Genomic DNA, 72,089 nt, shown 5'->3' with positions numbered 1-72,089 from the left:
TCCCAGGGCATGCTAGCCTGGGCAACTCTGTCTCAAAAAAAAAAAAGTGTAGGCAGCAGGCTTTAGCCCAGGAAGACCCGGGATTCCAAGTAGGTGCAAGTCCTCCTGGTGGTGCTGTGGGAAAGGAAGGCAGGTGCAAACGTGAAAGGGTTGAAGAACTACAGTCCCTGGCTCCTTTGGGTGCCAGAGCTTCCAAGCCACATGGATATGAATGAGAGAATGCCACTTCTAACATACTTATTTATTTATTTTTCTCTAACATTACCTTTATTCGGTTGACACCTCTAATTTTTTTAATACTTTTTTTTGGTAGGGGGGATTATCCGAGATGTGATGATATTTTTCATCTTGTCCAATAAAGCTGAGAAACAGAAAAACACACAAATCCAGCTTAGTGAATTATTGTGAAGCACAAGTCCTTTTAATCACTATCCTTATCAAGAAATCAAATCCCCCCCCCAATAAAAGGAAGAGAAAGAAATTCAATCAGTGGTGCGCACGCACGTGTGTGGTAAGAGCACTGAATATTCACTCTCTTATCAAATTTCCCGTATACAACACAATATTATTAACTACAGTCCTGACGCTGTACATGAGATGGCTAGACTTACTCATCCTATGTAACTGCAAGTTTGTACCTGTTGACCCACTTCCTCCTTTTCCCTCCCTCCCCCATTCCTGGTAACCACTGCATTCTACTGTTTCTAGGTATTTGACTTTTTCCCTCTTAAATTCGACATATAAATGAGATCATGCAGCATTTTTCCATCTGTGCCTGGCTTGCTTGACTTAGCTTAATGTCCCCCAGATTCACCTAGGCAGCAATCCTTCTGTTGGGTATATATCCAAAGGAAATAAAATCAGCACCTCATGGAGACAGCCACACTTTCATGTTCATCACAGTGCCATTCACAATAGTCAAGGTATGAAAACAACTTAAGTGTCCAGTCATGAATGAATGAATGAAGAAATTGTGGTATACACACACACACAATGGAATATTATTCAGCCTTTAAAAAGGAAATCCTGTCATTTGCAACAATGAACATTGTTGCAAGATGAACACAGAGGACACAATCTATACAATTTATATCTTTCTTAAAGACTTCCAAGGTTGAAGCCAGATGCGTGGCTCATGCCTTTAATCCCAATACTCTGGAGGGCTGAGGCAGATGGATTGCCTGAGCTCAGAAATTCAAGATCAGCCTGAGCAAGAGGGAGACCCTATCTCTAAAAATAGGCAGGCACTGTGGTTGGTGCTTGTAGTCCCTGTTACTTGGGAGGCTGAGACAAGGGGATCACTTGAGCCCAAGAGTTTGAGGTTGTTGTGAGCTGTGATGCCATGGCACTTTATTGAGGGTGACCAAGTGAGATTCTGTCTCAAAAAAAAAAAAAAAAAAAAGACTTCTACAGGCTGACCATATGAAAACTTGTAAGGAGGCACTTTTCCTCATATACATAGTACTATTTGGTTCAGTGGTGCTGTTCACCTATCTCATCTAATACTGGAGAAGAAGGTGCCTTTTTATACAAGAAACTGATTTCTCTTAATCTGTAATTTCCTATTTCTCATCTTCCCCCTCTTTAATTTCTTGTGTATTTAAATTTAGCTTTATCTATCAGATAGGTCCTCTCATCATTTTCCATGTGCCCAATCTCCCTCGCCTTACATCAGTAGTCCTTTAGCACACCGGTTCTCTCCTGCCTTCCAGATGTATGCTTCAGAAAAACATGTTTATACCCACCCATTCCCTTCTTTATCTCCCCTCTTAACCACTCTTCAGAGAATCCTCTCCAGCACATTCACCTACACCCTCCATCCAGCTCATGGAAATGAGTTTGGTCCAGAAGACCCCTCACCAAGCCAGGGGTAGGGGCTCAGGAGGGCTATTGAGCCAGGATCCCACATAGTAAATGATCTCAAACTCAAACTTTTGACGTCATCTCCAAGTGAGTGTATATGTGACATTGCGGTTGATGTGCTTCTGTGTTCAGGACATTGATTTGTTAGATATAGCAGTTCTCCCCGTCTTTGACATTTCTTCCATAAAAAAATAAACTAGAACTTTCAAAAATGAAAGTGGCTCTGGTCTTACTGAGTCTCTAAGAACCCTGGTAGGGACCATCTGAGAGGCTTGGCTGGGGAACCCTGGGAGACAGTGTAGAGCAATATGGCCAGGGTTAAGACCCCTGTCCTAGATCTACAGGTCCCTCCTTCCTCTGTGCACCTGTACTTCCTTGGCTGCCCAACCTACCTCCCATCTCACAGGTTATGGTGAAGACCCAAACCACAGTACATGACAATACATGCATAAGGACTTTATCAAGACCGCTGATCCCTACCAGCATCTATTCCTTAAATGAAATCAGAATGGAATCACTCAGAAACTCTTGAAGGGTATTGCCTATAGTAAGGGTGAGAATATTGTTTTGCAGGATTTATTATAATTATATATACATATACACAGTTAATATAATATGTCTATACTTGTGATATGAAATGCATTTCTTTTCTTTTCTTTTTTTTTTTTGACAGAGTCTCAAGCTGTTGCCCTGGGTAGAGAGTGCCGTGGCATCACAGCTCACAGCAACCTCCAACTCTTGGGCTTAAGTGATCTTCTTGCCTCAGCCTCCCACGTAGCTGGGACTTTAGGCACCCACCTACCACCCAGCTATTATTTGGTTATAGTTGTCATTGTTGTTTGGCGGGCCTGGGCGGATTTGAACCACCAGCCTCAGTGTATGTGGCTGGTGCCTTAGCTGCTTGAGTTACAGGCGCCGAGCCATGAAATGCATTTCTTACAATACATTGTATTTTTAAAGGTTTAAAAAACACTGCATGGCTGGGTGTGGTGGCTCAAGCCGGTAATCCTAGAATTCTGGGAGGCTGAGGCAAGTGGATTGCTTAAGCTCAGGAGTTCAAGACCAGCCTGAGCCAAGACCCCATCTCTAAAAATAACTGGACATTGTGGTAGGTGCCTATAGTCCCAGCTACTCAGGAGGCTGAGGCAAGAATTTGAGGTGCAAAGGCACCAAGAATTTGAGGTTGCTATGAGCTATGATGGCACAGCACTCTACAGAGGGTGACAAAGTGAGATGTCTCAAAAAAACCCCAAACAAACAAACACTGCATGATATCACCTTTACATATATCTCCCTTGAGAAGAAGGATCAATATCTTCATTTACAGGCGGTGCCTGTGGCTCAAGGAGTAGGGCGCCGGTCCCATATGCCAGAGGTGGTGGATTCAAACCCAGCCCCGGCCAAAAACCAAAAAAAAAAAAAAAAAAAAAAAATCTTCATTTACAGATGGACAAAGAAGGCTGGCTTGGCACCTGTGGCTCAAGTGGCTAAGGTGCCAGCCACATACACCTGAGCCCGTGGGTTCAAATCTAGCCCTGGCCCGCCAAACAACAATGACGGCTACAACCAAAAAATAGCTGGGTCTTGTGGCAGGCGCCTGTCGTCCCAGTTATTGGGAGGCTGAGGCAGGAGAATTACTTGAGCCCAGGAGTTGGAGGTTGCTGTGAGCTGTGAAGCCACGGAACTCTGCCCAGGGTGACAGCTTGAGGCTCTGTCTCAAAAAAAAAAAAAAAATTATTAAAAAAATTATTCACCGGGCTGCGCCTGTGGCTCAGTTGGTAGGGCGCCGGCCCCATATACCGAGGGTGGCGGGTTCAAACCCAGCCCCGGCTGAACTGCAACCAAAAAATAGCTGGGTGTTGTGGCGGGCGCCTGTAGTCCCAGCTACTTGGGAGGCTGAGGCAAGAGAATCGCTTAAGCCCAGGAGTTGGAGGTTGCTGTGAGCTGTGTGATGCCATGGCACTCTACCGAGGGCCATAAAGTGAGACTCTGTCTCTACAGAAAAAAAAAATTATTCACCATCCTATTTAATTCTTATTGATCTAATTTTTTTTTTTTTTTTTTTTGTAGAGACAGAGTCTCACTTTACTGTTCTCGGTAGAGTGCCATGACGTCACAGGACTCACAGCAACCTCTAGCTCTTGGGCTTACGCGATTCTCTTGCCTCAGCTTCCGGAGCAGCTGGGACTACAGGTGCCCGCCGCAACGCCCAGCTATTTTTTGGTTGCAGTTTGGCTGGGGCTGGGTTTGAACCCGCCACCCTCAGTATATGGGGCCGGCGCCCTACTCTAATAAGCCCTATTGTTTTTCTCATTTTCCAGATGATAAAACTGAGGCTTAGCTAGATTAAATAACTTAACTAATCTCTCCTGCTGAGAAAGTGAACCTATCAACACTGGAGTCTAGGCTTCCAGTGTCAAGTTTCTTTAACTTCAGAGTATGAAGGAGGAAGTGAGCACCACAGGTCTTTGGTAGCCAAAGGTTGGGAGAAGCTAGAGAGGGTCAAGAAACTTTGCAAACATGTTCAGAATGTATACTTCCTGTAGTCCCAGCTACTCAATCAACAAAAGTGATTTGCAATCACCTGAGTCCAGGAGTTTCAGGTTGTTGCAAGCTATGATGATGCCACTACACTCTAGCCAGGACAACAGAGCAAGACCTTGACTCAAAAATAAAAAAACAAAAACTCACATTCATAACAGCCAGTCTTGTAGAGACACTTGCCATTGGTTGTTTCCTTTTTTTCTTTTCCTTTCTTTTTTTTTGAGACAGACTCTCACTATGTCACCCTCAGTAGAGTGCTATGGTGTTACAGCTCACAGCAACCTCAAACTCTTGGGCTTAAGTGATTCTCTTGCCTCAGCCTCCCAAGTAGCTGGGACTACAGGAATCTGCCACAATGCCTGGCTATTTTTTGTTGCAGTTGTCATTGTTGTTTAGCTGGCCCGGGCTGGGTTTGAACCTGCCAGCCTCGGTGTATATGGCTGGTGCCACACCATTGTGCTATGGGTGCCAGCCTGGTTGTTTCCTTTTGTTCTTCAAATGCTCATTTAAAAATGGATAAACATGGGCTATTTCACTAAAGCGTTTTTGGGAAATAAAAAGTAAAAGATTTAAAAAAAAATGGATAAACCTAAGATTCAAAGTGATTCAGTGAATTCCACAAGGTCCCATGACTAATCTGTGACTGAACAGAGATTTGACCAGGTCTGCCATTTTCTTATTCTACCACCCAAAGAAGTAGATGCCATGTGATCAGTTGTTAAATAATATATTTAGAGATTTTAGGATAAATAGTGTTTTGAAAAGCAATAACAGGCTCAGTGCCTGTGGCTCAAGCAGCTAAGCGCCAGCCACATACACCTGAGCCAGTGGATTCAAATTCAGCCCAGGCCCACCAACAACAATGACGGCTGCAACCAAAAAATAGCCAGGCTTTGTGGCAGGCGCCTGTAGTCCCAGCTATTCAGGAGGCTGAGGCAAGAAAATCACTTGCGCCCAGGAGCTGGAGGTTGCTGTGAGCTGAGATGCCACAGCACTCTACCCAGGGCGACAGCTTGAGGCTCTGTCTCCAAAAAAAAAAAAAAAGCAATAACAATGATATTACCTGGAAAAATTAGAAAGCCAACTGCTGGTTTAAGCTCTACTTCCTAAATGATAGGAAAGGTCTCTGGGCCAATGCCCCAAAAGGCTGATGACCCCTTTGTATCTCATCCATAGTATAAAGGGGCCAGCACAGTTAGAATGCCTGGGGCACTTAAAAACAAAGAAGAGGAGAGGCCAAGCTGTGCGGATTGTTTTAGGTCAGGAGTTTGAGACCAGCCCGAGCAAGAAGGAGACCCCCATCTCTAAAAAATAGCTGGGTGCTGTGGTAGGAACCTGTAATCCCAGCTTCTTGGGAGGCTGAGGCAAGAGAACTGTTGGAGTCCAAGAGTTAGAGGTTGCTATGAGCTATGATGCCACAGTATTCTACCAAGGGTGACAAAGTGAGACTCTGTCTCAAAAAAATAAATAAATAAAAATAAATAATATAAAATAAAATAAAAACAAAGAGGAGGAGCAGAACTCTTAGCAGACTGCTGGTGGATTTCAGCAACCAGCATGGATCTGAACAACTGGTTTGTCCTCTCAGCCAGTGAGAATCTCAGCAGCCAGCTCAGCTCTTTTGGACTGGGAGAAACCACACAGTCCTGAGACTTCTCCTTTAGGAAGGAAGGAGACAAGTAGAGCTTTCACCCAGCATCTCTGTGCATGGCCCTAGGGAAAAGGGATGGGCAGTTCTCAGCACTTGGCACTGCACTTCAGGATAAGGAGAAGGCATGCAATCCTGACACTTCTGCCTTAGGGAGAGAGAAGAATAAAGCAGGCCTATCCATAGAAAAGATTTGAGAAATTCCCCAAATCTCTAGCTGACTTGACTGGTGAAGGTCTTTCCCTACCCAATCCATAAAGACTTGAAGAAGTGACTGCTTCAGGGAGGCGCCTGTGGCTCAGTGAGTGTGCCCCATATGCCGAGGGTGGCGGGTTTGGACCCAGCCCCTGCCAAACTGCAACAGAAAAATAGCCGGGTGTTGTGGCGGGCGCCTGTAGTCCCAGCTGCTCGGGAGGCTGAGGCAAGAGAATCGCGTAAGCCCAAGAGTTAGAGGTTGCTGTGAGCTGTGTGACGCCACGGCACTCTACCAAGGGTGGTACAGTGAGACTCTGTCTCTACAAAAAAAAAAAAAAGTGACTGCTTCAAAACCACAAGGAATAAAAATAATCAGAGAAATATGACATCACCAAAGGAGAAAAATAAATCTCTAGTGACAACCCTGAAGAAATAGAGATCTATGAATTGTGTGACAAAGAATTAAAAATAATCACCTTGGGCGGCACCATGGCTCAGTGAGTAGGGCACCGGCCCCATATACCAAGGGTGGTGGGTTCAAACCCAGTCCCAGCCAAACTGCAACAACAAGAACAAAAAAATAAAAATAAAAATAAAATAAATAAATAATTAAAAATAATCACCTTAAAGCAGCTTGGTTAGCTGTAAGAGAACACTAGGCGGTGCCTGTGGCTCAGTTGGTAAGGCGCCGGCCCCATATACCGAGGGTGGCGGGTTCAAACCCGGCCCGGGCCGAACTGCAACCAAAAAATAGCCGGACGTTGTGGCGGGCGCCTGTACTCCCAGCTACTTGGGAGGCTGAGGCAAGAGAATCGCTTAAGCCCAGGAGTTGGAGGTTGTTGTGAGCTGTGTGAGGCCACGGCACTCTACCAAGGGCGATAAAGTGAGACTCTGTCTCTACAAAAAAAAAAAAGAAATATGGATGAAACCAGGAAAATAATAACATAAAACAAAAATGTCAACAAACAGGTGAAAACCAAGTTTTTTAGAGACAAAGTCTCACTCTATTGCCCAGACTAGAGTGCTATGGCATCAGCCTAGCTCCCTGTAAGCTCATACTCCTGGGTTCAATCAATCCTCCTGCCTCAGCCTCCCAAGTAGCTGGGACTACAGGCACTCACAACACCTAGCTAATTTTTCTATTTTTAGTAGAGATAGAGTATTGCTCTTGCTCAACAATAGGCATATACCACCATGTCTGGCTCATTTTTGTATTTTTTTGTAGAGACAGTCTCATTATGTATCTATGGCCACTGCGCTCCAGCCTAGACAACAGAGTGAGACCCTGTCTCTGGGGAAAAAGAGAGAGAGATGGAGAGAGAGAGAATGTGGAGTTATTATACTTATAATAAACAAAATAGACTTTAAGTCAAAAACTACCATAAGAAACAAAAAGAACATTATGTGATGATAAAAGATTGTGACAGGGGAAATGAACTGAAAAAGGGTTAAAATGTTTTCTGTCTCTCTAAAACCTCTCCCACTCTTTCTAGGAATTAAAACCTACATCTCTGCCACAGGCCAGTGGTCTGGAGGGGCAGGGTAGTGCCCTTTGTTCTTTGTATTACAGAAGATGTCTCAAGAGAACTGTCCTAGGGAGGTCATAAGATTCACTTAGCCAAAGGTGGAATTAATCAGAACCAGCCCCTTTAAAAGCTCTGTATTTATTCTGAGAGCTTTAAGATGGGAGTTTTCTAACCTCCTCATTTGCTGGAAAATTAATAAACTTCTCTTTCTTTCTCCTCAAACCACTTATCCTTGTTCTTCTGTTGTGGCCTCAGGGACAAGTGCCAAACTTTCAGTAATAAGATACACCAATTATATCGATTCATTAGGAAGATATACTAATGATAAATATATATATATATATGAACTCAACTTTAATGCTCTTCAATATAGAAAGCAAATATTGATGGACCAAAGGAAGAAATAGACAGTAGTACAATAATAGTAGGAGACTTCAATACTCCACTTTGAACAATGAATACAACATCCAGACAAAAAAATCAACAAAGAAATGCCGGACTTGAATAACACTATAGACCAAATGGACCACAAAGACATATACAGAACATTCTACCCAACTGTAGCAGAATATACATTCTTCTTAAAGATACACAGAACATTTTCCAGAATATATTACGTTAGGCCACAAAACAAGTCTTAACAAATCTAACAATATTGAAATAATATCAAGTATCTTCTGACCACAATGTTATAAAACTGGATATCAATAACAGTGAGAAAAGTGAGAGATTCTTAAATATTTGGAATCAAACAACACATTCTAAATAATCAAAGGGTCAAAGAAAAAATCAAAAGGGAAATCAGGCCAGGCGCCATGACTCACACCTGTAATAGCTGGGCGTTGTGGTGGGTGCCTGTAGTCCCTGCTGCTTGGGAGGCTGAGGCAAGACAATCGCGTAAGCCCAAGAGTTAGAGGTTGCTGTGAGCCGTGTGATGCCACGGCACTCTACCGAGGGTGGTACAGTGAGACTCTGTCTCTACAAAAAAAAAAAAAAAAAAAAAAAAGACCAGCATAATCCTCCACCACAAAAGTAAACCCACCCAGAAAATTTTGATCAAATTCCAACTTCCACAGTTGCAAAAGGATTGAAAATGTCCACCGGACTCTCGAAAGGCTTATCAATATTCTCAATTAATGTAAATGGTTTAAATTGTCCTTTAAAGAGGCACAGGTTAGCTGACTGGATACAGAAACTCAAGCCAGATTTCTGCTGCATACGAGAATCTCACCTTACATTAAAAGACAAATATAGACTCAAGGTGAAGGGATGATCATCTATACTCCAGGCAAATGGAAAGCAGAAAAAAGCAGGCGTTGCAATCCTATTCACAGATGCAATAGGCTTTAAACCAAATGAAATAAGGAAGGATAAGGATGGACACTTCATATTTGTTAAAGGCAATACTAAATATGATGAGATTTCAATCATTAATATTTATGTACCCAACCAGAACGCACGTCAATTTGTAAGAGAAACTCTAACAGACATGAGCAACTTGATTTCCTTCAGTTCCATAGAAGTTGAAGATTTTAACACCCCTTTAGCAGTGCTAGATAGATCCTCCAAAAAGAAGCTAAGAAAGAAATTTTAGACTTAAACTTAACCATTCAACACCGGGACTTATCAGACATCTACAGAACATTTCATCCCAACAAAACTGAATACACATTCTTCTCATCAGCCCATGGAACATACTCCAAAATCAACCACATCCTAGGCCACAAATCTAACCTCAGCAAATTTAAAAAAAATAGAAATTATTCCTTGCATCTTCTCAGACTATCATGGCATAAAAGTTGAACTCAATAACAACAGGAACCTGCATACCCATACAAAAACATGGAAGCTAAACACATATGCTGAAGGATAGATGGGTTATAGAAAAGATTAAGAAGGAAATCACCATATTTTTGGAACAAAACAACAATCAAGACATGAATTACCAGAACCTCTGGGATACTGCAAAGGCAGTCCTAAGAGGGAAATTTATAGCACTGCAAGCCTTCCTCAAGAAAACAGAAAGAGAGGAAGTTAATAACTTAATGGGACATCTCAAGCAACTGGAGAAGAAAGAACACTCTAACCCCAAACCCAGCAGAAGAAAAGAAATAACCAAAATCAGAGCAGAATTAAATGAAATTGAAAACAAAAGAATTATACAACAGATCAATAAATCCAAAAGTTGGTTTTTTGAAAAATCAATAAAATAGATAAACCTTTGGCCAACCTAACCAGGAAAAAAAGAGTAAAATCTCTAATTTCATCAATCAGAAATGGTAACGATGAAATAACAACAGACCCTTCAGAAATTCAAAAAATCCTTAACGAATACTACAAGAAACTCTACTCTCAGAAATATGAAAATCTGAAAGAAATCGACCAATACCTGGAAGTACGCCACCTACCGAGACTTAGCCAGAATGAAGTGTAATGTTGAACAGGCCTATATCAAGTTCTGAAATAGTATCAACTATACAAAATCTCCCTAAAAAGAAAAGCCCAGGACCAGATGGCTTTACATCAGAATTCTACCAAACCTTTAAAGAAGAACTAGTACCTATACTACTAAACCTCTTCCAAAATATAGAAAAAAAAGGAATATTACCCAACACATTCTATAAAGCAAACATCACCTTGATCCCCAAACCAGGGAAAGACCCAACAAGAAAAGAAAATTATAGACCAATATCACTAATGAATATTGATGCTAAAATACTCAATAAGATCCTAACAAACAGAATCCAACAACACACCAAAAAAATTATACCACGACCAAGTGGGATTTATCCTAGGGTCTAAAGGCTGGTTCAATATACATAAATCTACAAATGTAATTCAGCACATAAACAAACTAAAAAATAAGGACCGTATGATTCTTTCAATTGATGCAGAAAAAGCTTTTGATAATATCCAGCATCTCTTCATGATCAGAACACTTAAGAAAATTGGTATAGAAGGGACATTTCTTAAACTAATAGAGGCCATCTACGGCAAACCCACAGCCCATATCATATTGAATGGAGTTAAATTGAAATCATTTTCACTTAGATCAGGAATCAGGCAAGGTTGCCCATTGTCTCCATTGCTGTTTAACATTGTATTGGAAGTTTTAGCCATTGCAATTAGGGAAGAAAAGGCGATCAAGGGTATCCACATAGGGTCAGAAGAGATCAAACTTTCACTCTTCACAGATGATATGATCGTATATCTGGAAAACAGTGGAGATTCTACTACAAAACTTTTATAAGTGATCAAGGAATACAGCAATGTCTCAGTCTACAAAATTAACACCCATAAATCTGTAGCCTTTATACATACCAACAATAAGCAAGCCGAAAAAACAGTTAAGGACTCTATTCCTTACACAGTAGTGCTAAAGAAGATGAAATATTTGGGAGTATACCTAACAAAGGATGTGAAAGATCTCTACAAAGAGAACTATGAAACTTTAAGAAAAGAAATAGCTGAAGATGTTAACAAATGGAAAAACATACCATGCTCATGGCTGGGAAGAATCAACATTGTGAAAATGTTTATACTACCCAAAGCAATATATAATTTTTATGCAATTCCTATTAAAGCTCCATTGTCATATTTTAAAGATCTTGAAAAAATAATACTTCGTTTTATATGGAATCAGAAAAAACCTCGAATAGCCAAAACATTACTCAGCAATAAAAACACAGCAGGAGGAATCACACTACCAGACCTGAGACTGTACTATAAATCGATAGTGATCAAAACAGCATTGGCACAAAAACAGAGAAGTAGATGTCTGGAACAGAATAGAGAACCAAGAGATGAATCCAGCTACTTACCGTTATTTGATCTTTGACAAGCCAATTAAAAACATTTAGTGGGGAAAAGATTCGTTATTTAACGAATGGTGCTGGGTGAACTGGCTGGCAACCTGCAGAAGATAGAAACTGGACCTACACCTTTCACCATTAACTAAGACTCTCACTGGATAAAAGATTTAAACTTAAGACATGAAACTATAAAAATACTTGAAGAAAGTGCAGGGAAAACTCTTGAAGGAATCGGCCTGGGTGAATAGTTTATGAGGAGGACTCCCCAGGCAATTGAAGCAGTATCAAAAATACACTACTGGGACCTGATCAAACTAAAAAGCTTCTGCACAGGCGGCACCTGTGGCTCAGTGGGTAGGGCGCCGGCCCCATATGCTGAGGGTGGCGGGTTCAAACCCAGCCCCGGCCAAACTGCAACAAAAAAATAGCCGGGCGTTGTGGCGGGCGCCTGTAGTCCCAGCTACTTGGGAGGCTGAGTCAAGAGAATCGCCTAAGCCCAAGGATTTGGAGGTTGCTGTGAGCTGTGTGACACCACGGCACTCTACCAAGGGCGATAAGGTGAGACTCTGTCTCAACAACAACAACAACAAAAAAAAAAGCTTCTGCACAGCCAAGAACATAGTAAGTAAAGCAAGCAGACAGCCCTCAGAATGGGAGAAAATATTTGCAGGTTATACCTCTGATAAAGGTCTAATAACCAGAATCCACAGAGAACTCAAACATATTAGCAAGAAAAGAACACGTGATCCCATCTCAGGGTGGGCAAGGGACTTGAAGAGAAACTTCTCTAAAGAAGACAGACGCACGATCTACAAACACATGAAAAAAAGCTCATCATTCTTAATCATCAGAGAAATGCAAATCAAAACTACTTTGAGATACCACCTAACCCCAGTAAGAATATTCCACATAACAAAATCCCAAAAACAGAGATATTGGCGTGGATATGGAGAAAGGGGCACACTTCTACACTGCTGGTGAGAATGCACACTAATAAGTTCCTTCTGGAAGGATGTTTGGAGAATACTTAAAGACCTAAAAATAGACCTGCCATTCGATCCTATAATTCCTTTACTAAGTTTATACCCAGAAGACCAAAAATCACAATATAACAAAGACATCTGTACCAGAATGTTTATTGCAGCCCAATTCATAACTGCTAAGTCATGGAAGAAGCCCACGTGCCCATCGACCCACGAATGGACTTGCAAATTGAGGTACATGTATACCATGGAATATTATGCAGCCTTAAAGAAAGATGGAGACTTTACCTCTTTCATGTTTACATGGATGGAGCTGGAACATATTCTTCTTAGCAAAGTATCTCAGGAATGGAAGAAAAAGTATCCAATGTACTCAGCCTTGCTATGAAGCTAAATTATAGCTTTCACATGAAGGCTATAACCCAACTATAGCACAAGACTATGAGGAAAGGGCCAAGGAAGGGGAAGGGAGGGGGGAGGTTAGGGTGGAGGGAGGGTAATGGGTGGGGCCACACCTACGGTGCATCTTAGAATGGGTACAGGTGAAACTTACTAAAGGCAGAATACAAATGTCTACATACAATAACTAAGAAAATGCCATGAAGGCTACGTTGAACAGTTTGATGAGAATATTTCAGATTGGATATGAAACCAGCACATTGTACCCCTTAATTGCACTAATGTACACAGCTATGATTTAACAATAATAAATAAATAAATTAAATAAATAAACAAAAAGCTTCTGCAGGCCAGGCTCACACCTGTAATCCTAGCAGTTGGGGAGGCCAAGGCGGGTGGACTGCCTGAGCTCACAGGTTCAAGACCAGTCTGAGCCAGAGTGAGATCTGGTCTCCAAAAATAGCTGGGCATTGTGGTGGGCTCCTGTAGTCCCAGCTACTCAGGAGGCTGAGGCAAGAGAATCACTTAAGCCGAAGAGTTTGGAGGTTGCTGTGAGCTATGACACCACAGCACTCTACCAAGGGCAAAAAAGTGAGACTCTGTCTCAAAAAAAAAGAAAGAAAGAAAAATAAAGAAAAAAAAGCTTCTGCATAGCTAAGGACACAATAATTAAAGCAAAAAGACAGCCTTCAGAATGAGAAAAGATATTTGTATGTCACAAATCTGACAAAGGGTTGATAACCAGAATCTATAGGGAACTCAAATTAACCAACAAAAAAAAGAGCAAACATGGCGGCTCCTGTGGCTCAGGGAGGAGGGCACCTGGCCCTGGCAAAACTGCAAAATAAATAAACAAAAACTAAATTAAATTAAAAAAATTAAAAGAAAAAAAAGAGCAAACAATCCCCTTTATCACTGGGCAAGAGATATGAACAGAATCTTTTCTGAAAAAGACAGATGGATGGCTACCAAACACATGAAAACATGCTCATCATCCCTAATCATCAGAGAAATGCAAATCAAAACCACCCTGAGATAGCACCTAACCTCAAAAAGAATGGCCCACATCACAAAGTCCCAAAGCTGAAGATGTTGGCGAGGGTGTGGAGAAAAGGGAACACTTTTACACTCTTAGTGGGATTGCAAACTAATACAGCCTCTTTGGAAAGAAGTATGGAGAATCCTTGAAGAACTAAAAGTAGACCTTCCATTTGATCCTGAAATCTCATTACTAAGTATCTACCCAGGAGAAAAAAAATAATAATTTTACCCTAAGGACAGTTGCACCAGAATGTTTATTGCAGCTCAATTCACAAGATGTGGAGCAACCCAGGTGCCTGTCTACATATGAATGGACTAATAAACTGTGGTATATGTGTGCCATGGAATACTATTCAGCCTTTAAAAAAGATGGAAACTTTACGTCTTTTGTATTAACCTGAATGGAGTTGGAGAACATCCCATTTAGTAAAGTATCACAAGAATGGAAAAGCAAGAATCCAATGTACTTCATATGAATATGAAACTAGTACACACCCACACAAAAGAAAAACACCATTAAAATCAAGTGGTGGTGGGGAGGGAGGAGAGGGTAGGACTGGTGTGCTCTCACCTAAAGGGCACAACAATAGTCTGCTTTCTCTTCATATCGTACAAATCTTTCGCCTTTTAAAGGACACAACATAAGGGTACATGGCACACCTCCTGGGTGAGGGCACATACAACTTGGGCTCTACCTAACAAATGCAAAACTGCAATCCAATCATCTGTACCCTCATATTAATCTGAAATTTTTTAAAAAAGAAAGATATTAAGTAAGTAACCTAACTTTATGCCTCAAGTAACCAGGGGGAAATAAGCAAAGTAAGCCCAAAGTCAGCAGAAGGAAAGAAATAATAAAGATTAGAGTAGAAATAAAAGAAATCTAGAAAAGCAAGAAAAGATCAAGGAGACTAAGAGTTGGATTTCTTTTTAAAGATAAACAAAACTGACACCCCTTAAGCTCTCAGCAAATGTTTGTTACCCATGCTGTCCCCGGCCTGTCCTCAGAAGCTCACCATGCAGTGGGTTTGCAGAGGAGGCCACCCCTGGACACATTTAAGTGGGTGCCTCTCCAACCAGACTTTGAAAGACTGGACATCAGAGAGCGTATCATATCCTCTTGTGCATTTCCAAGCACAGCAATTGGCCCACTGTAATTTTTTAGCAAATGATTGGTGAATAGACTTTTTAAAATAACATGTATGACACAGAAAATCTTAAATTTTCAACAGCCTGGTACTTACCAGTTTGAAAAGAGAAGCCAATTGCCATTCACCTGAGAATGACAAACCCCATTTTGAGTTTGGCCTCTAAGTATGGTCATCACTTGATAGTAACTTATTTTTGCTTTCTGTGAGTCAGAGAGCAAAAGGCACCATCACCAAGCCACCAGGGCAAACTTTAAACAAATGGCCCTATAATGAATAGTTTTGGTAAAGTGACAGCTGCTGCATGCCTTGTCATAATATGTGAAAGCTCTCTAATTTGTTCAATGCTCTGGTATTAGTCAAGTTCATGTCCTATCATTTCTAAAGAAGTCTCAAAGAACACTTGCTCAGATGGATGATGCCAAGTCCCATGTCATGGCCTGGGAGAGCAGAATCTTTGTCCAACAGCGTGGACAAGAGACAGAACTGAGAGAAAACTCTCTTTTGTGGAAATGAGTGCTATGTCCTAAATCGCTCTGCCTATCTGAGGCTCTAAGGTTCACCCGGAAAATGGGTGTGCTAACAATTAAATGAATATATTGCACACAGACATACACTGTTAAGTGATGAGGCCATATAAATATTGGGTACTGGTTTTTGGTATTGTTTTGCTTTTTATTTTCATCTGAGGTTTGTCATGTTCAAGAGCTAGAGAAGTCATAAATGGGACCTGGTGCTGGAACTTCATCACACAGCCCCAGAATGATCACATTTGGTTTGCTGGCAGAAAATACTGTCAGACAAGTACAAATATAATTCAGGATTACTTTTAAATAACAATGCACCACTGTCACCCACCTCCCCAAAGGCACAACAACTTCCAAAACCAAAACCAAAACAATAGGAAATTTCCACGTTGACTTTTATGCCAGTAAACTCTTGAGATTTGAAATAGGTAACACTAGGTCCTTCACTCAGGAAAGATCCATCACTCTTCCTATATGCAGAGTACCATCCTTCAGAAGATAGGCAGGAGTGGCAAGTCACAGGAGGTGACATTGAGAAGGCCAAGGACAGAGAAAATACCTGATGGTAGCTCTTCCAAGTGTAGAACTAGCCAATGAAGAAAGTCAATCCAATCTAACAAATATTCAATGGGCATTTGCTTTGTGCTTGAAATAAGTAATCATAAATTAGTATTCGCAAAATACCTACTATGTGCTTGCTGTTTTCATACACTACAGGAGTATCTATTTATTCTCACACTGATCCACTCCAGAAGGTGTTACTGCCTCATTTTTGAAAGACAGTTACGAGAGGTGGCAAGATAAAGAAAGCCAGGAACTAGCAGGGTCGCCCAGGGTCAGGACCTCTGACTATACATTCCATTCCACCACAGGTGAGGAGTGTGTGTTCTTACCTCCAAAGACTTCTGTGAAGGGAGTGTTAAGGGGAGAGGAGAAAGAGGGACCTCAGCAGTTAAACCTCCTGCAGCCTAAGCTGCCTGGTCACAGACAGGGCTGCAAGAGGCTCTAAGGATGACTGGCCTGCTGAGGATGGATGTGGCTTGCAAAGAGCACCTGTTACGTGTCGGAAGAAAAGAGCCCCTAAATCAGTGTGTAGGAACAGGGGTCTTGCCCTATACCTACTATGTGCTACAGGTGAATGTGATCTGGGACCTACCAGGAGCTCTGCATATCTTATATTGTAGCCATGCTGTGAATGGGGTGCGATTATTCCTGTTTCGAACCTATTTCTATCAGGTGAAAGAGGGGCCAGTTGAGTCCACAGTCCTAGGTGGAGTTATAGGGGCAGAACCAGGCTGGATTCCAGCTGGGTGCTTAGGTTCCTCCACCACCTGAAAGGAAAAGCAATAACCATCCCTCCCTATCTTCCTCTCCTAAAACCCACCACTACCCTGCCACACGGGGGCAGGGACTTAGGAGAAACCACCCCCGTCCCGTCCCAAGCCAGCTACTACTACTACTACTAATACTAATAATGCCTGTTAGTGAGCATTTATTATATAGCAGACACTTTACTGCACGTTCCCACGTCACTATTACATAACTTGCCTGGAGTGTTACCCACACAAGCTAGAGAAAGGCCTAGAAGACCAGAGTTCCCGGAGCCAGAAGCCAGTCAGTGACAGAGAGGAAGAGGAGGGGACCTGCGAGCTGCGCCGTCCTGCGCGCGGCCGTCCGGCGGGGGGCGCTGTAGACCGCGCGGGGCGCCGCTGGCCCAGCCGCGAGCGGACCGGCCTCTCGGGCACCAAGTCGACCGCGCAGGAGCCGGGCCCGCAGGGACACCCGCTGGGTTGCTGTGGGCCGGCAGAGGTCGGCCCCGAAGCGGGTGCCACCCGCCCGCCCTGCGCGTGCGCGCGCGCCCCCACTTACACCTCCGCTTGAACACAGACAGGGCTTCAGGGACCGGCTCTTCCGGGGGTGGTCGTGGTGTGGGGTGGGGGTGGGGTCCTGGCACCAGGCCCCACCGGGCATGTGCGGGCTCGTTCGGCTCGGACCAGACTGGAGAAGGAAAAGACAGCCCGAGAGCCAGGACTGCGGAACGATCCCCGGGCGCATTTGAATCTTGATCGGCTGCCTCCCCAACCCTCCCACGCTGTTACTTTTCTCTGCTTCTGCGCTGCGGATTCCACACCCCACCCCATCCAGCCCAGAGTGCTCACGCGACGAAAACTTTGAACCCCAAAGTGCCGTGGGCTGCCGCAGCCGGCAGGCGCTCTAGCCCCTGCGTAAGCCGCCCCACGCGGCCATCGCCGGCACCGCGGACTAGAGGTCATCTCACTTTTCTAAAAAGTTACTCCTAGGCTAGGAGGGCGCCATCCTCTGACCTTGACCCTCCGCACAGTCAACAGGATCCAGGCATATAAGGTGGGCAGTTTAATGAGGTGTAAACGAAGTGCAAATGGCCTTGCATTTGAAACCCGATTGAGGTTTGCTTTAGAAGGGGGAGTTTACGAATAGATTACTGTCAAGGAATTCTGTTAACAGTACTGACCCCTGGTTGTTAATTGGTCATAATTACCTTGTTAGAAGTCTGTAGACCATGCCAAGTTCGACTTTAGGTTATTGTACTTTAGCATACACGTATTGGTGGAATTGAATTTTCCACTTTTTAATATCTTTCCAATTCCCAACTACTGTCTGGAAATTTAAAAAGGGGCAGCAGAAACGTTGGTGATGTGTATGCCACAGATGGAGATGGAAAAACTGAACATGTTGACACTTATAAAAAAATTAACATCCCCCACCCCACCCCACCCCCACGCATTAAAACTATGATATTAGGAACAGTATCACGGCAAAAGTTACTCGTAGAACATCTGTTCCTTCCAATGGGAGGATTTCTTTCCTGCCAAGAATTTATGAATTTTGTATAGGAGCTTGGTTCTGTTTGGGGAAGGAGGACGAAGCCTGCCAAAAGAGCCTGTTGTCTTTGGGGAATGTAAGGATTCTCGCTCCTGACTTTTGGAAGGCTTACGGCCACTAATGGGGCAAACTCACCCTTCAGAAAGACATGACTGAGAAGGTGAAAAGTCTCAAACAATGGCCCCCCAGGGTTTAAAATGACTAGAACAGCGCAAAGGAAGGTCAAGGCCATATTGCTTGATGACTTAGATGAGTCTGTTGTGACTCCTATTCATAGGAGGCCTAATCCTTTTTGGAGGGAGAAAAGAGAGATTTTATTATAGGGATAAAACCCAAACAACTCTTATCAGTTCATTTCAAATGTTACATTCATTTTAACATTAGCCAGGTAAGCAGTCATTCATTCATCTCAAAAATTTCAATCTCTTCATCTACAGTCAATTGTCTTTCACAGTTGCTCAATTCAGCCTGGTTACTGGAAAGTTTATCTTTTTAAAACCATCAGGTGGGTGCTCAGAAAAGCCATCTGGGTGAATAGAGCACTAAATGGCTTAGCAGTTGAAACATTAATGATTAACTTTTGACTCAAAGCAAGTTGGTCTAAGCAGATTTCCAATGGTCTTCCTTCTGCAATAGAAAGAACTTTCTGCTATAGATAAGGTATATGTCCAGGGAGAGAAAGATCACCTTTTTGCATTTTAAAGTGAAACATTTGTAGGTTCTTGGCCCTTAAGTACAATAGGTTTTTCTTTTTCTTTTCTCTCTCTCTCTCTTTTTTTTTTTTTTACTTAGGGCATTTTAGATGAAACATGAAAAATAAATTCAACCCATGCAAGGCTCAAGAACCTAAATCATTTCTTTTTGACAGAGATACACACAGGAGCTGGGGGGGGAAGAGAAATGCAACTATAGTAACCAATGTTAAGGGTTTGGGACCTTCTTTCAAGTCAACAATTATTTATGGAGCTACTACTATGAGCCAGACACTTTGTTAGGCGTTGTTTTTCCCCCTCATTCTGCAGAGGAGCTAGAGAATAAATAGATCCAATATATGTAACATTTCAGGTAAGTGTCATGATGAAAAAAAATCAAACCAATTAAAGAGATAATAGGCTCAGCGTGGCTCAAGTGGCTAAGGCGCCAGCTACATACACCTGAGCTGGAAGGGTTCGAATCCAGCCTGGGCCTGCCAAACAACAATGATGGCTGCAACCAAGAAATGGCCAGGCGTTGTGGTGGGCGCCTGTAGTCCCAGCTACTTGGGAGGCGGAAGCAGGAGAATCGCTGGATCCCAGGAGTTGGAGGTTGCTGTGAGCTGTGATGCCATAGCACTCTACCCAGGGTGATAGCTTGAGGCTCTGTCTCAAAAATCAATCAATCAATAAATAAAGAGATAATAAAAGGAACAGAGTGGGAAAGCTCTTTTAGTATGCTCAGAAACGGTTACTCCAAGTAATTGACATTCGAATGGTCTTTTCAGAATGTTCTCAGTGCAGATAAACCCCAAATGCATCAACATAATTTTACCAAGCAGGATTATACTATCTAGTATCTAAGCTTCCCCCATGAATGCCCCCAGTTAACTTCTGAACGTTCTTCTGCATATAAAGAGTAAATGGCTCATCAGGAGCATGGGTCTGGATAGAATCAAGTTTAAATTCTAGCTCCACTACCTACTCATGTATGATTCAAGGCAGGTTACCTGAGCTCTCTTTGCCTCAGATCTTCACCCATAAAATGAGGAGAATAGTAATGCCTTCCTCATAGGGCTGTTGTGAGTACTGAATAAGAAGAATGCATGTAAAATGCTGTGTATAGAGACAGCCTGGAGTAAACCTTCATAAATATTAACCTATATTTGTTATTGTTCACTAGAGAATAGAAGGACATTCTCAGGATGTACCAAGACTTACACAACCAATTGCCCTACTGTTGGACACAAAGAATTAGATATAAACCCAACAGGTGATGTGAGTGAGCTACATAACAAAACAAAACAAAATCTAACATGTAGAAAATATCCCAACTTAATGCAACTTTGTAGGAGCAACTCGTTTTCCTTTTGCTACCTCATGAGAGGATGTTGAACACACCTACTCATGAACATTTGTCTGCTTACCTACTACCTGTTTCTCCAACAACAAGGGGACCCTCTTGTGACTTTATGACATCAAGTGCAGGGTGGGGATGAGGTGCCAGGAATCGTAAGCTGCACTGAGGCTCTCCACTGGCTTAACTGTGGGGGCCGTGAGACCTCAGCTCCCTCATCTGTACAAAGCAGGCTTGAGGTGAAATGTTCTCTTGTGAACACCTTCCAGCCCTGCCATTGGCTAATTTGTTCCCAGACTCTGCCCTCGTGCTCCACAGGGCCTTCCTTGCTTCTGAGATCTTAAATGGTTCTCTGAGTCATTTGTTCATGCCCAGTGGCACAGACTCAGATCTATTTTAGGCTGAGATCCTGTTTAGGGGAAAGAGGATTATCTTTAGCTGTTGGGAGTATTAGGAGAATGTTGGCAAATGCTTTGGAAGATGGGCAGAGAGAGGGAGCATTTCTCATGGGCTCGAGCTGAGAATGTGTGGGCTCTCAAAATGTGCCGCTCCCAGGGGTAACTTCCTCTTCTGCCTTCTCCACTGAAGGGACCTCAGAGTATGTGATCCTCAGCAAAAGATACTTTCTTAGGCCTCCCTCCAGGTGGCCCAACTGTAAAAGGGCTGCCAGTCCTTGTTCTCATACATTGAATACATGTGTAAAAAGAAATCCATTAACGAAATAACCTGGAAGAAAGGTCATGGCTTCTTTACTTTCTCAGTGATTTTTTAGAGGCCATGGTGAAGGGGGAGTGTGTGCTATGATACTGAAAAGGATTGCCTTTTCTTGAGTCATTATCCAAACTGGAGTCTAGAGGAATGTGGTGTATTTTTAATAGAATGACAGATAAGATTACTTGTCTCTATTAGAAAAGGGGGTGGGTTAGGTCAATCTTGTCCCATATGGCTTCATGTGTACTAAACACCACAACTGTTGAATGAAAAAACAAACACATTTTAAGGCGATAACCCCCCAAATGAAATTAGCTTTCCTTTATCTGAGAAACAGGTGTGATGTGGCTGTAGGAGCCGCAGCTTTTACTGGGAAAACCAGGCAGACCTAGGTTCCAATCACAACTCTGAGACCTGGGGCAAGTCACCTGACTGCTCAGGGCCTCAGTCTTCTCCATAAAATGGGCACAACAATGACAAATACCTAAGCTTCTGGCAAAGTTCTTAGCATACCAAAGGTGCTCAATGCTCAGTGAATGTGAATTCCCTTTTCCCTCCTTCTACCCCCAGCTCATTCAGCCAGTAACTCCAAATCCTGGTTCCTCAGTACATTCATCCTGATATGTAAGAAATGTTTTCCTGTGGTCAATGACGAAGATAAAGAAACTGAAACATTATAAAGAAAGCAAACAAACAAATAAACCACACAGCCTAAACTTACAGTCTCACGAATTGTCCCTCCTCATGAAGTTTCTATTCCAGGTTGCATGTTGTCAATATGGGAACATTATCAAAGCAAATGTTAGTTAAAAATTATTTACCAAAGGACAGGTAGTTAAACAGCATGTACAGCTGAGAGTATTGTTATCCTGAGCTGAAAAAGAATTTTTCTCAAATTTCTATTTGTAAAGAAAGCCATTAAATAGGAGTGTTCAAATATGTTGGAGGCAATCCAAGCATTTTTTCTTGCAGCTCTACAGTCTAACCTTATCTCTGTAGTGCTTTCTTTCATTAACAAAGTGCCATGCATTTTAATTAAGGGAAATCAATGGAAAGGGCAGGCCTCTACCTATAAGTTATTTTCAATTGGCAGATAAATTACTACCTCAGTATTGCTGGGGCCCAAGTGGACTGCACCACTTACAGAGAAAGCCAGCCTATCACACTTCTTTGATTAGTACAAACATTCAGCCAAGTAGTGTTATCAATTTTTTTTTAACATGCAGTATCAATTGTGTATCAGGATAAGAAAATGAAAATAAAAGGAGTAGTAAATCTCCAAGGGGTCATGCCTTTCCAAATGTAAATTGAGATCAAACGTTAAAGAATCAGATCGTCTAATCCTTTTACAAAGGCACCAATTGCAAATCCAACTCCCAGCCAGCAGGGGTTTTGTCTAAGGAAGTCTTTAATGCAAAGAATCCCCTAGGCAAAGTCTCCTTTGTCTCTGCAGTCTTTGGCACCAGGAAAGTCAGAAAGTCAAGGTGTTTTGGTTTGAAGAGTATGCTCCATTTTGACCGAATTATTAATTCCAACAAAATTGCCCAATTTTTTCTTGAATAAGGCCAAAACCTTCATGCTGAACCTAAATAGCACTTATTTATTTATTTATTTTTATTTTATTCTTTTCTTTTTTTTGAGACAGAGTCTTGTTTTGTCACACTAGGTAGAGTGCTGTGGTGTCATAACTCACAGCAACCTCAAATTCTTGGCCTCTGCCTCCCTAGTAGCTGGGACTACAGGTACCTGCCACAACACCTGGCTAGTTTTGTTTGTTTGTTTGTTTAGCAGGCCAGACCCAGTTCAAACCCACCAGCCCTGGAGCATGTGGCTGGTGCCCTAACCATTGAGCCAACAGGCGCCCTTCGTAAATAACACCTTTTAAGTATTCATCTCACTGCTGATGTGTTAAGTTTCTTTTCTTTTTTTTTTCAATTAATTTTTTTATTAAATCATAGCTGTGTACATTAATGCAATCATGGGACACCATGCTCTGGTTTTATATACAATGTGAAATATTTTCATCACACTGGTTAACATAGCCTTGCTGCCATTTTCTTAGTTATTGTGTTAAGACATTTATATTCTTGGGTGGCGCCTGTGGCTCAAGGAGTAGGGCGCCGGACCCATATGCCGGAGGTGGCAGGTTCAAACCCAGCCCCGGCCAAAAACCAAAAAAAAAAAAAGACATTTATATTCTACATTTAGTAAGTTTCACATGTACCCTTATAAGATGCACCATAGGTGTGGTCCCACCAATTACCCTCCCTCCACCTAACTTCCCCCCTCCCGTCCCCTCCCTTTCTCCTTTCCCCATATTCTTAGGCTATAATTGGGTTATTGCTTTCATATGAAAGCTATAAATTAGTTTCATAGTAGGGCTGAGTACATTGGATACTTTTTTTCCATTCTTGAGATACTTTGCTAAGAAGAATATGTTCCAGCTCCATCCATGTAAACATGAAATAGGTGAAGTCTCCATTTTTCTTTAAGGCTGCATAATATTCCATGGTGTACATATACCACAATTATGAATTGGGCTACAATAAACATTCTGGTACAAATATCTTAGTTATAATGTGATTTTTGGTCTTCTGGGTATATACCTAGTAGAGGAATTGTAGGATCGAATGGCAGGTCTATTTTTAGATCTCTAAGTGTTCTCCATACATCTTTCCAAAAGGAGTGTATTAGTTTGCAATCCCACCAGCAGTGTAGAAGTGTTTCCGTTTCTCCACATCCATGCCAACATCTCTGGTCTTGGGATTTTGTGATATGGGTTAATCTTCCTGGAGTTAGGTGATATCTCAAAGTAGTTTTGATTTGCATTTTTCTGATGATTAAGGATGATGAGCATTTTTTTCATATGTCCATAGGCCGTGTGCCTGTCTTCTTCAGAGAAGTTTCTCTCAAGTCCCTTGCCCAGCCTGAGATGGAATGATTTGTTCTTTTCTTGTTAATATGTTTGCATTCTCTGTGGATTCTGGTTATTAAACCTTTGTCGGAGACATAGCCTGAAAATATCTTCTTCCATTCTGAGGGCTGTCTGCTTGCTTTACTTACTGTGTTCTTGGCTGTGCAGAAGCTTATTAGTTTGATCAGGACCCAGTAGTATATTTTTTGTGATGTGTTAAGTTTGGATCTGATATTATATTTTTTTTGCAGTAACTTATTTATAAAATGAAAGAAATGTTTAATGGTAAATAATAAAATATATTGACTACTGTATTTTCTAACCCACATAAATTATAGGTTTTTATTCTAAACTATAAGTGAATGATCTATTGAACTTAGATTCTAGAAAGTAAGGATTGCTTTATGATTATATTACCGGTTTCATACTTCACTCACATATTATTAGTGTTTTCAGATTATCTTATTAAAAGAGTTGATTTTGTGAAAGCATAACAGTCTCAACTTAACTTTATGAACTTCTTTACTTGATTTAGCTACATTTTCATTATTAACATGCACCTAATAAACAGATTGGGTATATCTAAAATAGTAAGCAATCAGAAAATTGTAGGGTGGCGCCTGTGGCTCAGCGGGTAGGGCGCCAGCCCATATACTAAGGGTGATGGGTTCAAACCCGGCCCTGGCCAAACTACAACAACAAAAGAAATAGCCGGGTGTTGTGGCGGGCGCCTGTAATTCCAGCTGCTCTGGAGGCTGAGTCAAGAGAATCACCTAAGTCCAGGAGTTGGAGGTTGCTGTGAGCTGTGTGAACGAGGGCGATAAAGTGAGACTCTGTCTCTAGGGTGGCGCCTGTGGCTCAAGGAGTAGGGCACTGGTCCCATATGCCGGAGGTGGCGGGTTCAAACCCAGCCCCGGCCAAAAAAAAAAAAAAGAAAGAAAGACTTATATGTACATATTCAAAATAAAGTTAAAAAAAAAGAAATTGCAGAGGCGGCATCTGTAGCTCAGTGGTTAGGGCGCCGGCCACATACACCGAGACTGGCAGGTTAGAACCCAGGCCAGCTAAAGCAATAATGACAACTACAACAAAAAAATAGCCAGGGGTTGTGGTGGGCACCTGTAAGTCCCAGCTACTTGGGAGGCTGAGACAAGAGAAGCACTTAAGCCCAATAGTCGGATGTTGCTGTGAGCTGTGATGCTGTGGCACTCTACCGAGGGCGACAACTTTAAACTCTGTCTCAAAAAAAAAAAAATAGCTGCCAAGACACATGCCCTGATGTCATAGCTCACAGCAACATCAAACTCTGGGTCCAAACAATCCTCTTATTTCAGCCTCCCAGGTAGCTGGGACTACAGGCACCAGGCATAATGCCTGGCTATTTTTTAGAGATGGGGTCTGGCTCTTGCTCAGGCTGGTCTCGAACTCCTGAGCTCAAGAGATCCACCTGCCTTGTCCTCTCAGAGTACTAGGATTACAGGGGTAAGACACTGTGCCCAGCCCTACAACTTTAAGCTTCCAAAGTGTGACATTTCATTTTTAGACTTCATCTTTTGTCTTATGTTCATAGTACACATATCTTTTCCCTTGAAAGAAGATACAATGGGTTATCCAAAGAAAAGGATAAAATATCCCTTTCCCTAAATTTTGGCTTCCTGTAGGACATACCCAGTGGTTTTCTAATTGCTTCCTGTAGGTTACCTGACACCCATCTGCCTCCTCCAATGTATAACGAACCTCCCAAATTGAATGAGGCTCTTTCCAGAATCAAGGTGGCGAATCACCTGGCAGGGAAGAGTCCTCTAAAAAGACATGCCAAAAAAAAAAAATAAATAAATAATAAAAATAAAAAATAAAAAGACATCCCAGGTGTTTGGCTAATAGTCAATAAGTGATTTTATTCCATTAAATTCAGTAACTATGGGTATTCAAAGGCAAACAAAGAAAGCTCCTAGTGCCCTCCAGAAATTCTTGTCTGTGGGGAAGCCAGACCCATAAAACCTTGCAATGTATAATGATAAGTGTTTAAGGAAGGATGGATGGAAAGGAGAACAGAGGGCTCTTCTTTTTTTTCTTTCTTTAAAAAAAAAAAAAAAAAAAACTCAATCAGCTTCAAACATTATGAAGGAGTCTTCTTAAGAGTTAGGCTTTTGTTAGGGGAATATGGGTCTTTCCAGAAGCAGCAGAAACCAGCATTTCCAGGCAGGGGCTCTAAGCCTGAAATGGGTGTGTTGCATGGGAGGCTGAGAGCCAGTTAGCATGGCTGGTTTACCCTGGAGAGGGTACCAGACAAAGCTGTGGGCCATAATTGGGGATTGTTTCCATTAAATCAGGATCCAGTAGGCACTGGGGACCAGGAAAATAAATACACAGAGGAGGGGCTTGACTGGGTCTGTTTGACCAGGCAAGCCACGTGCTGGGCCAGAAGCAAGGCCAGAAACAAGAGTGTTTCTTCCACCTCAGAGCTAAAAGTATGGACTGTGTTCATGGCGCAGTGACCAGCTCAGAAGCATATGCAGGAAATTCATGCTTCCCCATCTGTCTCCCTTGACAAAGGAAATGGCACACTGATTGGGAGACAGAAAGTCTGGGGCTTTTGACTTCTCAACAGGTTTACTGGAAGGACCTGGATGTTAGTAAATCTTTCTGAATTGGGCGTATCCATTATGCCTGCAGCCCTACCTGCCTAGTAGACTGAAGACAAAAGTATGAGAAGTGCTTTGAGTATGTCAGCAAGAATGAGAAAGGAAAACAAAATGCTAACCTATATAGAGATCCTTGGTTCCTTGTCTGTGTACTGGGGGTTGGAGAGGGAAATTGCACCCCTGCCTCTGGTTGGAAGTAAGAATTAGCTGAAGGAGGATCATCAACCTCATAGAGCTGTGCATAAATAAAGGATTATTGTACACTAGCAAACAGTGACCTGAATCAGGCAAGAGGCATGCTTGTCTCAACTGAGAAAGTATCTTTCACCTATAGTTTTGAAGAAACCCTGATTTAGGGCCAGCACAGTGACTCATGCCTGTAATCCTAGCACTCTGGGAGGCTGAGGCCAGTGGATTGCTTGAGCTCAGGAGTTTGAGACCAGCCTGAGCCAGAGTGGTGGTTGGTCTACTAAAAGTTAGAAAAACTTAACCAGAGGTGGTGGTGCCTGTAGTCCCAGCTACTTGGGAGGCTGAGGAAAGAGGATGGCTTAAGCCCAAGAGTTTGAGGTTGTTGTGGGCTATGATGATGAAGACTCTGTCTCAAAAAAACAAAGGAAAAGTAAAGAAAAAAGAAACTGATTTTAGCCTGGGTAACATAGCAAGGCCCTTATCCCTACAAAAAAAAATAAAAAAAATTTAGCCCAATGACCTGGCGTGATGGCTCACGCCTGTAATCTTAGCACTCTGGAAGGCCGAGGTGGTGGATTGCCTGAGCTCACAGGTTTGAGACAGTCTGAGCAAAAGGGAGACTGTCTCTAAAAATAGCTGGGCATGGGTGGTGCCTGTGGCTCAGTGAGTAGGGTGCTTGCCCCATATACCCACGGTGGCGGGTTCAAACCCGGCCCCAGCCAAATTGCAACAAAAAAAATAGCCGAGCATTGTGGCAGGCACTTGTAGTCCCAGCTACTTGGGAGACTGAGGCAAGAGAATCATTTAAGCCCAGGAGTTTGAGGTTGCTGTGAGCTGTGATACTACGAGGGCAACAAAGTAAGACTGTCTCAAAAAAAAAAAAAAAAGAAAAGAAAAGAAAAATGAAAAAAGGGAAGAAAAGAAATTCTGTCTCCTGGACTTTCAGCAAGTGTATCCAGGGTCTCTTCAATTTCTTTGTAAAGTTATTTACCCATGTGAGCTTTTTTTTTTTTTTTTTTTTGACGGTCTCCCTATGTTGCCCTCAGTAGAGTACGGTGACATCACAGCTCACAGCAACCTCAAACTCTTGGGCTTAAGTGATTCTCTTGCCTCACCCTCCCAAGTAGCTGGGACTTCAAGAGCTCACCGTAAAGCCTGGCTATTTTTTGTGTTGCAGTTGTCATTGCTGTTTAGCTTGCCTGGGCCAGTTTTGAGCACCCCAACCTCGGTGTATGTGGCTGATGCCCTACCCACTGAGCTATGGGCACTGAGCCCCCCATATGAGCTTTTAAGTGAATATGCAGATATACTACTTGAGTGCATTGGTTTTATTTTTTATTTTATTTTTGCTGGGCTTGAGCAATTTTCCTGCCTCATGCCTCAGCCTCCCATGTAGTTGGCGCTACAACCATGCAACATCGTGCCCAGCTAATTTTTCTTTTCTTCCATTTTTTTTTTTTTTGTAGAGACAGAGTCTCACTCTTGTTTAGGTTGATCTCTAACTCTTGGCCTCAAGCAATCCCCCCACTCAACTCTCCCCAAATTCTAGTGTTATAGTATATTCTGCTGAGCCTTGCCACTATTTAGTAATAGGTTGATCCACTGCCAGTTTGTACAGATTCATGTATAATAGGTGAGACAGGAATTATAGCTGCTCTTGAACTCCTGGTCTCAGTTATGATAGAACAGAGAGATTTGACTGTTTGTCCTGATAGATTTAGACATTTGTCAAACCTCCAACGGGGCCTTTTTCTTTTCATCTGTCTGTCTATCTATCTATCAATCATCTATCTATCTATCAATCATCTATTGCCTACCTATTTTTCCCTAAACATCTGCCTCTCTTGTTGTGAGGCCTGCGTAACATAGCAAGGTCCTTATCCCTACAAAAAAATAAAATTAAAAAAATTTAGCCCGGGCAGCGCCTGTGGCTCAGTGAGTAGGGTGCCGGCCCCATATGCCGAGGGTGGCGGGTTCAAACCCAGCCCCGGCCAAACTGCAACAAAAAAAAAAAAAAAAAAAAAAATAGCCGGGCACCTGTAGTCCCAGCTGCTCGGGAGGCTGAGGCAAGAGAATCGCGTAAGCCCAAGAGTTAGAGGTTGCTGTGAACCGTGTGACGCCACAGCACTCTACCCGAGGGCGGTACAGTGAGACTCTGTCTCTACAAAAAAAAAAAAAATTAGCCCAATGACCTGGCGTGATGACTCACGCCTGTAATCTTTTACAGTACCCATAGCTCAGTGGGTAGGGCATCAGCCACATACACTGAGGTTGGGGGGTTCAAACCTGGCCCAGTCTAAACGCTCTGTTTAGATGATAACATGTAACCCAGACATGAAAAGAAACCAAAGCAGAGCTATCCTCTGGTGGTCCTTGCATTCTGGATCATCACAGTTGTGCTGTATCAAAGGAAAATATTCTGGTAGGTATGCTCAGATGCGCTGTCAAAAAGATTCTCTAAGTGTGAATTTACTCTTTGCTGCTATTAAATTGCGCTTCTATTTATTTCCTCCTTTTCCTTTAAGAACAAGTGGAGAAGGATATTTGGGCGGAACGGTTGCAACATGCTGACTCATCTTGGGTGTTGAGAAGACCAAAGCAATTTGAAAAAGTAATATTATATCAAGGGCATCGTGGAAAACAATTAAAAAGATGGATTCCAAATGTACATGATTCCAGAGAAGCAATTTGACTGATGTTGCTGTGCCATGTGCGCCTCCCTCCCCAGCAAAGTTAAGTAGCTATGGTAGCCTCCATACCAGGCTAATTTCTGTTTATGCTAGCATTTTAGCAGTTGATTTCCTTCTGTTTTGACTATGACCAGCGCATTAAAGCACCAGTACTTCCAAAGGATTTAAGAATTTATTAGTTTTTCAGGAGATGGTGAGAAATTTACTCAAGATTCACTTATTTTTTAGGTAAAGACTTCCAAAAGGTGTTCATTTCCAACTTTCATTTTAGTCTCACGTAACGTACAAAAAGAAATCTTTATTTCCATGAGGCATTCTGATTGTAACAATAGTTTGTTTTTTTTCCTTTTCCAGAGGTAGAACATTCTGTGATATTCCACAGCATTCATTACGTAGGTCTTGGTGGTTTTATATGAAATATTATTGAGTGACTCTGCATGTGAACAATGAATGGTAGTTTCATAAACAACCTTCAGGAGGCAGACATAGCTTCAGTTTAGCACTATAAAAACATTTATTATACAATAGCTCATAGAAGGTGCTAAGAAAATACAAAGAACTAAAACAAATATGCAAAATGTAATGCATAATAAAGTAATAAAATGACAAAAATAATACGTAAAATAAAAGGGTTTTTTATTTTATAGTTATAGTTTTTTATTTTATAGTGTAGGCCTGGGTGGCATCTATGTCTGCATGAGAGACAGGGAGAGGGTTAAGGGTGTGGGAGCCCATCTGGAATACAAATCCATCTATGCAGGTATATTGTGCTGAATGGAGCTTCAGAAGCCAGAACATATAATAGAACAGGTGGCTGACACAGGCTGCTAAAATTAGGTACTCTCATATATTGGAGTATAACAGGAACCACCACTACTTGTTTTAATATTTTCCCAGCAGACTTGTTTCTGTAGCATAAAGACTGCTTCTGGATTTCCTTATATGTAAAGAAATTATATGTAAAAATTATTTATCTCAAAGTATGATGCAATATTTCATGTTTCTACCAATTGGAAGAATTTTTTAAAGGAAAAGAATTATTCACCTTGACCACCTTTATTCAGATACTGAAGACACCTGTTTTGTTTTTACAAACCAAAACAGGATGGCAAGAGTCAAACACATTTTCAGGTAAAAAGAAGAGTTTGCTAGAAAAAAACATTTTGCTGGAAAAGAGGTAGACTCAAGGTCTGTTGATGTGTAGGAAATACTAGTGTTAATCCTTTGGGCATGTAGACTTGGAAGTTGAAATCTGGGACATATAAAATTAAGAGTCATAAGGAAAATATAATAAGCAGGCAGCTGAATTATTAGGTACTCTTTATTATATAGCATAAATGGCTCTGTAATGCTGTAATGACAGTACACCTAGAAGCCCAGAATTGATAGGTACCAGAATAAATAGTTTAACTATTTGTGTATGTTGAATAGTGTTTTGTCCTGTTACATTTTTGGGAAATCTTCCTTGTTCATTTTAGATATTGAAACTTTCTTTTTCAGATTAGAAAAAGAATGACGTTAACCTACAACATCAGAAAATTTTGAATAAAATGTCTTGATAGTTTTTACATACATGTATTTCTTTTATTTGAGATAATGGGCACTTTGCAAACATGAGACAGCAACCATCATGCAAAAAAATCTATTTTCATACACCAACTATGTGCCATAAGATTCTGAATAAAGGATGTGGATTACAAGAAAAACTGGGCACAAATTAAGGAAAACTTACAGAAATGTCAACACAATTTGCAGAAAAATGTGTTAGAATATAGGCTTTTTGTTCAAATAACTTTAAAATTGCTCTTTTAAAAATAAAATCTAAATATTTTTGGATTCACCTTTATTCTTAGAAAAGAAGTTTCACCATGTTTATTATACTTGTTTTAGAATATTTGGAAACTATAAAACTCAAACTGAGAAAACCAGTATTAAAATTTTGATGGTTTGTTCCAGTTTTTTATTCCTTCCAGTTTTTTTTATTTCCTATTGTTTCTCTCTCCTCCACACATACACACACACTTAAATGTACACAATTAAAATCATATTGTTTATAGTCTTATATCCTACTTTTTCCACTTAAGATACCATGTGCATTTTTCCATGTCATTAAATATGCTTTGAATATGTTCTTGGCTACATAAAATTCCATCCTGTTGAAGCACCTGTTTTCTTTTAAGCAAAGACGCATGCCATGCTTTCCAGTCTTACTGGATTCTAAAAAGCCAAAGAAAATACCTTGTGTTGATCCACTATAAGCCTCTTTTCAGTTTCCATTTTTAAATTTCATTTATAAAATGCATCCATGGTGCAAACATACCTCTCTGGACATTAAATAAAATGCACAGTTAATAAGCACTCTTTCCCCTTGATGTTAAATATTAGTCACCCACTTCACCATTACAAACACATAGTGTCAACAAGTGTCATAAATTTTTTCCATTTTGTGACAGCCACAAATGAACTTCAATCTCTTAGGCACCCACCTCGAGACGCTTGGGATTATTATGGTGCAATATTTAAGCTTAACAACTTCAGAGTTTGGACCCTCTTACACTTCATTTTGTGAACTTAAATAATTTTAAATTTGAATTATCTTGTTTCCATCTGTTTGCTTATCTTCAAACAGGGCAACTGATGAAGTTTTTAAACAGTCTGCTAGAAATTTAGTTGTGACCTCTCTAGGGCTGTAACTAGTAGAAGGTAAACACTGTTAACACGGACTAAGCATACATGAATCCTTTAATCCTCAGGAGGGCACTGTGGAACTACAATCTTAGGGTTGTCTACTGTGGGGAGGTTCTTTTGTTACTCAAATCAAGTGAAGAGTGCAAAGCCAAGCTTTCATTTAAAAACCAACCATAAAGATATTTCTAAAATGTGAAACAAAAATGTGTATGTCTCTATTTTATGAGTATTTTCATAGTAAACTGAACAATTTGAAGAATGATCAAGCTGTTTCTACCTGGAAAATCACTTTGAGGTAAGAGAACTGCTTTTGTATGTGTAGTTTTATGAACATTTGGAAAGAGCAAACCTGGACCAGGTGTTTAATTTTATAATTTTAAAATTTCCAATACTCAGAATTCTCAGTCCAACACTGATAAGTATTAATTGTAAAACTAAGCAGCTTTTTTAAAAAAGATCTTTTAACCTGTTCTGATAAAGTTGACTTTTTGGTGTGCTTCTCACACTTTACAACCTCAGTGTTTTTTTAACTCAAATTCGTTCATACTTTTCCAGCAGAAAAACAAAACAATGAAATCATTATTCAGATAAAATATTATAGGTTTATTTAAAACTTAATTCTCACCTTGAGTATGCAAAATACAAACTCCACAAAATGTTCATTTTACTTTGTAGTTTACAAATATACAAAATAGAAGTTTGCTTAAATTTATATTACATATTTATTAAGGCAAGGAACTATATAGAAAAAAACATTTGTTCTGCTTAAGGCATACTTGGGAATAAACCATTGTACAAATTATTGCACATCTGAAACCACAGTGCATAACAGACTGTCTGCATAAAAACATTAAAGTAAACCAGGCGTATTTACCTGACTTAGGTCATAAATGTAGATCGGAAGACAAAAATAGATTTATTTTCCTTGTCAAAGTATGCAGCAGTTCGAGAACTTTGGCTTCCTCGTTTGGTACCTTTAGAACCAAGACTCACCAAGCACCATCAATTTTTAGGCTATTAGAACACATTTTCAGTACCTGAATTTCTTTCTTTTCTTCTAGCATAATAATGGCTTTTAGAAGGCAAAAAAAAAAAAAAAAAATACAAGGTGATCTTTATGCTTATATTGCATCAAAACACAATTCAAGGGAATTCTGGTCTTCCCTCCCCCAACTCACGGATCTAATTTATACCCTGATAACCACAACTTCCAGTCACCCCCTTGGCATTTGTGTTAAGTCCAGGAATATTCAAGTTGGATTTAGAATTGGAATGATAGAAGATCCAGTCACAGACCCCATTGGTTCTTTGATTTTTGACTTTTGGCTTCTTCATGTTTCCTGATCACTCACTCATTCACAAGTTGACTCAGGTGGGAACTTGACCATGATTGTCTCCATTTCCAGCTGGGTTCTTCCCCCCTCCTCGGGAAGACAACGTGAAAGCTATAAAATACTGAATTCTCTTCTGGCAGTGTGGGTCATATCCACTGTTTGAGACTTAAAAGTGTCTCTTCATGTGTAAGGCGAGGTGGTCCGACCTAGAAAATGCACGGTCGCACTTCTGGCACTGGAATGGGCGGTGCCCCGTGTGTTTGCGGTAGTGCCTCGTCAGTTCATCCGACCGGGCGAACTTCCACCCACAGCCATCCCAATCACAGTGGTAGGGTTTCTCACCTGCAAAGGGAAAAGGCGGGGGGGAAAGGTGTTAAAGGCATTGCTGTAACAAAGAATGGGCCCTGTTAAGAACTGGAGGCCGGGGGTGGGGCGGGGGGTGGTGGGGGTGGGGGTGGCGCCTGTGGCTCAAAGGAGTAGGGCACCAGCCCCATATGCTGGAGGTGGTGGGTTCAAACCCAGCCCTGGCCAAAAAAAAAAAAAAAAAGAACTGGAAGCCAGCTATTAAACCAATTTCGTATGGCATGCACCCTGTTCTCTAAGAATCCAATAATGTCTATAGCACTAAAGGGCCCCATTACATTTTAGGGCATAAATAGGAATACATGCATTCCTACATGTTCAATATGTATTTGCTCCTGTTTTTAAGGAAACATTAATTAATGAAAACACACCAAGACACCACCTTAACCTTTACTTCTATAGAGCTAATGATTCTTTTGAGCCAAGACATGAAAAGGTGGTAGAAAATGAATTTGGAAATTGTGGTGAGTTTCCCAGACTAAGTAAGCCCAGCTATAGTAAATATCCTATCCCCACTACAATTGGGTTTTAAAAGCCGCAGGCAGCTATTTTTTTTCTTTACCTTAGTGAAGGCTTCACCTAAATGACTTTATGTACCTATTTACCTGGACATGGAAATTTGTTGCTGCAACAATCTTAAACCAAAATCTCTCCAGCAGTTATAACCATTGTATTCTCTGAATTTAAATAAAACCAAATTTTTAAGACCAGAACCAAAAATAATAGAAAATGAGGGTTCACCTAAGAAAGGAACAACCAATGAAAAGTCTGGAAAATTAAAAACCGGTAATTAAAAAAAAAAAAAAGCCGTCAGGCTTTTGCACTGCAGAGTATAATTTCCTGGTTACAAGGGCAATACTTTGCTCACGCTAGGAAAGGCCCACATACCACTGGGAATCTCCTGCCTTTTAAAAGCCTAACAAACTACACATTCAAGCACAGATACCATCCATCAAGCCAAAAGCTCCTGGGCAGAAAAGGAGGCGCCGGTTTGCTGGCTTCTCCTGTGATCCAGGAGATGAAGGAGATAGGACCGCGCTGGCAACCCCAGGAGGCACTGAGGAGTGTCCAGTTAGCCTACGAGGCTGGACGCCAACTTCCTCCTCCTTCCGTGCGGCGTGGGTCCCCCTACCTGTGTGGGTTCGCAGGTGTGCCTTGAGATGAGAACTCTTTGTGTAGGTTTTGCCACAGCCCGCGTAATCACAAGTGTGGGTGGCCGTTCTTTTCCGGGGCCATGATCTTCTTCCCCTCTTTGGCTTGGGCTCCTCCGAAATGCAGGAACCCGGTGGCATGAGTTCTAGGGGCGAAGAAAGTGAGGTCAGCAACACCCGGTACGCCTCATACGGCTCCCCAGCCCAAGCTAAGAATTCCGGGGACTGACCTTGGTAATGGAGCGGCGGGACTTGTGGCTGCATCTGGTCTGGCAGGAAGGGTGGGTAGTTGGGACCCGGGTGGGGGTGGAAGCCCGGGGGCAGCGGCAGGGCAGGGTGACAGTCCCTGGTGCTCAGTAGTTCCTCTGGACCCAGGGTCGGGGTAGTCCTGCTGGGGAGCGGCCGCCCCAAGGGGAAGTCATGTGCAGTTGGCCGGTGGCCATTACTGAGAGGGGGTCCAGCGCTCAAATGGGCCTCCAGGGGCCGGCCAACGGTGCAGGAGGGTACTGCCTCCTGCTTGATCTTAGGGCACATACGCGGCGGCCCGCCACTGTAGGGCGCCGCTACCACCGGGTGGCTGCCGTCAGGGCTGCTTTTGCTAACACTGATGACCGAGGGACTGCCATACTCGCTGCCAGGGGCGCTCATCGACGACTTCAACACAAACTTGCCCATCAGCCCGCCACCTGGCGGCTGCGGCTGCTGCGGCGGAATGTACACGGGGTCCAATTCGGGCCTTAAGAGCTCGGCCACGAAGCCGCCAGAGGGGCTCACGTCGTTGATGTCCGCCAGGTTGAAGGGAGCCGTGGGAGGGGGCGCAGACTCTCGGCTATAGAGGAGGCCTCCGCCTGTGCCGCCAGGCGCTACGCCCGGGTCGCCCCCGGCTCGGATCGGATAGCTGAAGCTACAGGTGGAGGGCGCGCTGGCAGGGCCGCTGCTCGAAGGGGAGGACGAGGATGAAGCTGACGCCGATGAGGACACGGTGGCGGCCACCGACTCCGGATGGGACAGCGAGTTGGAAAGGATAAAGTCCAGGTCCAGGAGATCGTTATCATTGAATACCTCCGTCTCCCTCCGGGGTAGCAGCGCCGGGTTGCTACCACCGCAAGCCGCACTAGCTCCACCGCTCTCCAGGTCTGTGGTCACGGTCGCCGCCGCCAGGTCGTAGGGGCGGCCAGGAAGCACTGGGGGAAGTCGCTTCATGTGGGAGAGCTCCTCCCGCCAGCGCTGCGGAGACGAGACAGAAAAAAGACGGTCAGCGGTGGCCCCCAGTTGCCACACGACGTACTGACGTGCTAGGGGGCCACAAGCGCCTGCACCTTCCAGACATGCGAACTGGGCAGGCAAGAAGCGCCCGGGAACTCAGGACACCAGCGCCGCAATCTTGGCCCACAACTGGGTCCATGAAGAAGTGATGCCGGCTGTATTGACGGTGGTAGGTAGCTGTGTGCCCCACTCCGTGTGAGCGAGCGCCACAGCCAGCCCCGGTCCCTCCCCAGCCAGATCCCGAGGACGCCCCCAGAATTGGGACAGCGAGGCTCTTTCGGTGCTCCCTTGACACCGGGCCGCCCACGCGCTAAGCTCACTCTAGCCCATAGTCTGGGGACGCAGACACCTCCCGCCCAGTGGCCTGCGCGCGCCAGCCCTACCCACCGCTTGCAAGAGGACATGTCAGGACCGGGTGTGCGCCTCCGGCGGCTCCGCAATGCCCGGACCACAGGCATATATAGCCAAGCTAAGGGCGCAGAAGCCATCCCGGGAACGCTGAAGAGTCCGTGCGGTGACCACTCCTTACCCTTGCCCAGTGCCTCTTGGTAACCTGAGTGTTCCGCCGGCTCCCACCCCACTCCACCCACAGAAGCCCATCGGGTGTTCCCGGAGGCCCAGGCCGATACTCACGTTATTCGGGGCACCTGCCGGACGCAGTGGCTTCTCCCTTCCCGCCGGGCCGGAGGCAAACGTGGAGAAAGACGGGAGCAGCGCGTCGCTGACAGCCATGTCAGACTCGCCAGGTGGCTGCCTGCGGGCCGGGCGGGGAGCAAGAGGCAGAAGTCAGGGGCCACCGTCGGCCGCCGCTCTGACGGGTCCCACCGGTCCTCACCCTCCTACCCCCAGCGCTCCGCACCTCACCTACCTCATTAATGTGGGGGCCCAGAAAGTCCTCGGGAGCCCTTAGCGGGGGGGTACCCGAACCCCAAAATCAACGAAGAAAAACTTAGAAACGAAGCCAAAACCCAAACCCCCAAACTGCCCCGAAATCCTCCTTCTTTCGATTAAATATAAATTGAAGACTTCTTTTTAAGAAAGTTCGTTGGTATACAAAAGTTCTTTGAAAAGCTGTAAACTCTTAAAAATAGACAATCGGCAAGGCGAGTAAGTAGGTCCGGTGGCCAGTCTGTGCTCTTCGACTCAGCAGCGTCCCCCGCCGCTGTCGCGGTCGCCTCGGTTGTTGCCGTGGGTGCAGGGGCTGTGGCCGGGGCGGTGGGCGGGCGGCGCCGCCAGGTGAGACTGGCCCCGGTGGCGCGGAGCTGCGGGCTGGGCGGCGGCGCAAGGCGCGGAGTCCGGGGGGCTGCTTGGGTCGCGCGAGGCCATGGGCGCGGGCCACGGGCGGGTAGGTGGGTGGGGGGCCGGAGGGGCGGGGAGGGGCACTCGGCGGCTCCCGGTACCGCCGCCGCCGCCCGCCACCGCCTCAGCTCCCCGCGCGCCCGCAGCCGCGCTAGCTGTCTTGGACCGGGGAACTGCAGGCGGCCGCCGCGCGCTCCTTACTTATAACTTCCCCCCCCCTTGCCTTCCCCTCCGCCTTCTCCGCGCAGCGCGCCCGGGCCCGCCGCCAGGCCCCGCCCCTTGCTTTCTTCTCCCCGCCCTCTCGCTGTACCTTTCGCGTTGCCATGGCAGCTAAATAAACAAACTCGGCGCACGTGGGGGCGGGGCGCGGGAGGGGCAGGGCCGTGACGCCAGCCCGGCAGCTGGCGGGCTGGAGCCTAGCTGACGCCGGGGGCTGCGGTGGTGGCGGAAGTGACGGCGGTGTCCGCCCCAGCTTGAGGTGCGGGGAACTGAGCGCAGGTTCGGCCGCTGCGCGACAGAACTATCCGCGCCACCATTGCGGATCCCTGGGTTCGATGTCCGCGGCGGACGAGGCCGGTGGGGAATCTGGGGGACGGTAACCCGCCCCTGTCCCTGCTTTGGTCCGCGCTCTCCGCGTTGTCTGCGCGCTAAAAGACAGCGATTATCCGCGTGACTCAGCTCTCCTCCCCTCCCCTATGCAGGAGCCTGGCTTCCGCCCCGCTGCACCGGTGTGGGCTCTCGGCCTGGCAGTGCACGTTTCCTCGCCCGGCCTGCGGTGGGGATGGGGGCGGGGGTAGGGAGGAGCCGGGCGCCCTGCGCAGGGTGGCAGGGACTGGGGATCTGAAGGCTGGAGGAGTGTTCCGCGCCTGGGGCATGCAGAAGGAGGCCGGAATACGGATCGTAATTATGGTTTTGATATTTAAGACTCAAGATCGAAGGGGGGAGGAGAGGAGAGGGACCGTGAGGCGCGGAGACACATTTAACCAGAAAGCTTAAAATACGTTACTAAGCCACGCACTCTCCTTTCCCCTTAATGGATGAGAAAACTGAGTCATAAAGAGGCGAATAGCGAGTAAAGGTCAAAGGACAACTCGCTCCCTTCGGCTCAGGCTCAGGGTGGGTCAAGCCCGCCGAAAGGGACTTAGCTGGAAAGAGGCCGGGTGTGAGGAAGTACAGCGCTGCGGGGGCATCCCGGTTCCCAGAAAGCGTACGCGAAGCCGGGGACAGCCGGCCTTGCCCACCGGGAAGAGGAAAGGGAAAGGCGATCGGGATTTCAGCTTCGAACGCTGCCTCCCCCCTCCTCCCCCTTAGTTTGTGATCAGTACTTTTCCAGCCGGCAAATGTTTTCGCCCTCATTTTCTCTACAAACAGTACTTTTTTTTTTTTTTTTTTTAACCTGAGTGTGGTGTTCAGTATCGCTTGCTGAACGTGGGCTTGTGAGGTGTTTATTTTGGATTGGGGCGCGCAGCACCGGGCTCCTCCCGAGCTCTCCGAGGAGCCCCCTCACTAGTAAACGCTGCCTTATCAGCCAAGGAAATAAAAGGGAGGAGAGAGCCTGGGAAAAGGAGTTGAAGATGGAGCACTGGGTAGAGTGTGCCTCATACATTTTGCCTTTGTCACCTGTTGGAATCCTGTGATTCTGAGGTTCCCCCAGAATATTTGTTATCCCTGATTTTTTCGCTCCTCGCCCACCATAGAAGCATTCTTGGAATGCATCTCGCCCGGAATGGATCCACTGGGCCCTCGCTGCCATCTCCAGGAATCCTTGTATTATCCAGAGAGTTGGATCACTTTTGAGTATCTGACTACCATCCTCTGCTTGGCCTTGGCTAAGACTGCTAGGACCCGCAGTTGAAGGGAGGGGCATTTTTGACTGAGGAAACGGAACCCCCTAAGTGCCTCTAGGGGTTCAGGCACTTTCTTAGCTTTGAAAATATTGCCTTTTTCAAACAGAAGAACCAAAAAAGGAATACACCTGCTGCTTCCTTCTCTCACCCCTTTCACTGTGCTGGCAGAAGATTTGTTGGGATGCTGGAGCTTGAGGGCTGTATGGAAAAATTAGCTAGTTTTTCATTGAGGCCAGAGTCCCTAATCCAAGATGTACTTGAAGGAACCCTTAACTGACAGCCTGTAGGAGTGGGACTTGGAATTTCCAACTTCCTAGCCACTTTACCAGATTATTTCTGTTTTGATTTTTATTAGCAGTAGCCCTTCCCTCTCAGAAAGACTAACTGTAACCACCTCACTGAGAAAATAATATTGCACAGATGATTTGGAAAGGCACTATTATTATGTCACATAATCAAGACAACATTCTGAAAAAAATGAACTTGTTTCCGAATAGCCTTCTGAAGGGTAAAAGCCAGTGCCTCTTTGAGGCAGGCAAACATCTGGTTATTCTTCTGATTGCATCATAAAGGAAAATTTCTATATTCACAAATTTCTAAGAGGCAAGGAACTTCACAAATCATCTCCTTTCAAAGCAGGTGCCCAGTGTGACAACAGGGTTATGACCCTCCCTCTTTTCAGAACAGGTAGGGCCAGAAGAGTTAAATCCCTGCCCTATATAATTTATAAATATGAGGCTGAGTAAACCTTTGATGACTAAATTGCACTCTAAAATAATAATAATAGAAGACACCCTTTAAAGAAGAATTAAACACTGGTGACTTTATTTCAGCAAACTGATATTACAAGTTTTGTGGAATGGAAGTTAATAATGTCTTTGGAGTTGTAATTTTTTTTTCCAGCACAAACTGCATTCATCGGCAAGAGATACGATGCACACCTTTAGTGCCAGGGGATTCATGTAAATCCATGGAGGGGTGTGATGATTGAAGAGGTTGCATTCATGTTTTAAGTGAATGACTCTGCTCCCGTAACTGGGCGTGGGGTCTGGACACATAACACACTGTAGGGAGCCTCACTGCCATCCTGGCCAGGGTGTCTGTGTATAACTGCCACAGGCCTCAGTAAAAGATGCCTTTTAAGAAAGTGAAAGGATGGGCGGAGCCTGTGGCTCCGTGAGTAGGGCGCGGGCCCCATATGCTGAGGGTGGCGGGTTCAAACCCAGCCTGGCCAAACTGCAACAAAAAAAATAGCCGGGCGTTGTGGCGGGTGCCTGTAGTCCCAGCTGCTCGGGAGGCTGAGGCAAGAGAATTGCGTAAGCCCAAGAGTTAGAGGTTGCTGTGAGCTGTGTGACACCATGGCACTCTACCGGAGGGCGGTACAGTGAGACTCTATGTCTCTACAAAAAAAAAAAAAAAAAGGTAAAAGGAAGAGATGATTTTTAAATACCCACATTGATGTAATTTCTCAATGAAATACCCACATTGCTTTGAAATGAAATCTCTACTAATGAGTAACTAGTAGAGATGGGCTTATAGATGGATGGGCTTCCAGTTTTCACAAGGAGGTAACAAACTTCTGTTAGCTTCTACCAGCTTCTATTTAACCTCAATCTTGTGTAACATTAGGGAAGTGGGCTTTGACATTAGCTTCCCTAATCTGGCTCTGCTGCTTTCTAGCTGGGCATGTTACTGACTTGACTTTGCCTGTTCTCTCTTCTATAAGATGGGGATATTAATAATGCCTACTTTTCAGAGTGAGAGGATCAAATTAGATCATCTAAGTAAAGTATTTAGCACAAGACTTGATGTTGAAGACAGGACAGCTCTTAGTATCACCGCTATTCTCCAGGGCACCATAAATTTGATGAGGGCAGGGCTGTTGTTTTGTTCACTTTGTATCCCCAGGTCCTAGTGTAGTACCTGCCCAGCACATGGTAATCCTCTATGTGGGTTTGTTGAATGAATAATGTACATTAGTAGGGAGTTAGTCTTTTAATTCTCAGCTATAGGCCCATAATACCATTTTTAATCAAGAACCTCAATCCAGCCAGACTCATACCATAATTCATCACTCTTCCCAGCTTCCTAAGCTAGAAACTTAGATTTTCTGTGACTCCTTCATTTTATTTTTCCTGAGCATCCAGGCATCCAGAGTTCATCCATTTCCATTTGTAAATATCTCCGCTATTCTTTCCTGCTCCTCCCAAGCTGCTTTGTTTCAAGTTCTCTTCATTTATAGCTTTTAATTGTGGCTGCAGCCTCCAAACTGTCTGCTCCCCCTCCCCAAGAGCCGGGTGTAATTTCCCAGCCAGATCAAGTCCAGTTTGCTCACATATTTTCAATGTTCTTTTACTCACCCCTGCACCAGCCAGTCTTTCAATAGCTTCCCTTTGCCTAGAGCAGCGGTTCTCAACCTGTGGGTGGCGAACCACGGGAACTGTATTAAAGGGCTGTGGCATTAGGAAGGTTGAGAACCACTGGCCTAGAGGAATGAGACCAAACTGTTTAACCAATAGACCAAACTCTTCCTACTCTGGCCCTAGACTAGTGGTTCTCAACCTTCCTAATGCCACTGCCCTTTAATACAGTTCCTGACCCATAGATTGAGAACCACTGCCCTAGACAAACTTTCCAGAATGATCTCTAGAGACTGAATTCACTCTCTAAATTCTTAACTAGATGTTCTCTCAAATCCCTGACTACACGATGAGACTTTTGTCAGCTGTTTTCCCTATCTGGAATGCCTCTCTCTCCTCAGGGCCCTCATAGAACCCAGACTCCAAAGTCCCCGTGAAGTGTCCCTTGGTTTATAAGTCCCCTTTTAGGTTCATTCTCTTTTTCCTAAGTCTCTAACAAAGATACCTCCACCATGACACTTAACCCGGTGGACATATCCATGATCTTAAGGACAAATGCCCAGCAATCATTCCTTGTAGAATGAATGAACAAAAATGGACTTGGCAAAATCTACTCCTGGGGCAGGGTGGGGTGGAGAGTCAGGGGACCCTATTCTTGACTAAACAGTAATATTTCTCTCTAGTGGAGTATTCACTAACTTGGTACTTTATTTTCCATGCCTTCTCTTCTTTCACCACTTCATCTCTTTTTTTGAAAAGTTCTATGAAAGAAAAAATTAAATCCTTCATGAAGTCTGTCCTCTCAAAACAGTTGGACGAAATGAGAGAACAACACTGGCTGAGGCATTGTAATAAAACAAACTTAAAAACACAAACAAAAATAACTAAAACCAAAACCAAAACCAAATGGAGAAAGAGGCCACTCTTTTCTGTAGCCAAATTTATTGCCTTTTAAAAATCCGAGTCTTGAATATTGAAGTTTTTAGAGCATAAAATGAATCATGAATCAGACATTTAAAAATCAATTCTCAGAAATTTAATTAAGATCTTTTTCATGAACTCTCAGGTTTGATTGCTTCGATTACATTCTTAGCCCAAAAAACTCAGGCCCAATGCATCCTGTAAGCTATTTAAGAAGAAAACCTGGGCAGCGCCTGTGGCTCAGTGAGTAGGGCGCCAGCCCCATATGCCAAGGGTGGCGGGTTCAAACCCAGCCCCGGCCAAACTGCAACCAAAAAATAGCCGGGCGTTGTGGCGGGCGCCTGTAGTCCCAGCTGCTCGGGAGGCTGAGGCAAGAGAATCGCGTAAGCCCAAGAGTTGGAGGTTGCTGTGAGCCGTGTGACGCCACGGCACTCTACCAAGGGCGGTACAGTGAGACTCTGTCTCTACAAAAAAAAAAAAAAAAAAGAAGAAAACCTAAAATTAATGGGATTACCTCCAAGACCTTGAAAATATTCTGATAGCAGTATATTAAATCTGGCTTTCCAGCTGGTTCTGAGAAGTTAAGGAGATACAAAAACTCTTTTTAAGGCTCAGCGCCTGTAGCTCAAGCAGCTAAGGCACCAGTCACATACACAAAAGCTGGCTGTTTCGAATCCAGTCCGAGCCTGCCAAACAACAATGACAACTATAACCAAAAAATAGCCAGACGTTGTGGCGGGCACCTGTAGTCCCAGCTACTTGGGAGGCTGACGCAAGAGAAGTGCTTAAGCCCAAGAGTTTGAGGTTGCCGCGAGCTGTGATCTCACAGCACTCTACCCAGGGCGACAGCTTGAAGCTCTGTCTCAAAAAAAAAACAAAACAAAAAAACCCAACTTTTAACAACTTTTTAAGTTGCTTATTTTTAAATGTCTGTTGAAGTAGAGAGTTTTTTTTTTTGTTTGTTTTGTTTTTTGAGACAGAGTCTCAAGCTGTCACCCTGGGTAGAGTGCTATTGAGTCACAGCTCACAGCAACCTCAAACTCTTAGGCTTAAGCAATTATCCTGCCTCAGCCTTCCAAGTAGCTAGGACTATAGGCGCCAGCCACAACACCTGGCTATTTTTTGGTTGTAGTTATTGTTGTTTGGCAGGCCTGGGCTGGATTTAAACCTGCCAGCTCCAGTGTATGTGGCTGGTGCCCTAGCCACTGAGCCTACAAGGCATGGAGCTGAGAGTCATATTTTTTAAGAGTAAGGTACATGCAATAATATTTCTCTCTCTCTTTTTTTTTTTTAGAGACAGAGTCTCACTTTGTTGCCCTCAATAGTGTGCTGTGATGTCACAGCTCACAGCAACCTCTAGCTCTTGGGCTTAGGCGATTCTCTTGCTTCAGCCTCCCAAGTAGCTGGGACTACAGGCACCCGCCACAACACCCTGCTATTTTTTTGTTGTAGTTTGGCCTGCTACTTTTTTATGTTGCAGTTTGGCCAGGGCCAGGTTTGAACCTGCCACCCTCAGTATATGGGGCCGGTGCCCTACTCACTGAGCTACAGGCACCACCCAGTAATATTTCTCTTAAGAAAAGTAATTAGGGGCTAGCATTCACCATTTTTATCTAGTGTGACTCCAATACTATATGCATTTGAAACATTTAAAAGTTAATGAACTAGCACATTTCAAACTATTTAAATTAAAAATTTAAATGCATTTAAATTTAAGTGAAAAAATTAAAAGTATTTAAATGAACTAGCAAAGAAGGCAAGTTGGCAGAGAAAACCTATTACTGGCATTTTCTTCTTGACTTGCTTGTTTTGTCTGCTTTCCCTAGAGGAGAATAAGAGACTCCAATATTCTATTACCTTTATTTAAAAGCCTCAGTGTCTCAAATTCTTAGGTTAACACATTGTGATTTTTTTTTTTTTTTCCAGGGCCAGGTTTGAACCTGCCACCTCTGGTATACAGGGCCAGTACCCTACTCCTTGAGCCACAGGCACCACCCTCTTAGGTTAACACAATGCTATCCTTCTGGGGAACACAGTCCTCCTGGTTTAGCTCAGATTAAAGGTACATGTGACATTTTTTCATTATGGAAAGTGTAGGAATGTTGAGAGTATGAAAATGAATGCCCTGAGAAATGCAAACTAGAAACAAATAATTCCGTGTTTAATTTTCTTCTCAGTTTGTGGGCTGGACAAGACAGTAGGTTATTTTTGCCAATTTGACATTATGTATTTTGACCCAGGGAAATGATTAAAAAAAAAAATTAACTATGCATTTGATTACCCTGTGGTTGACTCTTTTTCACCAAACATTACATTTGTTAATCAATTTTAGTATCTTGGCTAGTGGAGAGAGGGCCGTGGGGAGAGGGCTGTGGGGACAAGCTAGTGCCAATATATATTTTTTAAAAAGGCCAAACTAATTTCCTGGCAGCATTTGAATACCTTATCTAGTGTTTGATGACTTGTTTCAAACGCATATCTAAACCCAAGCTCCTCTTATATCCAGGCATGACCAGAGGCTTTCAGGAGGAGGAAGCCCCTGGAATAGCTACGTTATCTTAGAGGAATTCCCAGCATATTATATAATAGATACTCAAAAAGGTGAATCTAGGCCGGCACGGTGGCTCACGCCGGTAATCCTAGCACTTTGGGAAGCTGAGCAGGGTCCATTGCTTGAGCTCACAAGTTTGAGACCAGCCTAAGCAAAAGCGAGACCTCATCTCTACTAAAAATAGAAAAACTGAGGCAAGAAGATGGCTTGAGCCCTGGTTGGAGGTTGCTGTGAGCTATAACTCTGTGGCACTCCACTGGGGGCGACAACTTGAGACAGTCTCAAAAAAAAAAAAAAAAAAACAACAATTGAATCTATTCAAAGAGAGAACTCTTGTCTGTGTTGTCAGTTATTGATGAAATTTTCTGGTTGCTTCATTTACCCATCAGAGCTTTCAGAGTGACAGGTTGAGTTTTCAATGTTCTGATGTTTCATTCAGCAAACTCAATTTTCCATTAAAAAAGAAACTCACTTGGGCTTCTTTAAAGATAAGATAATATCTTTGTTCTATCTGCATATTAAGAGTATCACTGTCAGAGTTTAATTCTTTGAGTCTTCTTGCTATATCTCCATTAAGGAAGGGACTTGACAGACTTCACTGTATTATGAGAGATAAAGGGATGGCAGGGAATAAAATAGTGCTGAGACTGTAGCGGGGGATAGGTGGATGCTGCCACCCAAGGACTCAAGGCCCTATGTGGCATCTTACTAGCCAGGTACTTGGCTAGTAAGTACAAGCTACATCATCTAGTTGTACTCTACTTTCCTTTTCTGTAAAATGGGTCTGTGAATGTACCTGCCTCACAAGGCTGTTGTGAGCATTAGGTGAGATATTAGATATGAAATGTACCATTAATGTTAATGTCTCCTCTCTACCAGCAAAATCTGATGTAGTCAATCCCCATTTGATAACTTGAAATTGGTTCTGCAGTACTCAACATTGGGAGATGATGCAGTATCTTGGTTTGGAGATAGAAATGTTTTGTCATAGTATTTTCATTTTTTTTTCTTTTTTGTTTTTTTTTTGTAGAGACAGAGTCTCACTTTATGGCCCTCGGTAGAGTGCCATGGCATCACACAGCTCACAGCAACCTCCAACTCCTGGGCTTAAGCGATTCTCTTGCCTCAGCCTCCCAAGTAGCTGGGACTACAGGTGCCTGCCACAACACCCGGCTATTTTTTTGTAGCAGTTTGGCCGGGGCCGGGTTTGAACCAACCACCCTCGGTATATGGGGCCGGCGCCTTACCGACTGAGCCACAGGTGCCGCCCATCATAGTATTTTCTTGCCCCTAAATATTCCAGCATCACTAAATATGTAACAACCAAGGAGCAGGCTCACCTAAAATCTAATAGACAGCAAGCAGGCTGGATAAATTAATTTGGGAATCTTACTTCCTGGGTTTACACCATGATTTGCAAAGGCTTTATTTTTTGGCTACATCAGATCCAGAAAAACAGTGATTTTGACCTTAGTCAAGAGTTAGGTTGGATAGAGGGGAATATCAAAGTTAGGGTCACCAATGAGGAATCACATATTCTTGACAATGTTGGTAAAGTTCTAACCTTGTCTTTCCTAGATACTAGAAGAATCTGCTGTGTTCTTCCTCCAGGAATTGCAGGGAGCAGGAACCTTCAAATTAATATCATCTCCACTATCAGATGCTGTGCTAGGTACTGTGCTAAGCACCCTATGTTAAGTCATTTGTCCTCACACTACCCCTCTGAGGTTGGCTCTGCCACTGATGGGCTGGAATACAGGCTTTAAGGGAGCAGAGACCCCTGCCTTACTCTTTTTTATTCTTGTGTTTTCTTTTTTTTTTAGACAGCACCTCAAGCTGTTGCCCTGGGTACAGTGCCGTAGCATCACAGCTCACAGCAACCTCAAACTCCTGGGCTTAAGCGATTCTCTTGCCTCCACCTCCCAAGTAGCTGGGACTACAGGTGCCTGCCACAATGCCTGGCTATTTTTTTTTTTTTTTTTTTTTTGGTTGCAGCCATCATTGTTGTTTGGTGGGCCAGGCTGGATTTGAACCAGCCAACTCAGGTGTATGTGGCTGGCGCCTTAGCCACTTGAGCCACAGGCGCCAAGCCTATTCTTGTATTTTCAAAAGTTGATATATCATAGTTATATGTTTTACTTTTATTATTATTTTTTTTTTTTTTGGCCGGGGCTGGGTTTGAACCCACCACCTCCGGCATATGGGACCGGCGCCCTACTCCTTGAGCCACAGGCGCCGCCCTATATGTTTTACTTTTATTCCAAAATGTAATACAGTTTGCCGGCACATAATAGTTATTTTTAGACTTGGCACCTATAGCTCAGCGGCTAGAGTGCCAGCCACATACACCAGAGCTGGTGGGTTCAAACCCAACCTGGGCCTGCCAAACAACAATGGCAACTACAACCAAAAAATAGCCGGGTGTTGTGGCAGGCACCTGTAGTCCCAGCTACTTGGGAGGCTGAGGCAAGAGAATCGCTTAAGCCTAGGATTTGGAGGTTGCTGTGAGCTGTGACTCAACGGCACTCTACCCAGGGTGAGAGCTTGAGACTCTGTCTCAAAAAAAAATAAATAAATAAAAATAAATGAATAAATAAAATAAAATAAAATTGTTCTTTAAAAAATGTAGGTTTACGGGCAGCGCCTGTGGCTCAAGGAGTAGGGCACCGGTCCCATATGCCGGAGGTGCCAGGTTCAAACCCAGCCCCGGCCAAAAAACCACAAAAAAAAAAAAAAAAAGACAAAAATATGTAGGTTTACATTCTTATCAGCATGGTATCAAGGTATTGGCTTCTCCCTACATTATAATCTTGTTCTTGCTCTTGTACTACTCATTTCAAATATTGGTATCTACGTGTTAGCTTTGGGGCTAGTCATACTTTTAAGGTGGTTAGTATGGACTTCCTCTAAATTCTGAAGATATGGAAATTACACAAGGTTAGAATTTCATGAGAGGCCCAACTTTACACATGTGGACAGAGGCCCTGGGAGAAGAGGTCCCTTGCCCCAGCCACACATTGGCAGAGCTGGGATGAGAAAACAGGTGTCCTGACTCCCGGCCAAAACCAGGTCTCCTTCCCTGCATCAAACAGCACTGGCACTGGAACCTCTGAACCTGCAAGTCTGTGAGCCCCTTTTCCTTTTAAAACCAGAAGCATAGACCTCAGGAGGGGGATGAAACCAACATTTCAGAGTACCTATAAAAAGCCAAAAACTAAGGCCGGATGCAGTGACTCACACCTGTAAATCCTAGCACTCTGGGAAGCCAAGGTAGGTGGATCACTTGAGCTCAGACCCAGCCTGAGCACAAGGGAGTCCCCATATCTACTAAAAAAAAAAAAAAAAAGAAAGAATAATTGAAAAATTGGCTCAGTGCCTATGGCTCAGGCGGCTCAAGCGCCAGCATACATACACCTGCCACATACACCTGAGATGGCAGGTTCGAATCCAGCCTGGGCCCGCCAAACAACAATAACAGCTGCAACCAAAAATAAATAAATAAATAGGCAGGCTTGTGGCGGGTGCCTGTATGTCCAGCTACTTGGGAGGTGGAGGCAGGAGAATTGCTTGAGCCCAGGAGTTGGAGATAGCTGTGATGCCACGGCACTCTTCCCAGGGCACTCTACAGCTTGAGGCTCTGTCTCCAAAAAAAAAAAAATTGAAAAATTAGCTAGGTTTTGTGGTGGGCACCTATAGTCCCAGCTACTCAGGAGGCTGAGGCAAGAGGATTCAAGCCCAAAGAGTTTGAGGATGCTGCGAGCTACAATGCCATAGCACTCTACGCAGAGTGAAAGAGTAAGACTCTACCCACCCCCAAAAGCCAAAAACTGTCCTGTGTACTTTGCATATGTCATACCCACAATCATGTAAATGACGTGTTATCAATTCTATTGTATAGAGGAAGAAATGGGAAAACTAGAGCTGCAGTTGATCAGATTAGTAATCTACAGCCGGTTCTGAGGATATTTAGCACTGGGCTGTGCACAAGTTGGATCTGGGGGAGGGAGAATGGTGTCAGTATGGCCAGTGTGCCCAGATTTCCTATCAATGTGTTCTGATACCCACCTCCTCTAATTTTTATGTTAATTCAGATGTAAGAGAAATTCAGCCATCAGCATAAACACCTCTAGATGCTGCCTAGCTGTCTCGGGTTGAGCACAAATAGAACATGATCCCTGCTGGCCAAGGCCCTGTTCTGGAATGAGTGAGCTGTCCAGCATCGCCAGTGTGTAAATGTCGAGTAAACACCAAATTCAAGTGCAATCTAACTATTGTGTTGGGCCTGTTTGCTTTATATATAATGGTCAGCAGGAAGAGAGGAGGCAACGGAGGGGAGAATACATATCACTTCGTAAAGCAAAAGTGAACATGGTTCAACCTCCTTCGACCAACTTGAACTTCGAGAGACAAACATCAAATAAATAAAGAGTCTGCACTCCATGCTGCAAAAATAAGCATGTCCATTTGCTTGAAAAAAAAAAAAATTTCAGATGAGGAAACATTTTCCAGGCAATCACACTGCAGCAAAGTCATCCTGTTGAATTTGTGACTCACAGGCTCTCTGTGTCAATAGACAGACAGAGTGAGCCCAGTGTTATGACTTCATTGGGATATGAAGCAGAAGTTGGGATGAGACAGGGCCAGCTTTAAAACAAGCCTCTAAGCCCTGACAACAAATAGCAAAGGAAACACTGACCACTTGCAGGCTGGCCCATCGCACTTGCTGTTCCTTTTTCTTAATTTAAATGTGACTTCATTCTTTCATTGCATTAACATTGATTGAGGACTTGGTCATTTTCAGGGCTACAAGTGATGGAGTGTTTCCTTTGCCTCATGGTAATGAGATAACATACACATTGTTGTCTCATTCTGTCTCCATAGCAACTCTATAAGGTACTTGGTATTTGTATTATTTTTTTTTTGTAGAGACAGAGTCTCACTTTATGGCCCTCTGTAGAGTGCCGTGGCCTCACACAGCTCACAGCAACCTCCAACTCCTGGGCCTAAGCAGTTCTCTTGCCTCAGCCTCCCGAGTAGCTGGGACTACAGGCGCCCGCTAATGCCTGGCTATTCTTTTGGCTGCAGTTCGGCTGGGGCCGGGTTCGAACCCGCCACCCTCGGTATATGGGGCCGGCGCCCTACCAACTGAGCCACAAGCGCCGCCCGGTATTTGTATTATTTTATAGGTGAGAATATTGAGGTCCAGAGAAGTTAGGTAGCTTTGTAAGCTTCTAGCCAGTTCCCTCTGGCTTTGAGTTCAAATTCTGTGTGATTTTCTTTTTTTTTTTTTCTTTTTTTGTAGAGACTTATGGCCCTCGGTAGAAACTCGCAGAGAGCCCTGCGAATATGGGGCCGGCGCCCTACTGACTGAGCCACAGGCACCGCCCTCTGTGTGATTTTCAAACAGCCTCTCACTTGGCTGGCCTACTGTGAGCCAGAGGCCAGTCTTGGCACTGGGGTCCCACAGATGAATAAGATGTAGTTCCTTCCCTCAAGAGGTTTTGGGTGCTGGCCACATTGTTTAGGTTGTCTGAAAACTAGTTAATATTTAAGAAAAGCCAGTACCAAGATACTCACTGCTTGTTCTCCAAGTAGATACTATTTGCAGATGCCTCGGGAATGCCTGCGGGGATAGACAATCTACTAAGAGATAATAAACCACAAATGAGTGTGCATTGTATGTGGAACAAAAACAGCTGATCTGAAAGCAAAGCGACTTTGGAGGGAAGGCCTCAGCATAGATATTCTTCCATAAGAAATGAAAAGAAGGGCGGCACCTGTGGCTCAGAGGGTAAGGCACCGGCCCCATGTATCAAGGGTGGCAGGTTCAAACCTGGCCCCTGCCGAACTGCACCACCAACAACAAAAATAGCTGGGCGTTGTGGTGGGCACCTGTAGTCCAAGCTGCTCCGGAGCCTGAGGCAGGAGAATCACCTAAGCCCCAGGAGTTGGAGCAATGTGACACTATGGCACTCTATTGAGGGCAATAAAGTGAGACTCTGTACAAAAAAGAAAGAAATAAAAGAAAAATGGATTTGCTGGCTGTCAAGGGTGAGAGTTTCCATCTTTTGGTATTCTTTTTTTTTTTTTTTTTGTAGTTTCTGGCCAGGGCTGTGTTTGAACCCGCCACCTCCAGCATGTGGGGCCGGCACCCTACTCCTTTGAGCCACAGGCACCGCCCGGTGTTTTTGTTGTTGTTTTGTTTTTGAGATAAGGTCTCACTCTGTCACCCAGGCTAGAGTGCAGTGGCACTGTCATAGCTCACTGCAACCTACATACAACTTTTAGGGTTCAAACAATCCTCCCACCTGAGCCTCCCAAAGTGCTAAGATAACAGGGGTGAGCCACCACAACTCTGCTGAAAACCAAGCACATGAAATAACTTTGATCCTTTAAAAAAACATCTCTTGTCTGCCCAGACAAAAGCAGTTTTTAAAGTTAGCTTTGCCTTCACTTCAGTATAACCCTGGTTCTTCTTCTTTCTTTCTGTGTTCTCCCTGTTCTAAGAAGCTGTCAATCTATATAATATATTCCCTGGTTTCTTCAGTCCTCTTAAAGTTTCAGTCCTTGAAGGTTGTCTTCTTAATGGCTGGGAAAATTCTTGAAAGGACACGGTCAATACTCCTCTGCTGGGGTATACTTCTAAAAAATTTGTTTTGGCTCTTCATTGTTTGCGAAGCCTTCAGAGAGCCCTGCGAATGCTTTGTTTACCATTTGGAGTTTCTCTCCTAGTTGGCTAGCATGGTGTGGCCACTGTAATCTGCCTGAAAAACAAACAGCAGAGTTTACACTGGTCTCTGTGTCAACCATCTGCCCCCTCAGTGATCTATACAACTGCGTAAGAACTGCAAGATCAACTAACTCGTGGTGTGTGTGTGTGTGTGTGTAGGAAAATTCATTTCTTCATTCATACAGCTAATACTTGGGAGTACCAGCTCTGTGTTCAACTGGGCATTGGGAATACCAAAGGTGAACAAAGATAGATACAGTCCCTACTCTCACAGAGTTGACAGTCTATTGTTGGGAGAACCATATTAATCAAATAATCCCCCAAATGAAAACAAATTGCAATCATTTGTTGCAATCATTGCTCTGAGGGAGGATGCATGGTATAGCAAAGCTTATTGTAGGGAGAACTGGCCTAGTTGGGGGCTCACAATGGAGTATTGGGAAGAGGAAAGTCATGTTTTCTTCACGACCTCTGAGCACTGATTAATGATTAAGACAAGTATTTGTGTCCTTATACTTCTAAATCTAGTGTGACCTCAATAATTAAAAAAACAGTCATTTAATATCCTTGGCTAGGGACTTAGGGCATTGAGATAATTAAGACATTGCCTCAGAGACAAACTCTGAAAGAAATTGTAATACAAGGTGCCAAACATGATCATAGCAAGAGGGCTACAGAGAAGCCCAAGAATGGGTGCCTGGTTGGTAGGGAAGAAGACGGGTGTACAAACGAGGCATGGATGTGGGAGATGGTAGGGCGTGTAGGGGGACTAGCGTGGAATTTGATGGGGTCAATCTAGAATGTGTAGATGTATTGGGAAATCTTTGGAAAAGACATTTGGGGCCAAAAACTGAAGGTCCCAGAAAACAACTTCCTTAAAGTCAAACAGTTGCTCAAGACACATCTGTTAAATCTGTATTCTCCACACTTCAAGGTGCCCCCAAAGTCGCCATGGATAGGAGCCATGTATAACAACAGACATCTTGGAACGTGCTCGTCTTTGTGTGTGTCTGTGTGTGTTGTGTGTGTGTAGAAAGAGGTGGTCAACACGTAGACAATATCTTGTAAATATTTTGTAAAATTTTATAACAACTATTTTGTAAATAAGTTACATTTAGCCCATTTCCCCATTTTTCTGATGTATGGAAAATTTTGGGACGATCTGTATGTTGGATTTTTTGGCATATGTGTATTCTTCTAGTCACAATACGAGTGATATTTTCCCTTAAACGTGATTATTTTTTAAATAGTTTGAAACCTTTTACATGACTCTGGTAAAATACAAACAAAAAATATTTTAAAACTTATTTTAATTATTATTATTATTATTATTTGAGACAGGGTCTCTCATTTTGCCCAGGCTAGAGTGCACTGGTGTCATTGTCGCTCACTGCAACCTCGGGTTCAAACTATCCTCCTTCCTCAGTGTTCCCGGAGGCTGGGCCTATAGGTGCACACCAGTAGAGACGGCCTGTGTTGCCCAGGCTGGTCTTGAACTCTTGCTTTCAAGCGATCCTCCTTCCTCAGCCTCCCAAAGTGCTGGGATTACAGGTGTGAGCCACCATATCCAGCCCTGAAACTTTAACACATACTTAACAATAACATGTATAGGCTCAGCAGCTGTAGCTCAGCGGTTATGGCACCAGCCACATACACCATGGCTGGTGGGTTCAAACCCAGCCAAGGCCTGCTAAACAACAATGACAACTACAACAATAACAAAAAAATAGCTGGGCATTGTGGTGGGCACCTGTAGTCCCAGCTACTTGACAGGCTGAGGCAAGAGGATTACTTAAGCCCAAGAGTTTGAGTTGCTGTGAGCTGTGACATCACAACACTCTACCCAGGGTGACATAGTGAGACTGTCTCAAACAAACAAACGAAACAAAACAAAACAATAACATGTTTAATACCACAGCCTGGATGTGCTAGGCCAATGTTATATAAAACATAATGTGATAACCACTTGCAGACTGGTATTGGTCAGTATCTAGAGGATTAGCTGAAACTGCAGACCTCCATTCTGCAACCAAATAGTCAAATGCTGTCCAATAAAAAGCAACACAGAAGTCATTACAAATCAATTAACTTAAAAAAAGTAATGTAGGGGAGGCGCCTATGGTTCAAGGAGTAGGGCACCAGCCCCATATACTGGAGGTGGCGGATTCAAACCCGGCCCTGGCCAAAAACTGTAAAAAAAAAAAGTAATGTAATAAATGCATAACAATGGGAAAATAAATGTTTCTCCATGTGCCTTATAAAATCACCTTGAGTACCATCAGTGATACTTGTATACCTTGATTAAAAACCATTCTACCACAATTCTAGGGCAATTTAGATTAAAAGCCAAAAGCTCATTTATTTCTTCTGTTACTCGCATTACATTTAGTATTTGAGCAGAATCTCTTCAAACTAAACTGTTTTTTGTGACTAGCAAGTAAGGGCCATTGCATCCTTCTGCCTGTGGGCTGAGACTCTCTTTTTATCTTAGTTTCTCCAATTTCTGTAGTGCTGAAAGGACGCAGTGTTTGTCCCAATGCAACCCAGCATGTGTTCCCTCCCATGCTCTCCAAGCAGTTCAGCTTCTGGTGGTCAGTTACCTGTTTAAAACATGCAATGTTTTTCCTCTCCATGAATGCTTTTAAGTTAAAAGGAGGGTAATTTGCAATATTAAGCATCAAAACAATCCTAAAACAGTAGTCGATAAAGACCTATTTTGCAGGTTAAAAAAATACAAAACCTGGGAGTTGGATAGATCCAAGTAACTGCCCTGCTCAGTGCGGGGTAACCCCCCTGAGCTGGGCTTTGAATCTGGGATTATCTGATCCAAAGCCCAGGTCTCTCTCTTTGGCTTCTTAATGTGTTCACTTGGATGAACTTTCCCACCCACTAAACAGACATTTGCTGAATGCAAGTTGCGGAGAAGGTGCTCTGTTATGTGATGGGAGTTTCAGGGAAGAATATGAAGGGCATAGGATGTGCAGTCAAGAACCTAATGGCTCCTGGGGGAGTCAGAATTGTAAATGATTACATTTTAGAAATTAAATTCAGTCTGGGTGCAGTGGCTCACGCCTGCAATCCTAGCACTCTGGGAGGCTGAGGCCAGTGGATTGCTTGAGCTCAGGATTTTGAGACCAGCCTGAGCAAGAGTGAATCCCTGTCTCTACTAAAAATAGAAAAATCAGGCTCAGTGCCTGTGGCTCAGGCGGCTAAGGTGCAGCCACATACACCTGAGCTGGCAGGTTCGAATCCAGCCCGGGCCTGCCAAACAATGACAGCTGCAACCAAAAAATAGCTGAGCGTGTTGTGGCGGGCGCCTGTAGTCCCAGCTACTTGGGAGGCAGAGGCAGGAGAATTGCTTGAGCCCAGGAGTTGGAGGTTGCTGTGAGCTGTGATGCCATGGCACCCAACCCAGGGTGATAGCTTGAAGCTCTGTCTCAAAAAAAAAAAAAAAAAAAAGAAAAGAAAGAAAAATTAGCCAGGTATTGTGGCAGGTGCCTGTAGTCCCAGCTACTTGGGAGGTTGAGGCAAGAGGTTGGCTTGAGCCCAAGAATTTGAGGTTGCTGGGCTGGGTGAAGTGCTTCACATCTATAACCCTAGCAGTCTGAGAGGCTGAGCTCACAGGTTCAAGACCAGCCTAAGCAAGAGCAAGATCTCCATCTCTAAAAAAAAAAAAAATAGCTGGGCATTGTGGTGGGCCCCTGTAGTCCCAGCTACTCAGGAGGCGAGCCAAGAGAATCACTTAAGCCCAAGAGTTTGAGGTTGCTGTCAGCTATGACACCACAGCACTCTACTGAGGGCAACAAATGAGACTCTGTCTCAAAAAAAAAAATTGAGGTTGCTGTGAGCTATGACTCTACAGCACTCTACCAAGGGCAACAAAAGTGAGATTCTGTCTCAATAAATAAATAAATAGGTGGCACCTGTAGCTCAGTTTGTAGGGCACTGGCCACATACACTGAGGCTAGTGGGTTCAAAACCAGCTAAAGCAACAATGACAACTGTAACCAAAAAAATAGTGGGGTGTTTTGGCGGTTGCCTATGGTCCCAACTACTTGGGAGGCTGAGGGAAGAAATCCCTTAAGCCCAAGAGTTTGAGGTTGCTATGAGCTGTGATGCCATAGCCCTCTACCCAGAGCAACAGCTTGAGGTTCTGTCTTAAATAAATAAATACATAAATAAATGAAGTAAATAAATAAAAAATAAAAAAGAAATTAATTTCAATTATTTCTAAGTTTAAAAAATTAATTTTGTATTGACGTACATGCACATAGTGAAAGGTTCAAACAGTTTATGAAGTGTCTAAGATTAAAAGCAAAAACCTTTGCTCTTTCTTCCAAATATTAATTAGATGGGTTCTACAGATGAAACCACCATGAATAGCTTCTTAACATTTTACTTTGTTGCTACTCAACAAACACTTTGAAGTGACTCACAGTGAAGAATATGTTTTCTTTTCCTTTATAAAGTTAATCATATAGAAATGGAAAGCCAAGTTCATTTAAAAAAAAAAAAGGAAGGAAACTAGCATGCGATATAGTTGCTATGATTGAACATTAAATCTGGCTCTTGGCTTCCTGGCAGCCAAGATAAAAAGGGAATGAGCTAAGTTCCATAGCTCTCATCAAAGAGGAAGAAGGCCATTGTTATTTTGGTTCTTAAACCTCAAGTTTACTTCTCACCAAGAAGCCCACAGAGGGACATTGATAGACATAATAATTAATGTGTTAGACAATAGCTTTATCACGAATGCCAATTTTTGTCTGCCATTTCTCATGAAGGTCTTTAATTAAGGTCAAGGGTTTAACACTGAAGCAGACATCAGTTGAGGGCTTGGCTAACCTGGTTCAACAATTAGCTGTAACACAAAGCAGTATGGAATCAAGAAGTAGTTAGCAATACAAGTGAAACAGTAGTATCTCAGAGGACTGCAATTATAGTCCTCTCTCAGTATCCACGGGTGACTGGTTTGAAGAACTCTCCCTTGGATGCCAAAATCCACGATGCTCAAGTCCCGTATGTATAAAATGGGGTATCATTTATATACAATCTATGAACATCTTCTTGTATACTTTAAATCATCTTTAGATGACTTATAGTACCTAATACAATATACATGCTATGCTGTTGTTAAACTGCAGTGTTTTTTATTTTTTTATTGTTGTTATTTTTCATTATTTTTTTCCTCCCTGAATATTTTCGAAAAGTTTAAATGCAGAACTGTAGAGGGCCAGAGGGCTAACTCTCTTGGCAAGCTGGGACATGGAGAAAGCCTTTGCAAAGGAGAATGCCTTTGGGCTGGGCTTGGAGGAGTCAGAGTCAATAGGCCGAGACCAGAGTTAAGGGCAAGGACATGCCAGGTTCAGGGAGCAAGTGCAAAGACAGGGAAATGAAAATACTTGGCCTGTTTGGAGAATGTCAATACATCTGGGATTGAGAGAAAGAGATTCTTCTAATAAGGCTTCCATTAAGGAGGCTGGATTTGCTGCTTGGACATTTTCTAGCTCTTCCGAGACAACTTTTTGTTGAGTTAAGCGAAAATGAATGAGAATCAGATGGACCACATTTCTCTTGAATACACACGGGCTTAAAAAATGAACAGGAAAAAGAACTTAACAGAATGTGTCTTGGCTTTTGCCAAACCCAAAGTATTTGAAAAATCACACAGGACACATCTCGAACCCAAAAACATGCCTGGATTCTCCCACTCCTAATTGCAGCTGTAGCCGTTTAATAAAATGAATTGTGTGTAGGAAAACGGAGTCTCAATAGAAGGAGCCTCCTTACAGAGAATGACGGATGCGGGCTGGTTTCCCCTTGAGAACGGACATCTCTCTCTTTTTGTCCTTGCAGCGAAAGAGAGGGCCATGGCAGAGTTTGCTAACCAAGCTATTGAATCGAGCTCTCTTGTGCAGAACAATTCAAGCCCTGTATTATTTCACTGTATTCTATCACGTGTGGAAGCAAGTTAGCATCTCTTGTTCTCTCCCTCTCTCTCAGTTTTACATTCCAGAGTATAAAAATTAAATATGTTTTGCATCAGTTTCTGAATCACACGAGAAGAGACCAGACGAGAGATGGTGGAGATAGAAGAACGACGTGGCTAACATACGATTTATTCCAATTTGAAACTTTCAGCTTGAGGATTTGAAGGAAGTTAAGAGCCAGCGAGGTTAACTGATTTGTCCATGGTCCACGATTGCTCAATTGTAGTGCTGGGACTCAGACCTGGACCTCTGCTTCCCGGTATTTTTTGGGGGGGGTGGGGGAAGGGGTTCAGGCTCAGGAACTATATGTCCTAGACACTCATTTTCTTAATATCTTTGTCCCCAAACTGCTCTTGTTCCTGGGTTCCTGATCATGGTGACACTGTCACCTCTGGGTTACTTGACCCAGAAACCTGGGTCTTCTTGATTACTGTTTCTCCCTTAGCTGTCTTATTTAAACAATTTCTTAGTCTTACTAACCTTACTTTTTTATTTTATTATTATTTTTTTGAGACAGTCTCCCTCTGTTGCCTGGGGTAGAGTGCTGTGGCATCATAGCTCATAGCAACCTCAAACTCCTGGCTCAAGTGATCCTCTTGCCTCAGCCTCCTGAATGGCTGGGACTATAGGAGCCTGCCACAGCTCCTGGCTAATTTTTTTAAGAGAAGGGGTCTCACTCTTGCTCAGCCTGGTCTCAAATTGCTGAGCTCAAGCAAACCACCAGCCTTGGCCTTCTACTAAGCTTACTTTCTAAGTATTTCCTAAATATCACATACTTTTTCCAGGTCTACGTCCATTGACCTAATTTTATCTCTATTTCTCTTTTTCTCACCCTTCCACTTAAACAAAATAAAACCAACAACACTATATATATATATATATATTTTTTTTTTTTTTAAAGAGTCTCACTTTGTCACCCTCAGTAGAGTGCTGTGACATCATAGTTCACAGCAACCTCCAACTCTTGGGCTCAAGTAATTCTCTTGCTTTAGCCTCCTAAATAGCTGGGACTACAGGTACCTGAGATAACGCCTGGCTATTTTTAGAGATGGGGTCTTACTCTGGCTCAGGCTGGTCTCGAACCTGTGAGCTCAGGGCAATCCACCTGCCTTGGTCTCTCAGAGTGCTAGAATTATAGGCATGACCCATTGCACCTGGCCTAACACTCTTTATTTTTAATATATTCTACCAGCTGATCTTTTTGTTTTATTATCTTTAACCTAGATTATTATAACCTAGATTATTCCCTAAACAGTTTCCCAGCCTCCATACTTAGCCCCTGGAGACCATGTTTCACACTGCTGCCAGAGGGATTATTTTAGTGTGCAAATTACCTGTCATTGCCCATCCTTTGGCATCCCCATGGCAGCATTCAGCTCTAACAAGAGCGGCCCATCTCTATACTTCCATGAGTCCCATCTGTTGCTCCTTTTAGCACAGTGATGGCTTGTGGCTTCCTGCTGCAAGGAGGTTGTCATCCTCAGCATATGGCATGAAAGCAGGCGCCTCTGAGATGCTCAGTGACACAGCTCCTGGATGAGAGAATGACTCACAAGCAGTGTCCCAGATGCCCCTGCCCTCATTTACCCACTCATTCATTCATCTACATGACCTCATTTAATCTTTTCAGAAAGCCCGGAGGCAAAATGTCATTCGTGTAATACACACTGGTACAACAGTTGTGCTGCTGTTGTGATATTATATCAATATTGTAGTAGTTGGTAAGTAAACAGCCACTGTGGTGAGACCACTGAGTGTCTTCCCATATGCTGGGTCTTCCCCTGGTCCTCTTAAGATCCAGCCACTAATGGGTTGACGTTGAGCATGGTGTTGGCTCCCAAGAACAGATTGCAGTGTCCTTGTTTCAGTGCCCCGCCACCTGGATTATTATTAGTACATATGAGCACTGTCACCCCTGCCCATAGGGAGAGTTTCACAAGTTTAGAGAGGTTAAGTGGCTTGCCACAGTCACTTAGCAGGTTCCTAGTTTCCCTCCCTATGATGCCAGGGCTCTTTCTAAGACACACTCAGGCCTCCTTCTCCCACCTCTTCTATTCCATATAACGTCCAGCATCTTGGCTGACCAGAACCTGTTCTCTGATGCACCCTCTATGCACAGGGTGAGGCTCAGAGAAGCCAAATGTCAGGGCTTGAGATGGCCTCCTAAATTTACCTGAACTTAAAATACAACACTGAGCAATAAGGTCTTTCTTTTTTTCTCCCCAGATGAAGATCTTTGTGTGTGTCTATGTTTTGCAAATTCAAGATCAGCCAAATTAAATTTAGTTCAACTTGTTCAAACAAAATTACATTCACATGGAGACACAGTGGGGTGTTTTTGGCCTGCACGCATAATTACTTTCTTTAGGTTATAACTGTCTCCCTTTCTCTCTCTCTCTAAAAAATAGAATCCCTTTTCCAGGCAGCACCTCACTAGGGGAGTGTGGGGCAGCTGGAGACAGAGCACAGAGCGTAATATTCATTGCTGTTTTTGGACATGGGGCCCAAAAGTTTACCCACAAATAAAAACACTTTTCTAAGGGCCACGGTTTTGTGCTCTTCGGTTCATACTGTCAGCCTGAGCCTGCTGAACATCAGGGATTAAAGCACTTCCCATGAACCTCTGTCTGCCTGGTCGTGCCCTGTGTCTGTTCCTTTTCCACTGGGGAATCAGGGCCTCTTCTGTGCCGACGCTGCTCACTTGGCTTCCACCTCTTCCTGAGTGACCTTCTACAGGACAACCTTGCCGCCAACTGTCATTCTGGAACCCTCTGACACAAGAGAAGACCAGGGAAATATAAAAATGGCCACTCTCACTTAGTTTGGCCCGAGACACGGCACAAGCTAAGAGCAAGCCAGGAGCAAGTGACTCACGCTATAATCCCAGCACTCTGAAAGGCCAAGGCAGGCGGATTGTTTGAGCTCAGGAGTTCAAGACCAGACTGAGCAAGAACCAGACCCTGTCTCTACTAAAAATACAAAAAATTACCAGGCATCATGGCAGGCATCTGTAGTCCCAGTTACTTGGGAGACTGAGGGAGGAGGATCGCTTGACCCCAGGAGTCTGAGGTTGCTGTGAGCTAAGATGATGCCATGGTACTTTTCCCTGGATAACAGAGTGAGATTCTGACTCAAAATAATAATAATAATAAATAAATAAAAGCAAGCCCACAAACATTTACTGAGCACCTGCAATGAGCTAGGCACTGTTCTAAGAGAAAGGATGGGCTGTATTTCCTGGAGTTTAGGACACATGCTTTTTTCTTTTATATTTTAACATCTTTAAAACTCAGAGGAACCTTATAATCAATGGCTCTTAACAGCTCTTAGGGAGGTGCTAGTCACAGTGTGAAATCCCTTTCTCAGTTGCTTTTATATATAAATACATATAATACGTACAAAAGCGATAAATCTTTTTTTTTTCTTTGAGACAAGAGTTTCACTTTGTCACCCCTTGGTAGAGTGCCATGGCATCACAGCTCACAGCAACCTCAGACTCTTGGGCTCAAGCAAGTCTCTTGCCTCAGCCAAGAAGCTGGGACTACCGGTGACCTCCACGCCTGGCTATTTTTTTGTTGCAGTTGTCATTGTTGTTTGGCTGGCCCAGGCCGGGTTCAAACCCACCTGCCTTGATGTCTGTGGCTGGTGCCCTAACCACTTAGCTATGGGCACCAAGCCAGTAAAATCCATTTCTTTTTTTTTTTTTTTGGTGATTTTATAATTTTATTTGATGTGTCTGACAATCACCAGTTAGTTCTCATCCACATTGTCTGTAGATTTTTGAAAGTGGTAACAGGTACACAGGTAACCAAAGTATAGAGCTTGTTTGGTGAATCTTCATCTTCATTGCGTTTTCTAGAATGCCCACGGATACGGTATGGGACATTCCTTATGCCTTTGGCCCAGACAGCTTTGTTAAGCCTGGTATCAATGTACACATCTGGAGTTCCCATCTCTTTCATGGTAAATTTCCGGATCTCTTTGAGTGCTCCAGGGGCACACTTCTTGAAGCCCACTCCATGGATGCTCTTGTGAATATTGATAGTGTATTCTCGAGTCACCACCTCTTTGATGGCAGACCGGCCCTTCTTAGCGGGAGCCATTCTGCAGGGCCCAAGTTGGAAAGAAAGAGGATGAGGGATTGTGGGAGGAGGAAAGGGGTGGGTGCAAGTACAGCTTCCGGGTTGTCTTATAAAATCCACTTCTAAGTTCAGAACTCTCTTGCTAAATAAAAATTCCAAGGGATAAGAAGGCAAGGTCTTGGGCGGTGCCTGTGGCTCAGTGAGTAGGGTGCCAGCCCCCTATACCAAGGGTGGTGGGTTCAAGCCCACCCTGGCCGTGCATTGTGGCAGGCGCCTGTAGTCCCAGCTACTCCGGAGGCTGAGGCAAGAGAATCGCCTAAGCCTAAGAGCTGGAGGTTGCTGTGAGCTGTGACACTACAGCACTCTATCGAGGGTGATAAAGTGAGACTCTGTCTCTACAAAAAAAAAAAAAGGCAAGGTCTTATGGTGGTAATTGGCAGCATCTTTTCTTCCTTACTGGAACATAAAATAATAATGAATCTAAGCATTTGTTGGCATATTGTGCAGCATGGTGACCATAGTTAATAATGTGTTGTATTTTAAAAGTAGATTTTAAGGGTCTGGCCATAAAAAATGACAAATGTGTTAGGTGATGCCTATGTTAATGTGCTTGTTCAGCCATTCCATGATGTATACATATTTCAACACATCATGTTGCACACAATAAATATGTACAATTTTTGTCAATACAATAAATTTATTAATAAATATAATAAAATTTGTTTACAGACTGAATTTAATGAAATCTAGTGTGTGGGAAGATGATCTTACTTTTTTCTCAAGGTGCTTGCATTTTGGTAGGGGAAATAAAACCAAATTAGTGAAAAACAGGTCAGTAGTCCTCACTTATCCACGTGATGTTCTAAGACCCCCAGTGGATGCCTGAAAACACATGTAGTACTGAACCCTATGTAGGAATTTCTTTGTCCTTCACAATTTCATTAGAAGAAAATTTGTTCTTACCATAGATCTTGCACAACCTTAGCATACAAGTTTTTTCTTTATTGAGTAGAGAACTTTTAAAACTTTTTAATATTTTATTTACTTATTTATTTTTTTGAGACAGAGTTTCACTGTGTCACACTTGGTAGAGTGCTGTGGCATCACAGCTCACAGTAACCTCAAATTCTTGGGCTTAAGTGATTCTCTTGCCTCAGCCTCCCAAGTATCTGGGAGGCACCCACCACAATGCCTGGCTATTCTTTTTGGTGCAGTTGTCGTTGTTTAGATTGGGCCAGGCTCCAATCTGCCAGCCTGGGTGTATCTGGCTGGCACCCTAACCACTGAGCTCTGGGTGCCAAGACTATTTTTTTGTTTTTTGAGACAGAGTCTCACTTTGTTGCCCTCGGTAGAGTTCCATGGCGTTCACAGCACCCTCAAACTCTTGGGCTCAAGCGATACTCTTGCCTCAGCCTCCCAAGTAGCTGTGACTACAGGTGCCTGCCACAACGCCCGGAGTGGGGGCAGTCTGATTACCACAAGGGCCTCTAGATGGCAGAGACCCACTAGAGTCACATGTCCAGGGTGAAATGGAGCAGGATAGCAAGTGATTTCACCATGCTACTCAGAAATGTCATTCAATTCAAAACTTATAAATTGTTTATTTTTTGAACATTCCACTTAATATTTTCAAACTGCAGTTGACCACAGATAAAACTGAGACTGTGGAAAACAAAACCTCGGATAAGGAGAGACGACTGTATTACAACAGATGCTGTGGAGGGGAAAGCATACGCTGCCATGGGCGGACAGGAGAGAGAGGGCAGACTGGGAAGCCTTTAAGAGGAGGAGGTATTTGAGCCTAGAACTTGAAGGACACAAGGTATCCATTAGGACTGTGGAGGGCGCAGGGTGGTGGGGCATGAGGAGTCTAACCAGAGGGAGATGTACAAAGGCAAGGGCACGCGTGCTGCTGGGAGGGGATGAATCCTCTTATTTGTAGGTCAGTGGTGGGGAGCAACAGGGTCTTGGATACATGCTAAGGAGTTTCATTCACTCAGGGAGGGATGTGAGCAGACCTGCGTTTAGAATAGTTTCTACCTACCTAGAGTGACTGTTTGGTGGATGGGCATAGGACAAGTGCTGGGAGGCTGGCAAGTGGCCCAAAAAAGACAGGAGGATGGTCTGCAAGGCAAGGAAGGGCGAGCTGGGAAATGCTGAGCCAGGCCGGCGGTTAAGTGGTCTATCTCATTCGGTTCCACAGCTACTCTTGGAGGTTGTAAATATCATGTCCGGTTTACAGTTGAGTAAGTTGAGGGGGAGAGGTACAGGTTTGGGTCAAAAGGTGAATGGCAAAGTCAGAATAGCACCGAAGGAAGGAAGGACAGAAGGACAGCTAACTGACTGCCAAGGGCCTCACCAAGTGGCAAAGCCGTGGCCTTGAGGTCTAGTCCAGGGTCCTGGCAAGTTCAGACACCGGATTATTACCCATGTCCAGGGCTATCTCAACTCCTGGGACTGGAAGTGCATTATCCAGGGTCTAAGTTATGGATATTTATATTGTGTTATATCAGATTGGTTTATATTACAGGTTATATAATATGTGGATTTACAGTGCATAGTAGAATTATCACAGACCAATACTCAGGCTGCTAACATTTTCTCTCTCTGGAGATGTGTCCATGGGAAGCCTGAGTGTGACCAGATGATTACTTTCCCTATTCAAAGTTATCAGCCCTAGGCAGTCTGCTACATCCATCCTGCTCTGGGGGGTGACATGGGGGACTCAAAAGCCATTGGTGAAGACCCCTCTCCCCTGAACAGTAGAGGAATCCACTCTACACTCTACCAAGTCCTTGTGGTGTTCGGCAAGGCCCTCCTAGACCTGTTTCTTTTCTGATCTCCTCTCTTCTTCCCACTAGCACTCCCCTCTTCACTATTCCCCCAAGGCTCCAGGTATCCTCGTACACCCAGGCCTTTGGGATTTGCTGTTTACTCTGCCTAGGACACTCTTCCACTGGCATCCAAATGGCAAATTCTCTCAACTTCAAGTCTTGGCTCACTTCACAGCTAACCTTTCTTCTTTTCTTTTGGGTGTGTGTGTGGGGGGGTACTGCTATGTTGTCCAGCCTGGAAAACAGTAGCTATTTATAGACTTGATCACGGCTCACTATAGCTTGAATTCCTGGCCCTAAGTGATCCTCCCACCTTAACCTGCCTCATAGGTAGTCTTTCAAAAATTGCAATTTCCCCTTCCCAAACCTGGAATTCTGTTTCCCTTGATAACTTTATTTCCTCCATATCACTTAACACCATCCAAGGTACAACTTATATTACTTAGTTATATTGTTTATTATCTGACATTCTTCCTAGAATATAAGCCATACAAGAGCAGAGGCCTGTCTGTTTTATCCACTCTATATCCTTGTACCTAGAATAGTGCCTGGCACAGAATGAGTAACTATTTGTTGAGTAAAGAAATAAATGGGCTCGGTGCCTGTAGCTCAGCGGCTAGGGCGCCAGCCACATACACAGGAGCTGGTGGGTTTGAATCCAGCCCAGGCCTGCCAAACAACAATGACAACTACAACCAAAAAATAGCCAGGCGTTGTAGCAGGTGCCTGTAGTCCCAACTACTTGGGAGGCTGAGGCAAGAGAATCCCTTAAGCCCAAGAGGTTACTGTGAGCTGTGACAGCACAGTATTCTACTGAGAGCAACAGCTTTAGACTCTGTCTCAAAAAAGAAAGAAAGAAATAACTGCTTTTTCTGTGACTCCCAGGCTGACTCCTGCCTCCAGCCACTCCTGAGGGACACATTCCTTTTATAGGTACATTCATCCTGAATAAAGTTTACTGATAATTTTGTTTTGAAACACCTGCAATATCTCTCTTCAGCTTTGCATACCTCAGCCCCAGTGCTTTAGGGCATATCAGAGTTACCTCCATCTAGCGCCCACCTGCAGAGGGCGTGTGACTGGCCTGGTGTAGTAGAGGGGGAGGGGCGGGAGGTGGGGGGAGCGTCGGAATCAGCCCAGACATCCCTCTGGTCCTCCTTATCTTGGGCCCTGCAAACAGGTGAAAGGTCAAGTTGGATTTGAGCCTTCCAGAAGGCAGGCAGGGAAAAGGAGGAGAGCCTAATGACGAGGAACAGGCCCTATAGCAGCAGTGGGTCATCTGGTGAGTCTGGGGAGTGTGATGTCCATGACATTCATTTCTGTTATGGTCAAAATTCACTTAATGAGGCTCAGTGCCTGTGGCTCAAGTGGCTAAGGCACCAGCCACATACACCTGAGCTGGCAGTTTCGAATCCAGCCTGGGCCTGCCAAACAACAATGATGGCGGCAACCAAAGAATGGCTAGGCTTTGTGGTGGGCTCCTGCAGTCCCAGCTACTTGGGAGGTGGAGGCAGGAGAATCGCCTGAGCCCAGGAGTTGGAGGTTGATGTGAGCTGGGATGCCATGGCACTCTCCCTAGGGCAACAGCTTGAGGCTCTGTCTTAAAAAAATCAAACAAACAAAAAAACTCACTTAATGGAGGGAGTGAATCCCAACAGAGCCACTAATAGCTGGTTGCAAGGACAGGGAGTTTGAGATCCACAGGGCTACAGGCTGTGTTTGAAGGGACTTCCCAGTGAGGGTCAGGTCACAGACTGAGATAGCAGTGCCCAGGCTGCAGGGCTCCCACCCCACCCCATGTGCCTCTGGAAAGCCTTTCACCTTCTGGGCTAGGGAAAGCCCAGTTTGAAACACCCGCTGGTGCCTGCGCCATCCATGTCTCTTACAATGTGGCTTTGTGATTAGCTGGGGAGATCTCTGGGAGAGGTTCCATTTGTCCACCTCCCTCTTTTGAATTTTTAAAATGGTGGTAAGGCTGGGCGTGGTGGCTCACATCTGTAATCCCAGCACTCTGGAAGGCTGTGGAGGGAAGATTGTTTGTGCTCGGGAGTTTGAGATAAGCCTGAGCAAGAGTGAGACCCCTGCCTCCACAAAAAAAAGAGAAAAATTACTAAGTGTGGTGGGTGTCTGTAGTTCCAGCAGCTTGGGAGGCTGAGGCAGAAGGATCATTTGAGCCCAGGGGTTTGAGGTTGCTGTGAGCTCTGATGACACTGCTGCACTTTAGCCAGGGCAAGGGCGTGAGACTCTGTCACACACACACACAAAGTGGTAAAATATACATAACTTAAATTTATCATTTGAATCATGTTTAAGTATATAGTTCAGGGCATTACATACATTCACATTATGCTATAGTGATTTCTAGAACTTTTTCATTTCCCCAACATAAACTCTATTCCCATTAAACACTATCTCCCAGGCTAGGCACAGTGACTCACGTGTGTAATCCCATTTGGGAGACTGAGGTGGGAAGCTGGGTTCAGGCCAGGAGTTCAAGACCTTCCTGGGCAACATAGTCACCCTGTCTCCACAACAATAAAATGAAGGGAAGGAAAGGGACAAGGGAAGGGAAACTCCTTAGTTCCTGGTAACATGTATTGTCCTCGCTGTCTGGATGGATTTGACTACTCTAGTTATCCCATATAAGTGGAATCATGCAGTATTTCTCCTCTTCTGAGGGGGTTATTTCCTTAGCATAATGTCATCAGAGTTCATCCATGATGTAATGTGTGTCAGAATTTCCTTCCTTTTCAAGTCTAAATACTATTCCATTGTACATACATATGCCCTGTGTTTTGTTTATCCATTCATCTATCAGCGGACGCTTGGGTGCTTTCCCATCTGTCTTTGAGTTATCTCAGGCCCAGAGTATTGGTAAGTGTTCAGTGAGTAGCTCATAAGTGAGTAAAGCTCCAGCAGTAGCTTGAGAGGATCTGGGTGGAAGAGAGTCGAGGGAAGCTCCCTCTTGCAGTGGTGAGTACCTGCTAAGAAAGACCGTTGCCACTTCTGAGCTCGAGGATGCTGATGCGTGAATCTGTACAGGTTCTGACACCTTTGTCACCTCTCGTGTTGGTTTTGTTGTCTCCTGTTCCGAGCAGTGTTTAGTAGTAACATTTTCAACCTTCAAAGGGCCTGTGAATCTGTTTCTAGGGAAGGCAAGGAATTGGGGACTGGGGTGTGCTCAACCCATTCTCAATCTGCTGCAAGGAGAGGAAGGAGTCCTAAAGTCAAGTGCATTTATTAAATACCTGTGGGCACCAGGCATTATGCTGGCTCTGATCCACTGGTATTCATAGATTCTTCCTAACCACATATGAGTTGGATGAGCACCCTTTGGTACTCATCAAAGTCCAGGCAGAGCTGGAGCTGGCCCAAGGCTTCACAGTTGTCAGAGCTGGGCTTGGGCTGCTATACCACCTGTGCTCTTACTTCAAAGATGTTGTCCCCATGAGACTTACCTTTGGTTGGCATTTGGAAAGTGGTTTGCCAGATTTAGGACTGAGGGGCTAGGCCTGGCCCCACAGAGCTCCCAGGGTTGGTACAAGATCAGTCGGGGATGGGTTCTGGTCATTGTGATTCCAAAGTGAGCTCAGTGGCTTCTGAACCCCTCATCCCAGGCCTCTCAGCTCGGTCCTGGTAGCCTTCAGATTCTAGATCGTCTAGGGTGTAGAAGATTTTGTGACATGTGCAAAGGCTGGTGGGTCTACATCCTGACCTACATTAAGTGAGTACCCCTTGCCTGCTGTAGAAGTTCTGAATGGTCAGTGAAGGGCCTGGGTCAGTTGTAAGTTGATTTGTCTTAGCAAGAGTTCTTTGGCTGTGTACAGTAGCTCATATCTGTAATCCTAGCATTCTGTGAGGTTGAGGTATAAGGATCACTTGGGGCTAGGAATTCAATATCAGCCTGGATAACATAGCAAGACCCCATCTCTACAAAACACAAAGAAAAAATTAGCCAGGCATGTAGTCCCAGCCACTTGGGAGGCTGAGGTAGGAGGAGCCCAGGAGTTTGAGGTTGCAGTGAGCTATGATCATGCCACCTCTGCTTGAGTGAGACCCTATCTTTTAAAAAAAGAGAGAGAGAGAGCATCTTATCTCTTACTTTCTCCTACATTCTCAGCCCCCTCACTGACTCCTGGATCCTACCTCAGGCACTGGAATGCCTGTGGAGTCACTCCAGCCTTATTCTAATTCTGGAACATGACACTGCCCATCCGTAAGTCCTTGGACAAGTCACTTATTGTTTATATCTTAATTGCTCATTCCTTGAGATGGGGGTCATTTTTGTATCTGCCTTGTATTGTTGATGTATTTAGCATAGATCCTGTATGTTATGGCTCAATAAATACTAGCTACCATTCTTAGTAATCCCTTGTAGGTGTGCTTGTTCTATCTGGAATTCCCTTCTTATGGTCTCTACTGTAGACCTAACTTTCCCATAGCCTCCTCCAAGAAGTGTTCCCTGATTCAGGCCTGAGGGGCCCTCCAAAAACCCTAAAGATTTTTTTATCCTCTTATTCTTGGTATTTGTTATTTAAGCTCAAATCCTCTCCTTTGCTGATTTACAAGCTTCTTTAGGCCAAAACAATGTCCTTTGACTATGCAGGCTGCACATTTGCCCTTCATCTTCTTGACCTTTGATCTTGAGGCCAAGTGGAGATAACAGACATATCATCAGGATAAGGAGACTTAGGACTCAACAGAGAACTCCATGGGTAGTGAAGTTGGGCAATGCAAGAGACTAGATTAGATGACTTCCTGATTCTTTCCAGGCTTGACTATTTTATAAATAAATAGAAGGCACTAAATCATTCAGAAGGTGATCTCTTTCATCTTCCAAGCTGAACTTCCCACCTTCCAAAATTCCAGCTCAATATTAACAGATCCATCATTGGGCTTAGAGCTTGGGTGTTGGGGTCACAGAGACTTGGGGTTGAATCTCGATGCTTCGTAACAGCAGCTGAATGCAAGTTGCTTCCTCACTTCTGGAAAACTCCCTTTCCTTATCTGTACATTGAGGATGATGATAACCTCAGAATTATTACAGAAGAAATATTATGTAGGATAAATTTTATTCTTTTACAAAACATCTCAAAGCTGAGAAGAGATAATGAATGTTTAAGTGTCTTAGCACCATGTGCCTAAGATGGGTTCAGTCAATCAACAGTAGGTATTATCTCACTCCCTCAAAAATATGAGAAAGAAAGAAATAAAAGACCCAGTGGGGTGTAGTGGCTCACACCTGTAACCCTAGCCCTCTGGGAAACCGAGGTGAGAAGATCCCTTGAGCTCAGGAGTTCAAGACCAGCCTGAGAAGAGTCAAACCCCATTTCTACTAAAAAATAGAAAAATTAGCCGGGCATTGCTGCAGGCACCTGTAGTTCCAGCTACTTGGGAGGCTGAGGCAGGAGGATTGCTTGAACCCAGGAGTTTGGGGTTGCTGTGAGCTATGACACCACGGCATTCTAGCCAGGTTAATACAGTGAGACTCTGTCTCAGAAAAAAAAAAAAAAGGCTCCCGTGGCTCCACCTTTGACCAATGTTTATACAAACAAGCTAAAAGTGGGGTGGGGGCGGCGCCTGTGGCTCAGTCGGTAAGGCGCCGGCCCCATATACCAAGGGTGGCGGGTTCAAACCCGGCCCGGCCAAACTGCAACCAAAAAATAGCTGGGCATTGTGGCGGGCGCCTATAGTCCCAGCTGCTCTGGAGGCTGAGGCAAGAGAATCGCTTAAGCCCAGGAGTTGGAGGTTGCTGTGAGCTGTGTGAGGCCACGGCACTCTACAAAGGGCCATAAAGTGAGACTCTGTCTCTACAAAAAAAAAAAAAAAAAAGAGTGGGGTGGGGGTGGGGAGAATAGAGGGCATCATTGATTAATCTTCTAACTTATTTTACAATGGTAATCTTTGTCAGGTGTAAGTACAATTTAAGAATACAGGCCCCCTAAGGGAAGCATTTTCTAGACCAGTGCCTTTCACTATTTGATCTGGAATCATTCCCTGTCACCCTTTCCTTATAAACAAACTGATAACAATATTGACTAATCGAGACCAGGCTATGCCAGGCACCAGGAGAAGAGCCTCATGTGAAACAGCTCATTAGATTCTTCTGAATATGCTCTGCAATAGGTGTGACTATCATCCCCATTTCACAGATGGGGGAATTGAGACCACAATATCAAGAAACTTGCTTGAAATTACAATGCTGGTTGGAAATGGGGAAGTCAAGATTTATTGATTTTTTTTTTTTGAGACATTGTCTCACTATGTTGCCCTCAGGAGAGTGCAGTGGTATCACAGCTCACAGCAACCCCCAACTCTTGGCTTAAGTGATTCTCTTGCCTCAGCCTCTGGAGTAACTGGGACCACAGGTGCCCACCACAATGCCCAGCTATTGTTTGCTTGCAGCTGTCATTGTTGTTTAGCAGGCCCAGGCTGGGCTTGAACCCACCAGCCTTGGTGTATGTGGCTGGCACCCTACTCACTGAGCTATCAGCGCTGAGCCTGATTTGATTTTTTTTTTTTTTTTTGAGATGGAGTCTCACTTTGTCACACCTGGTAGAGTGTGGTGGTGTCATAGATTACAGCAACCTTAAACTCCTGGGCTTAAGCGATTCTCTTGCCTCAGCCTCCCAAGTAACTGGGACTACAGGTGCCTGCCATGTTGCCCGGCTATTTTTAGAGGCAGGGTCTTGCTCTGGTTCAGGCTGGTCTCGAACCTGTGAGCTCAGGGCAATCCACCCACCTCAGCCTCCCAAGTGCTGGGATTACAGGCATGAGCCACTACATCCAGCCCCAGATTTATTAATTATTTCAGTTAAAAATAGTTTTTTTCTGGCTCGTGCCATAGTGCAGTGGTTATGGCGTCGGCCCCACACACCAAGGCTGTTCGAACCCAGCCCAGGCCAGCTAAGCAACAATGACTACTGCAAT

General features: G+C 43.9%; 1 protein-coding gene across 2 annotated transcripts; it reads right to left on the bottom strand.

Annotated features, from left to right (window-relative positions):
• Positions 1–33,016: 33,016 nt before the first annotated feature.
• Positions 33,017–38,032, bottom strand: KLF4 (KLF transcription factor 4). 2 transcript variants are annotated; one of them, XM_053572176.1, is made up of 5 exons: positions 37,417–38,032; positions 37,182–37,302; positions 35,513–36,509; positions 35,264–35,428; positions 33,017–34,110 (listed from the first exon to the last, which is right to left on the bottom strand). In XM_053572176.1, the coding sequence occupies exons 1-5, from the start codon at positions 37,419–37,421 to the stop codon at positions 33,935–33,937; spliced, it is 1,464 nt and encodes a 487-aa protein (XP_053428151.1). In that variant the 5' UTR covers positions 37,422–38,032; the 3' UTR covers positions 33,017–33,934. The 2 variants fall into 2 exon arrangements, with proteins under 2 accessions (XP_053428151.1, XP_053428141.1); XM_053572166.1 differs by having other exon boundaries at positions 35,264–36,509.
• Positions 38,033–72,089: the final 34,057 nt, after the last annotated feature.

Source organism: Nycticebus coucang, chromosome 2, assembly GCF_027406575.1.
Source record: "Nycticebus coucang isolate mNycCou1 chromosome 2, mNycCou1.pri, whole genome shotgun sequence".
NCBI lineage: Eukaryota > Metazoa > Chordata > Mammalia > Primates > Lorisidae > Nycticebus > Nycticebus coucang.
The sequence above is the reverse complement of the archived record's forward strand: the minus strand, read 5'-3'. Positions and strand labels throughout refer to the sequence as shown.

Coding starts and splice junctions, on each gene's coding strand:
- KLF4 (XM_053572166.1), bottom strand. Junction 36,510..37,181: donor CGGCAGGTGCCCCGAATAAC/GTGAGTATCGGC, acceptor TCGTCTCCGCAG/CGCTGGCGGGAGGAGCTCTC. Junction 34,111..35,263: donor ACACCTGCGAACCCACACAG/GTAGGGGGACCC, acceptor TTCCCTTTGCAG/GTGAGAAACCCTACCACTGT.